General features: G+C 37.5%; 1 protein-coding gene across 1 annotated transcript; it reads left to right on the top strand.

Annotated features, from left to right (window-relative positions):
• Positions 1–41213: 41213 nt before the first annotated feature.
• On the top strand, positions 41214–44758 carry LOC149802409 (uncharacterized). The gene is made up of 4 exons (XM_089951280.1): positions 41214–41300; positions 41905–42025; positions 42716–42861; positions 43865–44758. The coding sequence occupies exons 1-4, from the start codon at positions 41264–41266 to the stop codon at positions 43930–43932; spliced, it is 372 nt and encodes a 123-aa protein (XP_089807406.1). The 5' UTR covers positions 41214–41263; the 3' UTR covers positions 43933–44758.
• The last annotated feature ends 27331 nt before the right edge of the window (positions 44759–72089 follow it).

Here is a 72089-nt window from a genome sequence, read left to right as displayed (position 1 = left end):
CTCAACATCCAGGACTAATTTTCTTGGGGAATATAAAGTACTAGAACGAAAAAAGACAATTAATTTCTGTACCCGTTCTTTCTTGATTATTTATCTAACTGAATTAGTTAAGATAAAAACGAAAAAGCTTCTACATTCATTATGTTTATAGAGTTATATTTATGCTGATAAGCTACCCATCAAACATGGGTTGGTGTTATAAATTGCAAAATAAATGCTGGAGTTGGCGATTTAATGATCCAAATTATTATGAGTTTTTCTCTAGGAAGAAATTTCAGACAATACATGGTCCATGCCAATAGTATTTTATTCTTTGCTGTCTCTGCTGGTTCCTCCGTCTCCACAACGCATATATAAATTGTACTGTAGTCTTTACAGCAATTCCTCTGTTGCAGTTTATTTCTTCACATTCATACACACACATCCAAAAATACAGCTTGCTATTATCTATGTGATGTCAAAAAAGAGTACATTTCAAGAAAAATTAATTTAGTAGATTTTTTCGATAAGTTGTAGTAGTATTAACGATTAAGAGACGGGATCTTTACTGTACGGTACTTCGTGGAGTAAATAATTGTTTTCAAATATACTACAATATATACATTGTGTCTGTTTCATAGGAAATGTGTGTACGCTAATTCAGTTTCTCCCAAACTATGAAACCAAATTTAAAATTTAGGGAAAAATGGTGCATTAGTCAGCTGAAAAAGTGATTGTTGAACAGGACTAAATGTCGGCTTCCAGCTATAGAGTGTAAGCCAGTATAATCGCTGATACTAAACATTAATTAAGAGTCCCTTCGGAATGTAACAAATACTAGATACTAGTAAAAACAATATATGATTTTTGCATGTTTGGGTGTTTTTAAAGGCACTTTTAGCATATTATTGGCTATAACATACCTGGTAAACCCGCCCATACTAGCCTCTGTATGTCCCTGGAAAATACATTTAGCCCACACTTTCCCATCTGTAAGGTGCTAAAGGTGCCGTTAAGAGCAATAATGCATGTTTAATGTCGCTATTCAGCTGTCCAACGGTTATGGAAACGATACAATAATTGTTACAGTGCATAGTCAGAAGTGAATTTTAAGCCCATCTAATCATATAAGTTCTATTCGTTTTATGTCCATTGATTTACTCTGTCTCTGCATTTCTTTTTATCCCTCTCAAGCATGATATGTACTATATTAACACCTCCTTTTGCAAATTTTCAATTGTTTTACCATGCTGAAGAAAATAAAGATTGATTCCATTTCCTGGACAAGTTCTAAAGCTTCGTCCACATGATTAAGAATATTGTAATGATATTGACACCATGAGATGAGTGTAGGGTTAAATATCGGTGATGTTATACACTCAGCTCATTAGAATAGAGGTTTTGACTTGCGTAATTATGATCAAATCTCAAGTGCACCTTTTTCCTGGACACCAGCACTACTTGAACATGAATGATTACAAGTGAATCCTTAATGTATGGTATTTATCTGTCAATTAAGATTGATTACCTATTTTGGTCCTCAAGTGCTATCCATTACGTCTTTCTGTCCTTAAGTACAAAATATTACGTCTTTCTGTCCTTAAGTACAGAAGATTACGTCTTTCTGCCCTTAAGTACAAAAAATTACGTACTTCTGTCCTTAAGTACAAAAGATTACGTACTTCGGTCCTCAAATACTATAGATTACGTAATTCGGTCCTCATACAATACATAGTATGTATCTAAGATCTCAGATTTATAGATTTTGAACTGTTGCATTACTTTGTAGCATGTCATGAATGTCATCCTATCCTTGAGATAACTACACGCATTGGAATGTTAGTATTTCTTCATTGTATTTTATCGATCAGAGTCGTTCTAATGCTCCACATTAGGCCTAAATCAAAATGGCGTGTTTTTTAATAATAAAATATAGACAATAGCAAAGTAATGAAGACTATTCACCTTAAATTTCTGACATATTATGCAGGAAACTTGAGAACAAAACAAGCCCAGGTCTTATACGGTGATGAAATGTGGGTTATTAGCGGAACCAAAGTATAGAAGATCATGAAACTTCTAATCTAACTTCAATTTAATCAAAGTTATAATACATGGAAGGTTTGTGATTTTGAGCTTGAGTTTTAGTTTTTCTTAAAACATTTGAAGCACCTATATAAGGGTGGAAAGGATTTGCGGTGCACAATGATCTTCGAGTTAAAAATGGCTTCGAAAACAATGAAGAGCGACTTATCAAGTCGATAAATAGGTATTTTCACAATACCAGCTTTAAAGGGAGATTGACAGATAACGTTTGAACAAGGAAGACAAAATAAGTCCACTTGACTCAACCCGTTCTTGAATTGTTCAAAGGCTTAGATTTTCGTTCGTGTCTGCGTCTGTGTGGGTGTATCCGTGCGGGTTATGAAGAACGTTTAGAAAACTATTGTAAAAGAACATTTTTCATTTCCAGGAAGAAAAGGATGAACACCAATATTTTCGGTGAATAAGAGGTCTCAAAAGTCTCTAGTCCTCGTAATCAATCATATCAACCAGTAATGCTAAGGAAAGTTCCAATGTTTTAGTGTAACAAGATAACTTGGCTGGATTTCGGATTTAAAACAGAACACTTTTTATGCTGATACAAATACAATGTTATTGATGAATGACTTCAATGGAAACAAAAATTATGATTAATAAGTGCTTGTATAAGATCCAAATACTGGACGAAATTAACTGTCTATACGAACCTAATAATGTAACATAAATGTGAATACACGTAAATGACCCTACACATTACAAGGACAAAGGTTAGCCCAGTGGTCTAAAGCGGTTTCCGTTATGGATCACTCCCATTTCACCTCTGTCTGCGTGGGTTCGAGTCTCGGATTCGGCTAATGTGGATATGCGAGAAAGCTTGCCAGTAGCTTCTCTTGGGTCGGTGGTTCTTTCCGGGGTTTTCCCGGGTTCTTCCTCCACAATTAATACTGGCCGCCAAGTATCTTGTGCTGAAAAATGGCGTTAAACCCTCTAACAACAACAAGGACAAATTCACAGTAATTTCACACAAAGAAAAGAAAGATGTGTTTTAATTAAATAGTAAAAATGATGTTCTTTAATTTCATATAGTAAAATGATGTATTCACTCAAATAGTGGGAAATGAGGTACATTGCTCAAATTGTAAAAGCATGAAACAATCGGACAGATATCATACAAAATGTCTTTACACTCCCGAAACACTGGGTATAACAATCCTCAAAATTAGCCCACGGCTAAAAGATTACATTTATCGAGTTACACAAAACACTCCGTCACTAGCATAATTGGTTATCAGTCACACTGGTCAATCAAACACTCTGCAGTAGAGGTAGTCACCGGCCACAATTTAATTCCGTAGTCAATCAAGCAATCAGCGCTCGCCAATCGGTCAGCAACGCCCGATCAACCACTACTCAACCAGCAACACGCTGTTCATTCAGCTATACGGATGTTATGGTCAGCTTTACAGCTGCTATGGTAAACTTCTATGGTCAGCTATACTGCTGGTACCTCATCGACTCTGATGAGCTGAAATTAGATCTAACACCGTGTACTAGGTATGACACGGGCATATACGATAACACGTGGTGACGTTATATACGGTAAGCTATACAAATTACATTATAGGCACAACATTACAAAGGAACAAACAGGTTCAGAAGCGAACATACCTGTGCCCGATAAGAATCCTATAGTACTAAAATTTGCGAATTTCCGGTCACGTGATAGCTTACTCGTTAAGGGACCTGAATTTGTTGACAAGTTGGAAATGAGTATATGTCACTGATCCTGTTTCTGAAATTGTTTCTTACCGTTTTATATGAAGTAGTGAGTAGCAGAATTATAATTATATCATTATTCTTATCTTAAACACTTTTAGTGGAGACAACCATTCAATTTGCTCAATAATGTTTGAGTGGATATAATTTATTTCAATTATTTATGGAGATTACAAAGTGCACACAGACTTTATGACTAAATAACTATTTTAGAATTACTGTGAATTCAGTTAAAGACATTTTGGATTATATCATAGCGATATATCAAGACTATGTCATCTGTAATTAAGGCCAATGGCTCATCGTTACATTCAAAACTGGAATTAATTCAGAAGACAACTGAAACTCTATACTTCTAGATTTATAATAGAATTTGTGAGACTATTTGGTATGTCATAAACAATACTGCAAGTAAGTTTAATGTTTTCATTTTGTATCCTAGGGAAACAAATTACTTGTTGAAGTTTACAAAACTTGTTGTTCACTCTGTACTGTTATTTGGTTGAAGACCATAGAGTCATAACACGTCTGTAACTACCAACAAAGGAACGTGTTACTTGTTGTGCTTCTTTATTGGATTCCGAAACTCGCGCCATTTTTCAAACAAACTCTACTAAATATATGTCTCGCGGGTCGGCTGTATTTGTAAGCTGTGCATTCAATCTGAATGGAGATTATTATAAAAAGCATGATCAGTTAACAAATAATATTTCCTTCCGTATAGTATGGAAAACTATTCCTGGCTAATATATCCTCAGCAGCAGTTCTTTTACAGCTGTGGGTTTCTTTGGTGCTTTAGATTATAGTAATTTAATGATTGTCTCATTCCGATTATTGCTAAAAACAGCATGATGCAAACGTATTACTTTATTTTTTTCTTGAGACAGTTTCGTCTGATTACAGCTATTCCGTATATCTAAAAGTTGCGTGAGTCTGATAAACATTTAGTGACTTAGCTTGTAGAAAAGCGTGTTGCAGAAATTACTAAGATCAAGATATAACAAAGAAAACTTTTGGAAATTAAACTATAATGTGGTAGTTATTCCACCAATGCCCTTAACCTCACAAAGAATAATAAATCTAACTTTAAAGAAGTAGGTCAATATGTTTAAATGCTGCCTATGAAAAGGAAAGTGAAAGTTTTATTTAAGTATTAAAACAAATATTGAACCTGAAATTGTATCCGGCTTCTATTTAGTCTATTGTCTGTTCTCCATGTCTAAACATGCAATACAACAAAAGGTATAGGTTCAAAAATAACCCGACCTAATGTGCCTGTCTGAACTGTCCCCTAGATTAATGAAAATCATTATTACCATGGAATTTCTCCAAAATAAAATGGAAAGAAGAAGATGAGCTTGGAAACTGTGGCATCATTCATTATGCTAATTTCTCATAGTACCTGGATTATGAACAGCATACCCATGTGGTTGCAAAGAATATATACATCGATACCAAATTTACAAACCCTGCACTATCTACGTATAATTTAATAACTTCACTTCACCGCTGTTCCAATTGCTCCATGACGACCGTTAGGAACACTGGCATATTTCTATATCTGGTATGATGTATGGATTTACTTTAAAATAGTGGTTACACTGGCAAATGCCAGTATAAGGTAAGTAAGTGACATTGAACAATTTGTTTATTTTCAAACTGATAAGTGTTAAGAATGCAGTGACTTCCAGGTTCCGACCTATTTGTAAGTAAGGTCTGACAATGTTTAAAATTACATGGAAGAAGCATTAACATGTATACTTTTCGGGATTTCTTGCATGTAATTTTTTGCATGTAATTTCTATAATCAATCAATCTAAAATTTAATACACAGTTTTATGATGTCGTACCCCTACACAAAAAATAAAGAACAAACAATAACGTATTTGGGGAAAGATATTCATTATACTTAAATCAAAGTAAACATGTTTTTGCTAAACGTTGCAGGTATTAGATGTTCAGTTGGTTATCCTGTATAAAATCAAACACATAGATCAAACAGGTACCTTGGTACCTGATTAAACGTACTACCAAGAGCAGCAGAGGGGGCGAATCGGACATTTTGTCCAATCGTTATTTTGCTTAATTATTACTTTCTGCAACTCAACGATCTAGTGTCGTCAGCGCCTGGTAAAAAAAAAACGACGACGTCGTTGGGGGATCGTCGCGTCGTCATTTGGTTTAATTAACACCTTCTGCGCGCCGATCCCCAGCGTCGTCAGCGTCCGGTAAGCACATCGACGACCGCGTCGATGTCATCGCCCCCTCTGCTGCTAAGTGGTTATTTACAATGAAAATTATTTACAACTAACCGAATATTTGGTCAAGTCCGATACGATATCGTGTCCGAGGATCATGTAAATTTATCGTTACGAATCCATGTGGGGTCGACTGAGCATGACTAAAAAAGTTTCGAAAAGTATTAAAGTCCATGTCACCGCCGCACCATGTCTGCCAAATATTTCGTAGCGTGTGTGTATCAACGCCGTTGAACACAGCAAGAATATTACAATTGTCTCTAATTACTTTTGGAATCTGAGTGTATCGTTGAGTGACATATATCACGTCAGTGTTTTTATGCCTGCCCCTGGAAAATATTCTAGCTGGGTTTTTTTGATTGTCTAACATAACATCATCGTACACGACTAGATTGTTAACGTCGCCATCAATATCATCAATACCCGGTGCATCATTGATATCCGTAATAAACTCAATAACATTTTTTTTAGCGATCGCTGATGCATTCTCGTTGAAATCTTTCAACACCTCGTAGCATCGTTGATCATCTACGCTAGGAGCAACCAAATACAACTTATCCCACTTCATCCATCTCATTATTAAATTGAGTAACAATTGCGTCTTGCCGGATCCAGATGGTCCGATGATAATCATCCGGATCGAGTTTGGTAACGCTGCAACATGCTTAACTGGTTCTCTTGTTTTAGTCGCCGAAAAATCAATTATATTCATATCTCTATACATAAATTATGGATCTATATTGTGTGAAGTGTAGAGTACGTACTGGCACAAATGATATGACAACCGTTACGACAAGAAATAACAGATCGGCGCTTACTGGCAAGTGTGTACAATGCGGTACAAAGAAATTTAGATTTATTTCTATTAGACCCGGAGATGTTTTAAAAAAAAGCGAGGAGGTGACATCGCAGCCAAATTGGCAAAACTCCCCGGAACACCGTGGGCAAAGTATCCAGGAGAAAAACACCTCCCAGGATATAACTACTGTGGCCCCGGAACACGATTAGATATTAGACTCGATGATCAAAATCAGCCCAAACCCGGTGAGTACCCAATAAACGCTATCGATAAGGCGTGTCATGCTCATGATGTTGCTTACAAAAGTAGCGATCTGCAACAGCGTCATATCGCGGACGTAAAATTAATTCACGCGTTAAATGCTATTCCTGATAAATCCGTCAAAGAAAAATTGGCCTCATGGTTGGTAAAATCGGCTATGAAAGGTAAATTAATGATTGGAAGCGGAGCTTCTGGTGCTGGTAATTGAAAACGCTAGCGTTTATAATAACAACATGGATTCCATCTATTATTCTCCGAGAGGATACTGGAAGGGGAAGGCCGCAATTGGTAAGCTTGCAAGCGCTGCAAAGGTAACAAAGACCACTGCGGCTAATTGGTTATCCAAACAGGCTATATGGCAAATCTATCTACCACCGCCTAAACAAATCAACTTCTCGCGCTTTGATGTCAGCGTACCTAATGAAGTTCATCAGGCTGATATACTATTTCTGCCGCATGACAACGGTTACAAATACGCGCTAACCGTAGTTGATGTTGCGAGTCGATACAAACAAGCGGAACCGTTGAAAACAAAGTCAGCAACTGAAGTAGCCGATGCGTTTGAGCGGATTTATCGAAGAGGTCCTCTGCGCTGGCCAAATCTATTACAAGTTGATCCTGGTAGTGAATTTCGCGGCGCTGTTTTATCAACGCTGAAACATCATAGCGTCGCGATACGACGAGGTCATACTGCGCTACATCGTGATCAGGCAATTGTTGAACGATTCAATCGGACTCTCGCTGAACGGTTATTTGGATATCAATACGCGAAGGAATTCATCCAAGAAAAACGATCTCGTGAATGGGTTAAAAGGTTGCCAGGTGTAATTGCAGCGTTAAATAACGAGATTACCCGAGCAATCAACATGAAGCCCAGCGACGCGATTAAATACGAGTATATACCCGGAAAATCAAAAATAAATAGCGTTTTCAAGCCGATTCTTGGCGATGTCACTGTTAGATATCTATATGAACCAGGAGAGCTTGAAGGCGGTAAAAAAAGGGCTACCGATCCTATTTGGAGTGTTACCACACATAACATATCAACGATAACACGATCAACTGGTAGACCACCGATCTATAGACTGGATTCAACTGCTCCTCAGCGCGGATTTACACGCGAGCAACTACAAGTGATACCTAACGATACTCAATTACCCCCGCGTGGTCTTAACTAGCGCCGTTGCGTCTATTACACTCAAGACAGGTCAACCTCACATTGTTTTTGACATGACCGAGACTGTTATCGATCCTATCCACGGTAAATTGGCGAGTGTCTTTATCCGAATAACGCCAACTCATTATACAATTACAACTCGCGCAGTGATTATTCTGTTGTTGTCGTAGCGAGATTATTAATTCGGCATCAATATCAAAACGCCGCTGTTTTTTTTTATCCTGTTGGCGGTAACCCGAGAGTTTTCTATCAATGACGCTTGCATCGATGGTGACTTTGTCGCCGGCTTCGTCAGTGACTCCGTCACCGGCTGCGTCAATAACAATTCTTTGAAGCTGATTTATCCTTCGTACTCTGGACACTGCAAGATAGACTAGATTCGACCATTCGATGCGATTATCAACTATCCAAACAATTGTGTCCGTGATGGTTAGTCCCTGCGAGGAATGTATTGTTGTTGCGTATCCTAGCGTCCACGGGGATTTATCAGCACGTAGCGCGTCCTCGACGACACCGATATCAACGAGCACGATATCATTCAGCACGAGAATTTGTTTTTTTGTCCCTGACGCTGTCGGGGCTGGAATTTCAACTTCAATGTTCTGCCGCCGTGTGTCCGCGGGTCTATAGCATAACGGCACTGGGCGCGTTGGAAACTTTTCCTTATGCAACGCAAACAACCTCCGCTGAAGTGTGTCTCTGACTATCTTTCTACTCGCTACAATCAAATCGTTTGGTCTCCATGTTTCCCAGAATTCATTCAGCGGCGTTTCCGGAATCACCTCGCGGATTATTTCACACTGAACTCTATCCGGCTGTAATCTGATTAGTTTTTTAACCTCGCGCAGTTGTTCATCAAGTGCTCGGTAATCAGTATCGGTTTCTTCATAATAGTCCACAAAACCCCTTAACCAATCATGTGGACCCTCGCCGACAAATGGTGGTGGTTGGCCATGGTCCCCACACATGATTACTGCTGTATTCGCGCGCAGCAACCACTCAAGAAACATTTGTAAAACGTCTAACGAAACAGTACATATCTCATCCCAGATGATAATGTCGGGAATAAATTTTTCCCCCATTCGATCAGGAGTCCACTCACCGCCGCTGTATCGAAAAAAGCTGTGATAAGTAACGGCGTCAACATTTCGTTGTTTTATCTCTCGCGCTAGTCTATGGGTCGGTGTAAGCACGATTATACTTGCCCGCGTTTGAAATAATTCAATTGCCCGAGTCGTCTTTCCTGACCCGCCACAGCCGCTTAAATAAACTGTTTTATGTCTACAAATTGGATCAGAACACGATGGTGCATTAGACCATTCTGACAATTTATCACCGCGTAGGTAATTGTTCTCAACGATGACATTTGCTGACGGGGAATAATCGCGTCGTATTTCTTCTTTAATTCTCCATGTACCCCAACTCTCGTCCGGACTAGTAAACTCGGCTACGTTTTCCTTATACGCTACGTCAATATAAAATGAATCAACGGCTACTCTAACCGCGGTATCGGGGAATCTATTTATCATCGAGAATAAATTGATAGCGGCGTAACCCAGCATAGACGCCCTCAAATGTGGATACGCGGGGCTGTCTCCATCGCTGTAGGAAACAACTGTACCCAACTTTGTTCCATTGGACAAGAAAGCTGTTTTGCAGTTCACGTATCTATTTTTCGCCACTGCGTCCTTGATTACGAAATCATATTCTGCGTCATCTATAATCAGCCGTGAGCAATATCGTTTGTAATCGCAGTTTTTTCCACCTTGTGTAAACTTACCAATTATTCTTCTACCGAGATCTTTTGCCTCGTGGTTTCGTTGGTTGAATATCCTCCTGGACCATTCGATGATATATTCCTCGTCGGCATCAATGTGTTTTCTGGATTCATCAATTATGCTATCTAGACGCTCTGGTTCTGGTAACCAGACTTCAGTCTGCGCCCGGTATGATATAATCGCGTCACTGACAATCAACGAAACTAGCATGCTACAATCAATCATATACCGTAGCAGCGCTATTGGCAACCACTTCTTTTCAGCTATGTGTCTACCGATCCAAATATAGCAACAGCGATGGAGTCCTGCCGCGAATTCAAATGATACTATGCGAGCGAATCCCGTTAAATCAAAATCAGGCAGTGGTCCATTAATAGCAACACGAGTCATTTCATGACTGGGGTGTCCAAATCGTTTGAAATACTCAGCGGCGGATCCATACCCGAGAAAACTCGCTGGATAACAGGCAACCATATCAACCGAGATCATAGCGTCGCGGTTGTATTCAGTGTTCCATAGTCCACCGTGATAGTATTCCAAACAACTGGATTGTACATCTGGTAAAAATTCCTTGCGCGTTGGTCTCCACGCATTTTTCCTTGCTGCAACATGAGCTACAACCGATGGAATCGTAAAACAATTTGTTAGCAGTTGTTCATCATGCTCTTCAAATTCCATGGCGGTTTTTTTCATCCTGTTGTGAAATGCTTCAGTACGATATAATTCGCCGTTTGGTCTTACAAACTGATCAAAGGTATCCGCATCGTTTTCAGCGCTGCGAAGTAACCACACTGATACAGGGTCGTTTTTACACAAGTAGGCAATAGCATCAAATAGTTTCCTCTCCGCGAGAAAACCGTCCTTGGAGAATTGTTCTCCCAGGAATTCTTCGGGTATATACTTTACTGTTCTATCCCGTGGAAATATTGTGATCGCGGGCGTCCATGCGTGTTCGTTATGATCAATAATTTTGATTGGGGCTCCCTTCGATTTATACTTTGATTCGTATAATACTTCACCGGTTATCGTTGTAACGGTTATTGGAAATCTCAGCGATGTTTCTAATCTCGCTATGTCGCTGATGGTCGCTCCACGCTCTTTTACGGTTAGTTCCCACTGGTTGATTTTGCTACGTCGTAAATCAGTCAATTTGTTTCCTCGACACGCATTTGTAAAATGCTCTATTACTCGTTCTGCTACACAATTTATCCCAGTTGACTGTTTCATCGGTTTCAGTTTTCCGATATCAGGTTTCTTATTTAACGGGTATATTCCATAAACAACTGCTGTTTCAGGATACGCTCGTTCATAGTATGGTCTGTCAATTCCGGTTAACAACCCCGGCTTGGAGTCGCGGCTGACAATGACTGTTTTCTTGTCGCTGAGAACCGGTTCAAATTTATCACGTATGATCCAATCGCCTGATTTCACCCGGACAATGAATTTTACTCTGAAGAAATATCTTTTACCGTCAAGTTGTGATATTATCGTTGCTGCGCGGTTGTCGTTCATGGTAGCATCAACAATGCCATCAATTCGAAATGTTGACCAACTGTGAGATGCGCCATCACGCTTGAATTCATTGATACAATCGCGTATTTTATTCAACAGGGTTTTATCGTTTATTAACGCTTTTGGTGTGTCCTTGAGGACTCTATCGAGATTGAACTTAATATTTTTCCAGGGCTTAATTACTGCTAATCTCTCAAACTCATCCATATAATTAAAACAAGTATTTAAATGAAAGAATATAGTATAATGAATCACTGCAAATGGTTGATGATTGGGTCGACAACCCCGTGCAATAAATCATGTAGAGGTGAATTCTGCGGGTATCATTTACAAAGCGTTCGTAATGGTTCTCTTGGCCCTCTCCCGTGCTTGGTTTGCCACGTCGGTGTAAGAGGAAAATCACAGTTATGTATTAATTGTGGCGGAAAGCGATACAGAGAGTTAAAGCGTTATTACGATAAACGAATAAAAAACGCCGTCATTGACCCTACCGCAGACTTCGTCATCAAAACCCCCCAAGACTACGTTGAAAGATTCATAATTAAACCAAATAATAAATTAGACAAGTAGTATTATTATACAAATGGACCAAGAATTTCAGCCGCATCCTGTGCTCGTCAGTTACGAGGCATCTCGCGACGGCATTGTTAGAAACCGCAAACTGAAGAAGCCGGTTGGTACCGTGAATAATCGGGGGTATTTGCAATTTAGTGCTGGAAAGAAGACGTATTTTGTTCACAGGGTGGTATATGAAGCGTTTAACGGATTGATCAAAGATGGCCTCGTTATTGATCACATTAATTCTAATTGTCAAGATAACAGACTGTGTAATCTGCAAGCTATCTCTCAGAGCGAAAATATTAAAAAAGGCCAAACTGGTAAGTGTTCAAATCAAGCAAGAGGTGTCAAAGCGTTTAATACATCAACGCACGAGGAAAAAACATTTCACTCCATGCATGCGGCAGGAAAATATTTCGACATTTGTAGGGCCTCAGTACGATTTGTTGCAGAACGAGTATATCAAACAGCGATCTCAAAAAGGACCGGACACAGAATTCGATTTTCATATGTAAATATCAGCGAGTGACGAAGTCACCGGCGCCTATGGCGCTGACAAGGCCACCGGCGCTGACAATAAATTGTCCGTTCCGGAAGAAAACAAAGTATGAACACCTCGGAATTGATACACGGGGTTTTCATTTTTTTTTATTTAAAAACAAGATGTTTTATAAGAATAATGAATATCGAAGACATCAATAATATATTAACTGAGATTTCAAAATTAAAAAATCAAGGAATTGAATTATCTGATGGTCTCGACAGTGAAAAAATATTATCCGATTATGAGATTATTAACGAACAGTCGAAACGGGGGCGTTTTACCCTGGCCCGCGAGTACTTTTTTATAAAACGATTACAACATACGATTAATGAAAACTTGTACCACAATGACGCAAATGCATTCATTGGACTATTTACTGCCGTTGAAATAATACGAAAAAAACTCGGACGTGTTTATGAACGACGCCGGGAGATTTCTAGTAAGATCAAAAACATTAGAAGGATTATAGACGAAAACTCCGGCGGGAAATTAGAAATTGCTTCGCAATTGCAATAATGGTAGGCGAATCACTTACTACTCGGCTAGCCAGAGAGCGGCTAGCAGCGCTTAAAAAGTTTATACCGTTACGAGACAGGGTCCGAGAACAACTTCAAACGCGGCAGCAACTACAAACCGATTTTACTGTTGGAAGCGAACAACTCTTTGCCCCGGTAACTAAAGCGACCAAAGATGTTACGGCGGCAACTGTACCCGTTCTTGGTGCGCTTGAAAAGATAGCGGCTCAGACCGAACAAACAAAAAGGTCTTTAGAAACACTTCCTGCAAAAATAGCGGCTGCTACAACACGGAGGCCACCACCACTCGCTATAACCGAACCACAAGAACCCTATGTTACAATGGCCGATGAAGAAGAACTAGGTGCTACTGCGAAAGAACCGGAAGAAGAAATACCAGAAGAGGAAATACCAGAAGAAGAAATACCGGAAGAAAAAGAGGGGAATATACCCCGTATTGTACTCAAGAAGAGCACAATAGATGAAATTAGAGGCTTCAGCAGCAGGGAAGAATTAATTAATTTTACTGCCAACAATTTTGCTAAGAGCATACGAGATAAGAAGCATATCAATAGCGGTTACGAGAAAAATATAAAGTCGTTAAAGGACTGGGCAAGAATAGTGTATTTAACGAGTAAACATAAAGATGCATTACCACATCGTGGTGATCCCGATTACGATGAATTCCACAAGGAAGTTAAGAGTATAACACCAAAAAAAGGAAAAGGATACTCTGTTGGTAAAGAATCCTACGGCGTTACCTGTCCTGGTAGTGTTCTCAGTGATATATCACGGCTAGAGGTACTAATTGGAGGAAAACGAGCCGGAAATAACTCTCCGGAAATAATCAATGAAGCCGCTGATATTTGCAAGCGGTTATTTGCAGGCGGTATTATGGACATTAATGCATATCGAACGCTCATAGACGAACTCGTGGATGATTAATTGGAAAACTGGTGTTTTTAATAAGGATGATCATACACTACAACCATGATAAACCAGTACTCGTCTACGTGGTAAACTCGCGATTGCCTGTTTACCGCGCGTACTATGGAGATGGTCTCGGTAGCACCATTGCGGGGTTATTTACAAGAATGGCTCCAAAAGTAGCGCCGTTAGCCAAACAATTAGGAATGAAGGCTATTGATGTTATTCGTGATAAGGGTATTAGTGCTATTGGAGACGTTGCCGGAAAGGCGCTTTCAGCCGCGCGGGACAAACTAATGTCGTTGGTAAAATCCAAGAGAAAAAAACAGAAACCACCGGTAATGCCATCAACGACAGTGATGCCTGCAAATGTCAGTAAAGTAATAAATAACGCCGTGGAAGAAAAACTAGAGTCGTTGGCGACGACTCTGTCGTTGGCGACGAAGCCATCAATGGCTGAGCCATCCGCCGATGCGGCAACCAACGCGCTCATGAACGCGATAGCGGGAAGTGGTTTAAATTCAAAGAATTTACGACGAAAAAATCGCAATTGAAAACATCAACATGATAAATAATAAAATGTTTGCGCGTACCGCTGATCCCGCGTTTGATATGGACGCCCCAGTGCACAGGGATGATTCTGTCCGTGACTATCAATATTATTCTTATTATGCAGCGCAACCTGACCTACGATCGCGAATTGAACTTCAAGTCCAAGATACCAGTAAATATTTTCTGCCGTGTGAAGCGTTTATCGAAATCGAGGGAGAACTCGTGACAAATGCCGCCGATAATGCACCATACGCAGATGACCATCGTGTTCGAGTTGGCTTCGTCAACAACGGTATCATGGCGTTATTTGAGAGCGCCAGATATCTTATTGACGGGCGAGAAATTGAATCAATAGAACGCGAGGTTGATGTTGCAACAACGATAATTGGGTTGGCGAGATACTCGGATGATTATACAAGATCGGCGGGTCCATCTATAATGTTCGCAAAGGACACCACTAATAACGCTGACCATCTTCAGTACATCAACGTGCTGGCGGAAAGAGATACCGCAGTTGACCCACAGGCTGAAGCAGCCAATCCAGACCGCAGAGCAAGACCAGGCGCTAATTTCAATATTATAAAAAGCACCAACAATGATTACAATCTAGGATTCGCAGCACGAGTAGGAATGTTGCAAGGACCACGCCGACAGTTTTCATGCGCGATTCCACTCCATCACATATTTGGATTCTGCAGAAATGTCAGAAAAGTTGTCTATGGGGCTAAGCATACAATCGCGCTGACGCGAAGGGGCGATGATAACAATGCAATATGGCATGCTGCTGGCGTCGCTGCCGGTAAAGTCATTTTAACTAAAATGGCATTGTGGATGCCGGTGCTGACTCCATCAGTTACCACGGAAGCACGATTGTTAGCATTTATGGAACAGGGAGGGAAATCGCTGTTGAGTTGGCTAACGGTAACAACTGATGCTAAAGAGGATAACGTCGCCGATACGTTTACATGGCACTTGGCGTCAAAACAGGGTGTTTCAGCCCCGCGTCATATATTCATAGCGCTACAGAATAGGGAACGATTGGGCAATCAAGAACGCAGCCATATGATATTTGATCGATTAGGAGTCATGGAGGTTTCGCTGAGAATAAACGGACAACAGGAACCATCCGAGGATATACAGCTTAATTACGGCGACAACCATGTCGCACGTGTGTATCATCGATTGCTGTCATATATGGGTCGTGATCAAAACGTCGACACTGGTTTGCAAATATCACAACTTGATTTTAAAAACCTGTATCCGATTTATTATTTTTCGCTGGAACATCTTGATTTAACGAGACAATCCGTCGTTGATATACACTTCAGAGCTCGTATAGCCCCGGCTGGTGTTAATTATAGAGCGGTTGCTGTCATTCTCAGCGATAAATCAATGCTGCTAGAAGGTGTTGGTGGACGAATGAGAATCGTTGATGCGCCAGTGGAAAACATGTAATTGAAAGCACAAAACGCGTTTACAATAAATGTCGTATAGTGTCGTCAGTGTAGAGTTGACTGATGGTCAAGTCAAGAAATTACGATCAAAGTCGGCTAAACAATGCGGAACCACAATAACGCTGAAGCCGTCACAGATGGCGGGTGGTAATCATAAGATATCGTTGACGGCGCGTCAAATAAAACATTTCAATGATGCGATGAGGAATAAAAAGGGTGTTCAAATAGATTTCTCGGCCGCAGCGATCAAAGACATGGAAAAGACCGGTGGGATATTTCCGTTGTTAGCCGCGATTCCGGCATTGATTGCCGCGGCCGCACCAGCAGTGGCTAAGGCGGCGGCGTTAGGAGCCGTTGGTACCGCGGCGGGGATGGCATTGAAGAAGGCAACCGGGAAAGGCTACAAAAAAAAACGACCCGTGGCCGGAAAGGGTCTAAGACTACCGGGAACCCCGTATTCATGGTACTCGGGAAAGGGTCTAAGACTACCGGGAACCGTTTATTAACGCAGGAGTCAATGACTCCTGAGTCAATGACTCCTATGTCTAATTTTGATTTAATAGACGCCGCGAACGCGCTAGCGATAAAAAACTTCAGAGGTGTTTTTATGAGGGATCAATTACCGGCGGCACCAAGGAATATTGAAACAGGCATAATTAACCTCGATGGGTCCTCCGGAGCGGGAACTCATTGGGTTGCATACGCGATTGATCCGCGTGCGATCGTCTATTTTGATTCATACGGGTTAGCCCCGCCGAAAGAGTTCATGCGGTATATCCGGGCGTGTTCAGCCCGGGCGTGTTCAGCCCGGGTTTTTTATTCCACGCTGCCAACACAGCGATTAAGCGACCCACCGATATGTGGCCGCGAGGTATTGAACGTACTTGCGGCGATTTCATCATCGCGGAAACCACCTCATGTGGTTGTAAACGAATACACTAGTGGGGTCGTAGAAGCTCAACGGATTTTAGAGAATAACATTTACAATAATAATGATTGATATCTGGGGACGACCGGTTTCGGCGCTGAAAAAGCCCACGGAAACGGCCGCAACCGATGACATAAAAAAACTAATTGAGGATGAAATCGCTGATACGTTGAACTTAACCAGTGTTGACCCGGGCGAAATAGTTGTATTTCAAGACCGCCAGGGTAAATTGAAATCCAGTAATGTGTCACTGAATGACGTTTTAATACGACAGCGTGATGCCGCCGAGGACACTATCGCGCTGTATACCAGCGACGGACGACTCAAACCGGGTGAATCCATCTTGACGATAAATGGAAAAATAAGTACACTTGGCGACAATTATATAACCATGTCGGATTCGTTAAAAAATTTGTATAATAAATTTAACATACAAGCAATTCAGTTCGAGGGGGTACAAGTATCTGTCGTCGGTATGCAACACATTGTCAATAGTTTTTTTGGAACCACGACGATAACCGAACCAAATCTTGAAACAATAAGAAATGCTATTTTGGAGTTTACGGCGATGTCGGCCAATTTATCCTCGTTACGAAAAAATGTTAACAAGATTGATAGCGCCGTTGATAAATTCTTTGGTAAAAAAAATATCAAACCGGATGAAATCACAATAACTATAAATGATATCACTGCGTATAGACAGGAAATAGAAAAAATCAAAATTATTGTTGAAGCGTTTAGACAATCACTATTGAAAACAGAGCAACTCGAAAAAATAAAAACCCCTCATGAGAACATCATCAACACAGTATACACAATTCAGCATGGATCATTCGATTGGACTCCTACACAGAATACAGTAGATATCACCGCAACTGTTAAGGGTATTTATCGATTGACATTGATTTCGGCGATGCAGTTTAGTATATCATCGTCGAGTTCATCCGGGTTTAACAATACAATATCAACAATTATAGACAAGGACGCAACTGAACGGTTTGTGATTAAGGCCGTTGATAGCAGTATATTTAGGGCAGACATTACATGGTATGTGGAATTTGTAGCGAATCTAAGTAATTAAAAACACTAGCTCTTTTAAAATAAAAATGACCACCAAGGAAATTGAATCAGAGGTATCACCGACGTCACATCAATATCGATTCGATACCGCAAAAGAATTCTCCGCGAACTTAAAAACGCTTTCCGAACAATACCGTGCAAAAATAAAAAAATACCGTCGTAAAATAACCGCCATCGACGCGGTCGTGTACTCGGTATCGGGTATAGTAGCTGGCGCCGGTGTTATTTTATCCACGGTGACCACGATAACCCCGATCGCTGTTCCAATCGCTATCTCCGCGATGACAACAGTTGCTGGAGTTGCCAACGCAATCACTAGGAAGATATCATCGTGTTTTCAGAAAAAACTCAACGAGTATACAGTAAAACATCAAATAGTATCCGACGCATACTCGAAATTATCCGGGTTGATCTCGTTATCGATTGATAATTTGTTCGTATCCGATGTTGAATTCTCCACGATGGTCCAGTTGTATAGCTCCGCGATGTCAAAAATCGAGGATTTTCAACTGGAAGCCGAAACCACCTGGTTGTTGAAATTAGACACTAAAGAAAACGAATAATAATAATGTCGCTGAACCCCGAAGGGTCTCAATTACTTCAGCGGATCGCGGAGAACACCACTCCGGTACAAACAAATATGATATCGATAACATCAACGAAACCCGAATTCAGTGTGAACTTCCCATCGCCGGTTCCAGTAAAGGAAATAGCGCTGGCAAAATTGCGAGTATATCACAGTTGGCCTAATATTCGAGCAGACGCATTTAACGGACAACAACCTAATAACTCGCTGGTTTTTGCATGGACAAATAAGCCCGATGGGACCCCAGACTGGAATGAGGTTACAATACCAACTGGGTCATACCAAATAGAACAAATCAATAAAGAATTTCAACGCAGGATAAAATCGATCACAGGAAAAGAATCAAAAATCGCTATTACGGTTCATGAACCGACGTTATCGTCAACGATTGAAATAAACACACCGGGGTATATGGTTGATATTTATAACAGTTCAATAAGAACCATATTAGGTTGGCCTGAGAATCCACCCGCGGACTTGCACACGAATGAGAAATCGTATCATGAGATTAATCCCGGGTATCGAGATAATTTGTCTATTATGAAAAACACGTCATTACCCAGCAGGTTTATATTTCAAGACATGGACACCATGCAGTGGTATTTTCAGTATGACAAAACCCCTGAATCGATCGTCGTATTAACAGTTAATTTAGATGATATCACTAATGCGTTTGCCGAGATTAATTATATTTACCATTCACAACTAGAACAGCTACGGCAAACAAAAGCACGAAAACACGTTGAGGTGTTAAATCAACTCATATCAGACATGGAATATATCAATGAACGAATCGTTAAAACAATATCCGATAACAGCGATGGTAATAAACAAAAACTCCTAACCGAGTATAATATCACAGAAGCCGATTTACCCGATTTAAAGTTTTCAGGATACAACGCACCAGAACTAAGAAAATCTCTTAATGATTTTCTCGGTCCATCAACTAATATCCTCAAACACGATAACGGAGATGGTGGTAGGCATATCGCCCCGTACAACGTAAATATCGCATCGGTGATAGCGATTAATCTAGTGTGTGATGTTATCGAAGGGAGTTACCAGGTAAATACCAAGCAATCAAATCAAGCTCAACAGGGGTATATCCTTTATTCGTTTTCACCAACAGCCCCTCCCGGATTTTTAATCGTTGAGAGTCCGATTAATCCAGTCTATATGAGATGCCATAATCGGTTTTTAACGAGAATTAATTTTAGAATTACCGATCAGTCAAATAACCTAATTGATCTACAGGAGGAGGAGTTAGTGATCACTCTGTTTGTAAGATCATTGTAAATAACTTCTTAGCAGCAGAGGGGGCGATGACATCGACGCGGTCGTCGATGTGCTTACCGGACGCTGACGACGCTGGGGATCGGCGCGCAGAAGGTGTTAATTAAACCAAATGACGACGCGACGATCCCCCAACGACGTCGTCGTTTTTTTTTTACCAGGCGCTGACGACACTAGATCGTTGAGTTGCAGAAAGTAATAATTAAGCAAAATAACGATTGGACAAAATGTCCGATTCGCCCCCTCTGCTGCTCCAAGAGAGACCCATTACAGTCCACAAATATCGTTTATATTTTGTGGAGACTCGAGTGGAATATAATACCTAAAGAACCAAATAAACATAAAGGGTTGTATTATTCAAAATATCACGTTTAAATGTCTAATTACCTAAAGAACAAAATAACATAACGGGTGGTATAATTCAAAATATCATGTTTAAATGTCTAATTACCTAAAGAACAAAATAACATAACGGGTGGTATTATTCAAAATATCATGTTTAAATGTCTAATTACTTAAAGAACCAAATAAACATAACGGGTGTTATTATTCAAAATATCATGTTTAAATGTCTAATTACCTAAAGAACCAATAAACATAACGGGTTGTATCATTCAAAATAACATGTTTAACTGTCTAATTACCTAAAGAACAAAATAACATAACGAGTGGTATTATTCAAAATATCATGTTTAAATGTCTAATTACTTAAAGAATAAAATAACATAACGGGTTGTATCACTCAAAATATCATGTTTAAGTGTCTAATTTAGTGCTTTAATGTTGCTATAAATGAAAACGAAAAAGTATCAGTCAAGCCTCGTGCATAAAGTTCGTGTGGGAACCATTATAGAAAGAATCACAGTTAAACGATTTCCAGTCGATAGGTAATATTATAGCCTAACAATAGACTAACAATAAATAGGACAACTTCGCACAAACAACAGTGAAAATTCCATTAAAATCCCTGAAGAAATAAATGAAATTACCTTTGAATTTTAAAATATGAATGGGAGGTGACATCTGTTTGATTAGATATCCAATGTCCTTGAGTTTAATCATATTATATAAAAATAATAGTTATTGAAGTTTTAACACAATTGTCAATACATTCTTAGCAATCCGGAAGCGAAAAGTTACAGCAAATTCAGTGTGACATATGTAATAATAAATACGTTTAACAGCATTGACAATTCATCGTTCAAATGTTTACATATAAGTTGAATGTCATAAACAGTTTGCATTATATATCACGGTGAATATTCAATGTCCACTTTTTAAATGTTTGTGTATATCTGTCTGTGTGTGTGTGAGTGCGTGTTTTACATAGTTAAAGGAATATAAATGCAAGTTTAGCCCCGTATAAGACACTCAGAATAGGCAAATTTGCTTGTTCTAATCAAGAAACACAAAATGTCTCTGAATTCATAAAAGTATATAAAGTTCATCATAACTATTACATTTTATGCCAATGCTATTACATTGTACGTTATTTAAGTGCATATAGAATAAAACGATCAAATAACAGTCATTAAAATATTATTACAGATCAGTGAAAACAGACTAATTACCGCCCCCAAATATAATATCAGATATTTAGAAACGTGAATATGAGTTGTCACACCGCAACTGTTCCTCGAAGAACAAAGAGAACATGAAGATTTCTAAACCTTCGATGCATCTTGTGTGAATGTTAAATCCAAGCATGGAAAACACAGGCGTTGCACATTCTTAATTGCGATTCTGACAATGTAAAATTAACGGAAAAATAAATGAGGATATAATAATGCAAATATTTGTCTAGTTTATTTTCTTCTTTAACACATATTATTGATAAGTGGGGTTCAGTTTTGACTTAAAACCTGAGAAAGATTAAGCATCGTAGTTGCTTCATCTGGATTGCAAAGCGATACAATCGAATGTCAGATCTGTTCATTGCCTCAACATTATCATGATGACACTATCTGAATATTCTGCGAGCAGATTATAACATTTTATTATATAGCTATCAGATTTTATCCTCTTTTAATCAGAACGAGATTTGTACGACCACTGCGAATGTGAAAGGAATAAGACCTAGATCTGTACAACCATTGCATAATATATAACAGTTGAGGAGTATGAGTCTTATTCCTCATTTTTATTTAGAACGTTTTAACCACTCAAACCTTGTTACCGAATGGACATGTCGAGTCTGGATAGTCTGTATAGCTCTTGCTAAACCAGTGCAACCATACCCAACAATGGAAATGTTGAATCGATATAATACCAATCCACTGCAACCTTAACAACCAATGGAAATGTTGAATCTGTACAGAAACACACCAATATAACTTTGTCTTCCAATGGAAGTGTGGAATCTGTATAGTACCAAACCAATATAACCTTTCCAACCAATATAAATGTTGACTCTATATAGTACCAAACCACTGCAACCTTGCCAACCAATGGAAATTTCAATCTGTATAGAACCACACCAATACAACCTTGCCAACCAATATAAATGTTGAATCTGTATAGTACTGTATAGCTGTTGCTAAACCAGTGCAACCATACCAAACAATGGAATGTTGAATCGGTATAATACCAATCCACTGCAACCTTACCAACCAATGGAAATGTTGAATCTGTATAGAACGACACAACTATAACCTTGCCAACCAACAGAAATGTTGGATCTGTGTAGTATTGTATAGCTATTGCTAAACCAGTGCAACCATACCAAACAATGGAAATGTTGAATCGGTATAATACCAATCCACTGCAACCTTACCAACCAATGTATATGTTGAATCTGTGTAGAATCACACCAAAATAACCTTGCCAACCAATATAAATGTTGAATCTATATAGTACCAATCCACTGCAACCTTGCCAACCAATGGAAATGTGGAATTTGTATAGTACCAAATCAATATAACCTTGCCAACCAATAGAAATGTTAAATCTGTATAGTATCAAACCACTTCAACCTTGACAGCCAATAGAAATGTGGACTCGGTATAGTACTAAACCACTGCGACCTTGCCAACCAATGGGAATGTGGAATCTGTATAGTACAAAACCAATATAACCTTGCCAATCAATAGAAATGTGGAATCTGTATAGTACGAAACCACTGCAACCTTGCGAAACCAATGGAAATGTAGAATATGTATAGTACAAAACCACTGCCATCTTGCCAATCAATGGAGATGTTTAATATGTATAGTACCGAACCACTGCAACCTTGCCAACCAATGGAAATGTGGAATCTGTATAGTACGAAACCACTGCAACCATGCCAGCCTATGGAAATGTTGAATATGTATAGTACAAAACCATTACAATCTTGCCAGTCAATGGAAATGTTCAATTTGTATAGTAACAAACCGCTGCAACCTTGCCAACCAATGGAAATGTTGAATCTGTATAGTACCAAAGCACTGTAATATTGAGCTAAATGAGAATGTTTAGTATGTGTAGTCTGTATAGTGAATGCCAAAACACTGTAAACGTGTTAAACAAATGGATATTTTGAGTCTGTATGATGCCAAATCACTTCAACCATGTTAACCGAATGGCATTTGTAGTCTTAAAGTCCCAAGGCTCTATATATTTGGAAATGCGGAGCTTTTATAGTGCTAATCCACTACAATCATGCCACCACCAAATGGCAATGTTTTAATCTGTATAGACTGTATTGTGCTAAAGCAGAGCGACCTTTCTAACCAAATGGAAATGATGAATTTGTATAGTGCCAAACCACTGTCAACATGACTCCAAATGGAAATGTCGAAACCATATAGTACCAAACCACTGTGATCCTGCCAGAAAATGAAACTGTCTAAACGGTATAATGCTAAAGCACTTAAACCTTGCCATCAAATGGAAATGTTTATATTGTATATTGCGTGCTAAGCGGGTTCGAAACCAAAAACTTGTAATAATGATACTAACAGTTGCCTCGATAGGCGTTCAGCATTAAGAATTCTAATTTTAGGACTGGTCCGCCTTGTGTCACGATAATGTGACTAGGTGGGACACCAACCGCCATATCTGCGGCATGAGGCCCCAGTGCTAGACATTACTATAAACTGCCACACTGTTGACATCGTAGCGATATGACTGAAACATTGCTATAGCTATGTTAAAAATTTAAATCACACATAAGAAACACAGACACCTTTTTCTGAGTGCCTGGAAACTGCATAAGATCTGTAAATAGGTGTTTACGATCCAACCAAAATATATTGACGCTAATGTGAACGTCTCCGAAGCAGTGTGTTTTAAATAGAGTTAATACTAAAATGCATAGATTTATTGCTCTGTCCAATTTGATCAAGGATCAAACTTTATGTCTGAAATTTTCTAACATTTTGTGTATGAATTAGGTATTAAACTCTTTAAATATTCTGCCTCTCGCCCTGAAGGTCTATAGAGATTGAATAAAATACTTCCGACTATGAAGAATATGATACGGCCATATTTATTTGATACCGGAAAAGATTGGGGCGATGGCGTTAATTTACTGATGTTTGCTGTTGGGATACTCTTTGAGGTTTAGTCCTTTTGCATTAGGTTTTGGATTTAATGTCCATTGACCATTGAAATGATTAAAAGAGAAACTTACTTCAACCGAAGATTCAGACATTAAACTTCTTGTTTGTGCCTCTAATTTTAAGTATAAGCTGGAAAAGGCTTGTGAAGTAGCAAGAATACTATTCGCTCTATTCAATCAAAAATGTAATTAAGTTCTTAAATAAATACAAACAAAAGGAGTCAACCTGGTGAAAAGGTTATGGCTCTCTTGCCCAAATCTCAAAATCTTCAGGATAAATACCAATAAATAATATGGTCCATACACAGGCAATACATGTAAGTGAGTTAAATTTTATATATGTAGGACTATGGTTTAACCAGTGTTCGGAACCTTTCACAAGAAAAGATTGAACTGAAACAGCTACTATGTGAATATGAGCACATGCTTTCAGAAGTTCATACCCCAACAAATTAAAAATACCATGATGGTAACATTTAAGTTCTACACCTGTGAAAACTGCCTTAGAGGATGAATCCGCTCAGACTGGAATAATTGGAAATGGAAATTCAATACTTTTGCAGAATTATTTATTGAACCAAGTAAAATTTTCTGAGCTCACCTTGTGTCCTTGTGCCGAAACCAGAAAATACGCACTGATAATAGGAAAGTGAATAATGTTACCAAAACAGATTTATTTCCAACACCAAGAATCTATGACTGCATTGGCAAAAATGGAAAAACAAAACATGTTAAAAGGATTTTGGCAAATTCCGTGTACGGATAGAGCAAATTAAAATTCGGCCTTTGCAACTCCGATGAACATTTCCAAAATAAAGCGATACAATTTGGTTTGAAAAGAATTCACCTTCAACATCCCAGAGCTTAATGAACATGGTAACATCTGCATTAGATGAATGCGATGCGTATATCGATGCTGATATTATATCTAAGGACGATTGTAAAGATTACATCGAAACCATTCTGGATTTCTTTGATTGCCGAGTGATACAAATTTGATTATTAATGTAAGAAAACAATTAGCTTTGTCGTGCTTGTGTTCCGTGTTTAGGATATATTGCGGAACATGGCCAAGTTAAACCTCTAAAGGTTAGTGTTACGGCTCTCTTTCCAGTACATATCAGTTAAAAGCAGTGCCTCTTAATAAAAAACAATTGTTGTGAGTTTTAGGTATGTCTGGATACTATTGTAAATATTAGTGAAATATTTCCATAATTGCCGAACCCCTGACCAATTTATTAAGTAGGAAATACAGGGAGGAGTATATGGTTTTAATATTGGTTTAGGAACCCAATTTGGGATGAACGTTAAATTCAGCCCCCTCTCCAATTGTAGTATTCAGTGATCACAATCCCCTTACTTTCAGTAACAAAAGCAAACATCAATGATTGCTGAGATGGAGATTTTGATGTTTGAGGGTTTCAACACTGAATTTAGACACATCAAGGGTACATAAAACATGATCGTAGACGCACTTTCACGTGTAAAGAAGTTAAAAATGTATATATTTTATATCTTCCTGTGCAATTGTGTTATTAGTCTCTCATATGAACGTTTTAGTAATATGCAAAAAAAGCAACGTTTACTATTGAATATTTTTTTTTTTTAAATGAGGGGAGGTGCTATGCATATCTCTATTATACCTTTTGCTATTTGGCTGTTGCAGATTGCATTGAGTCTATAAATAGGTCCTTACGATCCATACTATTAATATTTGTAATAAATCTGTTTGCGAGTTTGGAGAAAATTCCCATTGAACTGGTTGGTTATGATGGTTCTTTTCCGATGTGGGGTGTTGTGATATTTCTCACGTAGCGAGTAGGAAATAATCGCGATTTAGGGCTGTACGGGTGTTTATGTCAAGGTGTGGGTTGACTGCTAACTCATTCATATTTCTTATGTTTTTGTCTTAACACCAGTCTGCAGATGTGTTTAATGTTGGGTTTTCATATAGCGTGAGAGGAAACATTTGTTTAGAATTACAAAGTACTCACTGTATTAAACGTTTTGTCTTGGATTACTGTAACTTTATTCACAGGAGATCTTGTCAATGTCATCGTGATTCTTGAAGATTATTGGCTCATCGACACATTCAAAGACTGGGGAATTATTCAGAACACTAGATTCGTTTGAATTATTTTGGGTTTAAATCATAATAATGCAGCTTCCTCTCACATTTTCTTTTTTATTAAAAAATTAAATAGCTTCGTAACACCACCAAATGGCACGATAACTTATTTTATGCCTATAGAATCGTAACACCACCAAAAATGGCACGATTACTTATTTTATGTCTATAGATTCGTAACACCACGAAATGGCACGATTGCAGTGAGTCTGTATATTGCCAAAGCACCGCAACCGTGACAGCAAATGAATCGATAGGGTCCAGAAGCGAAATCGAGAAGTGAAAGCAGGTTCTCCGATGAGGACGAAGTTGTCACGTGTGAATGCATAATCACCTATAGGTTTGACAACGAGACCGATAATTATGACCCACACCCTTAGTTCTTTGAGTATCTGTTTCCGGCCGCCATCAAGATTTATCTGATCCACCTAGACGCAACAGATCTAGAATATAATATCGCCCATCTACTAGGGACAGCTTGCGTGAGCTTTTATTTAGCTTATGGGAAGAAGAATTTATGGAGCATGTAGATGTGCTCAACGGCGGTCAGTACGACGTCGGGCAGATTAGGAGATCTTGCACATATCTGGTCCTATACCATACATCATGTCGGGGGAGCCACAAACAATGGTCATCGATTAAGGTTGATGGGCCAGCCGAACACTTTCTCATTGCGAGCTTCGAGAGCATGACATTACCCGAGACTGCAACATTTTGTTTGTTACAAAACATTCAATCATACACATAAATTACTTTTGTGCAAACTGTTACATATATCTGGAATACAAATATGTTTGTATCATTGGTCTAAAAAGGTATAGATAAAACTAAATAATTATATTAGTTCCTTTATGTCATTTTCTGGACGATGGTATAGTTTACCAAGAAAGTCAGAGTTCATTTTATCAATGTCCGAGATAATTTTCTTTATACCCAGTAAACATTCACCCAGTCTTGACCGTGTACTATGTGGAAAGCCTTGACGAATTGTATTACCATGATTTGAAATATATCGAGTTTTCTTAATGTTTGACTCTGATATTTAACCAGACATCAAGGTCATAAAGGGTCCATGATATTCCAACTTGTGTTTGTACAAACTGACGTAGGTAAAAAGGATTATATCTTGCTTTATTTGTGCTAACACCCATAAGAGAACAAAAGTGGTTTCCACCTTAAGTGCAAACTGCTCCTTACTTTAGACAGACAGTTCATATTGCAAGACTCAGCTGGTTCAAAGCGCTTGGTTTCGTCTGATATATCATGATTATCTGTTTCTAGTCAAATTCCTTGCATATTCTTTGTCGATTCAGCTTTAAAAATAGTTTAAAGATTTTACAAACGTTGACGGTGAAGTTCCATATCGGGGGAATCTAGTACATACGTACAGTATCTTTTAGAAATATTCCTTTAGATTTTGCTGAGTTTTAGGTATAATTCGCAAAGATTCACGGTGTCAAAGGCCTTCTGAATCATCGAAACACTTCTGAACGTTGTTCTAACGTGGACAATATTGTTTCCTGTAAACTAGTTTTCATAATTCAAGCAACAGGAAAATAAATATGTAATTGTCAGACTCCCTTTTGGGTATCTCATTACCTTAAAATATGAAAAAGGTAAACCTTACTTGTAATTGGGGAGTATGCAACACTCGTCTATTGCTCGTTACAATCTTCATTTTGAACATTAACAAATTTAAGTTGTTTCATGATAAAGGTTATTTTTTGATAACTAAGTTTTGTTTTAAAGACAGGTTCATCTACGAAAACTCTCAGTTTTTTTCATTATATATATATATATATATATATATATATATATATATATATATATATATATATATAGAGAGAGAGAGAGAGAGAGAGAGAGAGAGAGAGAGAGAGAGAGAATACAATTTAGAATAATATATTACAAATAGACAAGATTTTTCATCCGGAGCACACACTAATTCACCATCATATTTTAAATCAGAAATAATATTTGCAACATTTACCCTTGTTACGTTGTCTGTTCTGCAATTTCCCAAAAAAAGCCTAAATTCTAACTCAGCTGTTTCATCTCAATATTTGAAGATATGTTCTTCATTAAGATAGTTCTCTTGTTCAGGACAATTTATTTATTCTTCTTTTGCACTTTATATTAATTGTAATATTCATGGCCATGTCCTCCCGGTTTTATATTGTCTATCCAGTATTTCCTATAGGGGTCTGTGTGGGAATTAATTTTGGAACTAAGAAATGAATTTACTATGATTTTTTTTCTTCTAATTGGGGGAGGGGCGAAGGAGGTGATTTAATTTACAATTTGCGTTTAACAATCTATTTCGAGTTGATAAGCAACTAGTTTCACATACTCGTATTAAAAAAGGATGGCGACGGAAATGGAACAAAAAATCTTGCTGCCGAAAGAGAATGGATGCTGCACAAAATATGATGATCTTAGGCAAGGTACATGTCGTGATTTATAACATATATTCACACTCATCAACCTAATTTACCATTCTTTTGCTAACAATCATAAGACAAGAATTGTTCTGCATGGCTCTAACGTATTGCACAATACTTTATTATATATGTGACTTGCTAATTGCTATCAAGTATTCGTTGTTAACAAAACCAGTAAATATTTTAAATTTGTACTACGGACAATATGAAAATGGATATTCTTTGTGTCTTCTGTTATAATTTCCCATTGATTATTATGTCACCAGAAGACGAGGGATACTCAAGGAGGGTTTCAACTCAATCAGTACATCCTGGATAAAAACTAGATTGTCACCGTAAAGTAGGTACGCATCAGCTATAAAGACCGTGACAGCTTTCACTGATTCTAATTCAGTGTAACAAATATTCTTTTACATCGCATGCCAAGTGGTTTCAATCATATTGGATATTTCACCTTTTTGGACCTTTCGAGATTAAGCAGTTTGCAGTAAAATCAATTTACTAACAACATATAATAATAATAATAATAATAATAATAAAATCAATTTACTAACAACATATAATAATAATAATAATAATAATAATAATAATAATAATTAAGAAGAAAACAAGCAAAGATAAAAGAGGGAAGTGAAGAAGAATACAAAGAAATAATAATGATCATAATAATGCATAAAAGAAGAAAGAAAAGGAGATATAGAAGAAAAGTACGAATAATAATATTAATAATAATGATAATCAGTACATCGATTAATATTCATAAACACTTTACAGCAACAGCACACACACACACACACACACACACATATATATATATATATATATATATATATATATATCCGAGTGGTCTACAGCGCTATCACTGCCATCTCACCTCTGTCTGCGTGGGTACGAGTCCAAGGCTCGGCTAACGTGGGTACGTGGGAAAGCCTGCCAGTAGTTTCTCGTGGGTCGGTGGTTCTTCCCTGGGTTTTCCAGGGTTCTTTCTCCACCAGTTATACTCGGCGCCATGTATAGCCTATCTTGTGCTGAAAAATGGCGTTAAACCCAAGAACAACAACAACAACAACAACAATATATATATATATATATATATATATATATATATATATATATATATATATATATATATATATATATATATATATATATAAGGAAACCAATTTATTTATAGCTCTTACCTATCCAATACAAATCCGAACAACTATGTGAATCCATACCCTTTTGTAAGATAAAATATTTTCAAATATAAATTAGAAGGAAACAAATTTTTACAAATTCGTTCAGTGTTTCTCCTGGACAATTTAAATAGAAAAAGAGAATAAAAGAAGATGTATATGTTTTGCAGTGCTTGAATCAAGGTAAATTTTTTTAAATGTACTGCAGTAAAATATAATTAAAACTAAAATACGTATGAATGATACTCGGGGAACCTTTTTAAAAATGATCACCATCCATCAGTTTAATAAGTTGTCTGGTACCAGCAGCATACGACATTGTTATATTAGTATTAATATATGCAAATGCAATTATTATCACTCTGACGATAGTGCCACTCTGTTAAAATTAAGTACTATTTAGTTTCTGTCAGACACTGCTTTTAGCCATATTTTCATGGTCACAAAGATATCACATTTTATTAGTTCTTACCAAAAGTGCAAGCATTTGTCAAACATAAAGGTATTTGTCTTTGAAAAATATTATGGCTGAGAGTAAATTCGATTTTTTAAATTATATTTTATGGTATTTTGGACTTCATTTGTCCTAGAAATGTAATCATGCTTAGTAAAGACATTACAATACAACAAAAACAACCACACATTAAATATCTCCCAATTCTAAGTAGTAGGAACATAATATTCTTCCTTCAAATAAATTCTATTGCATATTGCCTTTATTTCTTTAAAAATTCATTTCCTTCCAGGCATTCAAGTAAATCCAGCGTTTTGGAGAACTAATGCACTAGTCTTTAAATGATCTTTCCCTGATTAAAAGTACCACACGTGTGTCGATGGTCTAAATTCTACCCTTTAATATATAGAACTATACCTTCCTAGGAACAATTATGTAATAGCATTATGCGGCTTCCTGTCTTCTTGAGAAAGGAGATAAATCACGCATTAATCTACTATCTCTATGACAAATATATAATACATAATCGAAGCAAAAGTATGCCTTCAGCTGATTAGTTTATAAAGATTGCATACTTCCTGGTGCCAAACGGATTTTCATATCTTAATGTTTCAATCACCAAACTTTCCCAAACTAGTCACTTCCTGTTCGCAGTAAAAGTCTTCCCGAAATAAGCATACGTACTTGATAATACATGGATCAAGATATTGTTACGTCTCTATGGTCTTAAACTAAGTAACAGAAATAAGTGAACATCAACAAGATTTGAAAAATTCAACAAATAATTTATTTTCCAAGAAAAAAGTGAAAATTTTAAAAGTACTTACAATATTGTGAATTAAAACCTAATTGCCCTAGAAGGTCTATCACAAGTCTAAATTTACCAAGTTCCAGTTGAATTCCAGCTTTGAAAGTGTTAATGTTCCTGTAATCTCAAATATGCTAATGCATGAATGACATAGAGTGTGGTGAGGTACTAAATGTCTTTTGAATGAATCACAATAATATTATTCAAAATGTCCTTGACTAATTTTAAAAAGTTCCGAATTAAAGTTTGCTGACAAGCTTTTTCACATATCAACATGCCCGAGCCAAAGACTCGAACCCACGCGAACAAAGGTCAGATTCCAGAGATCGGATAAGGAGAGTGCTGTATGCTATTGCTCCAAACGGTGTCCATCATATTTACTATAATATTTATTTTGTCTCAGCTAAGAATTCTCGCTCCCGAATTTTATTGAAAGTTTATTTGAATATAACCAGTGTTATAAATACTGCTGTACCTTATAATCGAGCAGCCGCAGAGCAGAGTGTTGTGTTTATATTTGTTTTCCTTTCATGTTTCTTTATTGAGATCGTCACAAAATGTAAAAAGGTAACAAACTATTGTTAACACGACGATATTGATAGTCTATGCAATAATGAATGAGTTAGCCATACTATTTTCTTTCCCTATTGCTGAAGTGTAGTTTGCTATCAGAACATTTTCTCGTCACTGAAAAACATCCATAAAAATGCACTACCCAGTACCACAAGACATATGCCACAATATGTTTACTCCTGTGAAGATTAACAAAACACCTGCTGAATAGCTTGACAATGAAACACAATGTGCAACCAAGCTATCGTATTCACTATCCCCTCCCCCTTTCCAAGTACCTGATACTTTATGTAGAACAAAGTGGACTCAACTGGTTTGTGGGAGTTTTTTTAAATTGTTTTTCCGTTATTGACAACCACTGGCTACGACAGTTTAACTTGAAACATCAGTCTAATTATATCTTCGATTGGTTCATTGCATTCCAATGTTCCAAATCCCCTAGAACAGTTTGATAATGACAGCTATATTGTCTGAACACCAAACATTCACCTTATTTATACGCAGTGCTGGATTAAAACCTGTGGAGGCCCTTAGGCAGTCAAAATCGTGCCCTCCCCCCTCGCAAATTATCTCCTAATACGTTTTATCAATATTATTTTGATCCGTTGTCGCGGGTCACCTAAAAGGCATGGGGCCCATAGGCCGGTGCCCACTCTGCCTATTTGGTAATCCGGAACTGTTTGTAGTTGGTTTGATGCTTTCCTATGTTTCTTATCCCTGGTAAGTCCATTTTATCCAACGACCTTAAGGCACTAACGTTTCTCACCTTGTTGGTAGTTGCACCGGGTGGGGTGTAACAGATAGGCCTATACGACAATTGCGATATAGTAAATAGGCTTTGTTTAAAAACGAACTATTGACGAAATCGAATAACGGCAATCGGAGATGTCATCAGTATGAAGCTGCATGCAAAATTTCCTTGAGTTTAAATCATGATTAATAGAATTCTCGTGCTAAAACAAATTTATTTGGACCAAACTGCAGCTACAATAACTTGCCAAATAGTGGAGTAGAAACCTGAAGGTATACAAGTATAAATGTATGTAAGTCTTTCTTGAAGCGATCGGATAACTATGATATGTTATTGAGTGGAATGAAGATCGAACTGTGAAAAATCTTACTTATCCAAAGTCTCGTTAACGGACTCGCTAAGACCTAATATAACACACAAAACATGACACAGCCAGTTAAGCTCAGATAAGGACTCGTCCAAGTCAAAGTACCTGCTGAATAAATTTGATATTCCATTAGGGAACGAGAGAAATAATTAAATTCCCATAGACCGTAATGCTATTATTTGATTAAATTCATATACTTAAGCTTATGAATGATTCATCCAAAAAGAAGTTGTCTCAGCGACGAAATTGAAACGCCGCGCGCACATTATTTAAAACATTCATGCGCAGGTCTCAACTATAGAAGTCGAGCACTTGGAGTTCTACCTGTTTAGGTAAAATAGTAACTGCGGGGCAAACTGGTTTTAGGTTCAAAGCTACTAATGTGTATAACTTACCAATACGTAAGATTCGTCTGAAAAATGACGTCACTATTTTCCTCAAACCTTAACTCTCCTAATTGATGAAGTAGAATCCTTAAGATTAAATTTACCTAAGGTATCACCAGAATCAAAGACACAGTGATCCCATTCAAGAGTGCTCTCAAAACTCACTTATTTCGAGTGCAAGAACAAACTTAAAGACCTAATAATGTTTTCTACCTTATAGTCTCAGCATGTTTGTTATGTTTTCTAATTTCATGGTGTTTGTTTTTGTAATCATATCATTATATATGTTTTTTTTCTTATCTTATAGGTGCTGTCTAATGTTATAAAGCGCTTAGAGCTTCTAAAGATTATGCGCTATACAAAGTCCTCATTATTATTATTATTATTATTATTATTATTAACAAGTCTGATTACAATCTGGGTACAATTTCTAAGTGGTGTGTTTACAAATATGCCCCGATTAACGGAAAACTTTGTTTTTTTCACTGTGGTTACGTTGATTTATTTTGCTTTATGGATGGTCTTTGTTTCCGTTTTCTGTGTTCAATGCTTATCCTCGATTATGATATCTATTTTGCATCAATGTAAATTACTTTTCTAATCAATTAGTTTATGTTTTATAAACCAAAAGGGTACATTTTATGTAGATCATCAATAAATAAAAAACATAGTATTAATCTGCCGCTTCTTCGCATTCTTTGGTATGAAACGCAGAAGACTGTGTATGTGCACTTTTAAACCACAGCAACCCAGAACAAAAGGATTATTACTTGTCTATATTAAGAATAATTTAAATCTCTGCATTTAAAATTGAAACGTATTTTGTCTACTGTTGATTTTGATGTGTCTGTATTTTACAATGTTGCTTGTGGTACGTTTCTAGGGTCTTAAACTACATAGCAATAACCAGATCTCATCAACATGTTTTGCATAATTTAAAAAATTAAGTTATGTTCCTAAAATACAAAGAGAAAAAATTCAAAATAGGATACGGTATGGTGGATGAATTCTTAAAATCCTAACAGTTCTATCAATTCCAATGGTACGAAGTAATCCAAATGCGTTTAAAAGTATTCCAAAAGATGAATATATTTGTACCGATGTGCCAACAATGCAAAATAATTACTATGTTATAAATCCAAATCCAAATGTCTATAAATGAGTAAACGTTCATTATATTGAAATGCATGTAAATTTGAATGTATCGTTCATATAACGATATTAAAATGCATTTAAATTTGAATGTATCGTTCAAATAACGATATTGAAATGCATGTAAATTTGCTCAGATATATATATATATATATATATATATATATATATATATATATATATATATATATATAACTATAGTGGCGCCCATTTGACGTCCAAGATGTAACTCCGGTTCCACTAGCTTTAGTCAATGGTCAGACAAGCGCCCACGCATGGTCCGCCCCTCTCAGTCTGTTGAAGGATCCCTCGAGAGCCCTCATATTTAACACAGACCCGATGGTCGCGAAGCCTTGGTCCCTCGCATCGAGAAAACAAGTATACTCTTCCGATCCAACGTCACCAGACACAGCGTATAAGTCACACGAAACCACACAGAGTTCTGTGACTCCACATCAAACCATGTATAGGTCAGCTCTACAGCTGGAGATCTGCTCCCGTAAAGGGGTATGCTTTCTGCCAAGACTTGTTGTAATGTAATTTGGTTATAGAGAATTTGCTCTATATGTATACTAGCTGTGACAGATATGCGCAGCTAGGTACTTAGGTTTTCCGCTAAAGGCAATTCGCACGTGCAGCATGGTCTCAGTTTCGCTCAGGATTTCGAAATAACTAGAGCCGAAAAAATATACCACCGTCGGGTGACGCTGTACGCGGCAACGAATCCCGAGTACATTTTTGACAACATATACATATCGATATAACTCATACACAATTCCGCGACAGTGTAGTTGGTCCTGTTAAAATATTCATGAGCCCTGACAAATCCATTTTAAAATTCATTGATATGCAGTCACAGATGACCGTTTCCTCGCACGTCTGTCTTATGTTCAGACATTATTGTTGCTACACTCCAGATGAGATTTAAACAAATCTGCGGAGAAGTAAAAGAAGCATGGAGGTGGCATTTGCATTTTCAACACAACCTATCCTTTCTTTCTAGTTTTACTTTGTTTTAAAGAGCAACATCCAACCATTTTATTCCAAGGAATACCCTTTTTGCCACAATCGTCTGTTAATTATATTATTTTGTATTGTTTCTTTTTTTTCTCTCAATTTTTTATCTGATGAATAATTGTATTTTGCACTTGACCTTGTCCTAAACCGAATTCATTTATTTGTAAACAACATAATACATAGCTAATATTTTTCTATGATTGTTGATTAAGTTTTCATGTCATTATTAATATAAACATGTTTATCTAAATCTAAGTCTAAGTCATTAATATTCCCCACTGGAACTACCTAATGTTCCTGATATTTCCATGTTCGTTATTACAATTCTTGTAATACACCTTATCTTGTTGACAAAATAGAATGTTCTTGAAATGATTCTTTGACAGCCATCCTGGTTCTACGTTTGTGTCTTTTTTCCTACATAACATTGATTACTTGAATAAATATTTTAGAATTATAATGAATTCAGATTAGAACATTGTTTGATTATATTATTGTGTTACATCAAAACACTCTTCTACATTACCACAGTCCAGGCTAATGGCACAATACCAGGTTCGATACTTCAAGCACATCAACACATTAAATACTGGAATTTATTTGGAATACAACTTGATCTCAGTTGAATTTTATACATTTGCACTTGTGATAAAACTTTTGATAACTATTTGGGAGATAATTTACATTTATTTACAATACTGTAAGGTATTTTTAAAATTTTCACTATTCTATGTGAATAAATTACTTGTTGCATTTACAAAACTTGATGGTTTCCATTCTCTTCTGTTACTTTGTTTAAGACCATTTAGTCGTTACAGATCGTACTAATCTACTTTATAGAGAGCATAGTGACAGGTGATAAGGTCCAGATATATATATATATATATATATATATATATATATATATATATATATATATACATATATATATATATATATATATATATATATATATATATATATATATATATATATATATATATATATATATATATATATATATATGTATGTATGTATCAGTCAACAACAGTTTGGTGTTAATAAAAATAGGCTCATGACATAATCTCTATAACGGAGATTTGTATCTAAAGCTTCCTTGTAATCACATGCATGCCTCCAATCCTTAATGGCCTACATGCCAGTTTAGGATACACTTAAAAGCTACCTACCAATCTAAACCACTTGTTGCTGAATGGAGACCACCCCATTAAGCATATGCTTATCAATATTAATTTCACTGAAATGTTTATACATGTGTGGAACAATAAATACAGCTGGCTAATTGGTGACCTCAGGTGAAAAATAAACTTAAACACACATTTAAAAAAGAGCTTAAAAGCCATCGTTGTATTCTTTAAGGACGTACACTAGTACGACTTGTTTGATTAAGGTACAGAGGTCTTCTAAAACCCTTTGAACATCAAGGTTAAGTAACGATCGGGGTGTTCCAAATCAGCAGCATGGTCAGGTTCTAACCGGATACCAACAGAGGGAAAAGTCCTTAAAGGCCATGGCTGGTGAAGGGTAAAGATAACCGGCGCAAAGTGCAGACATCTTGTCCACTTATTACCTTATTCAATTTGCTCTAATCCTGCATATGAGGACAGATGATATCTATACCCTACATTTGTTTTAGGGGCAAATCTTCTTGACGATTGTGCCTTTATGACCTAGATAAATCCGGCATTCGGAAGCGAGGCAGCATTCAATTGTCTGGCCTTTACCAGCATGCCTTTTAAGGCATTTCGCGAACAGACCTCGATACAATATTAAAATATTTGGCAGCTGAATTTATCGATTGAAATATTATATATATATAATATTTCAATTTAAATGTTTGTCTTGATTATAATATGAACGAATTTGAGAGATTATCCAAGATCAAGCCTTCTAAAGATAAATTTAGTTTTGATAGCATATCCCTTGACTTACCAATAAAAACTCTGGTTGATCAGAAGAATAAAAGTTTGATTACTAAAATTCATGACGCCAAGAAGGAATTTCGGAAAAATGGCGCATCTCACGTATGGTCAACATTTAAAATAACCGATGGTGTCTATGCTACGATGAATGACAAACGAGCGGCAACTATCATTAATTATCTCGACAATCGAAAATATCTTTTTAAAGTAACATTTGTTGTACTAGCAGAAACAGATAATTGGATTATCCGTGACAAATATGATCCCGTCCTTCATAACAAAACAATTGCGATACTGAGTAAAAATTCCAAGCCAGGAATGTTGACTGGTATTGACAAACCGTATTATGAAAGAGCGTATCCTGTAACCGCGGTTATTTATGGAATTTATACGATAAATGAAAAACCAAGTGTTGATAATCTGAAACCGATGACTTGTTCAAGACTGACTTGTGTAGCCGAACGAGTAACAGAACATTTTACCGTTTCGACTCTTGGAAACGGTCTAACGGATAAAAGAGGTAAAATAATAAACGAGTTGGGAGAAATAGTAAAAGACACCGGGGCGTCTATCAAAGATGTCGCTGAGCTAGGAAAAAAACTAAAATTCACAATAAAAGTAAAAACGATTACCGGAGAGATTTTGTATGAATCAAAGTATTAATCAAAGGGAGTTTCGATTGAAATTATTGATCATAATGCGCATGCGTGGACTAATGCAGTAATAATATTTCCACGAAATCGAACTGTTAAATTTTATCAAGGAGATATTTTTGATTTTATTAACGAAATAAGTAAAAACGATCCTGTATCAATATGGTTATTTCAGAGTTCTGAAAATGACCATGAATTGATTAGATTAGATGGAAGTATTTGTATCGAAGAAAAAGGAAATTTGATCAATTTGTACGACCTAATGGCGTTATTTATCGAACAGATTTTCTTCACACAAAAATAAAAAATCTTGCACGGCGATATACTGATGATACTGACGAGTTCGTGAGTAATTGTGTTACTGTTTCGTCAGTTGCGGCTCATTTTGCTAGAGAGAAAAATTCGTGGAAACTAACTCGGTTTGATTTTATTAATGATATAATATCGAGTTGTGTCCAATACAGACAGGGTGGATTGTGAAATAATAAGTACAATCACAGAGATGTTATTTCGGTTGATATGGTCGCGTGTTTTCCGGGACGTTTTCTTGGTATGGGATAATGTTCTGTATATTTTAAAAGATTTGGTCATCGGACACAAGAAATGCCCAGAGTATCGATAAATGGACCGTTACCGGATTTTGACTTTAATAAATTGATTCCATTATTTAATAATTGATTAATTAATTACCATCCCCTAATGCTAGTTTACCTTTCATCACGGATCTTACCAACCAGTTTTATTTTTTATGGAATTTAACGAATGAATCAACTTCACATCTGCCATATGTCTATCTTGTAGTGTTTTGCTTTTATATGCTACATCATGAACGTGACATGCTTTATCAATATCGTTTATAGGATATTCAACAGGTTTTGGTTGTTCTTGGTTATCAAGTCGGGTACCAGGACCACAATAATTATATCCTGGAAGATGTTTTTCTCCAGGGTATTTAGCCCAAGGAGTTCCTTGAAATTTTGATATTAACGCAGCAATATCACCACTGACTTTACGTTGAATTCTGGGTAAAAACGAAAACAAAATTTCTGTTACATATTGCACATCTTCCACCATATTCTATTCTTTTATTTTTTGTTGTAACAGTGGATAAATCAGTGGTTGGAGTTTTAGTTCTACAACGTAAACAATATAGATTCATGTACATTTATAATATGGATATAACTGATTTCTCAGCGACACGAAAGCAAGAGCCAGTAAAACAAATTTCAGCATTACCGAATTCTGTTAGAATGATTATAATAGGTCCATCTGGAAGTGGAAAGACACAATTACTGCTTAATCTTATAATGAGATGGTTAAAGTGGGACAAGTTGTATTTAGTTGCACCATCAGTTGATGATCAGAGATGCGATGATGTACTTAAAGATTTTAATGAAAATGCAAAATTGTTAAATGAAGATGGCGACGACATTATTAATTTTAAAACTGATATTGATGAAGCGCCGTCCGTAGATGAATTAGATGGATTTATTAATAATCTCGTAGTATACGAGTAGTATACGATGATGTCATACTGGATAAACAACCAAATCCAGCTAGAATATTTTCCAGGGGCAGGCATAAAACTACGGAAATAATTTATGTCACTCAACAATATACCCAAATACCTAGAGTGATCAGAGATAACTGTAATATTTTAGTTGTATTGAACGGAGTTGATACACATACTCTGAGAAATATTTATCAAACTTGGTGCAGCGGAGATATGGATATAACTAAATTTAATTTTTTTTCTTTCAAAAGAACAAACTACCCACATAGATTTATAACAATAAATTTCACGATCCCAGAACAAGATATCGTGCGGGTCTTGATGAAATATTTGGTTAAAATTATAGTAGCAGAGGAGGCGCGACCTCAAATAAATGTCCCGACGGGTAAACAAAAAATATTAAAGTTTGAGAAAAATAAAGTGACTTGATTAGAGAAAACATGGGATAATTTCTCTAATTGGTCCGGATTTTTTTAATTTTTCGTAGGAAGCCTTAGTTTTCAAAAATGGACCTTCCAGCAAATGGTCTGTTCGCCTCCTCTGCTGCTGTTTGTATGTTCACCATGAATATATTCGCACTTGTAATAAATATCGATGTAGTAGTTGAATGGTGCCACGACTCACTGCTATTTATTTATAGGTAAAGCTAACATCTCATATGCTATGTATGTACAGGTAATTCTAATATACCATGAGCTATTTATGTACAGTTAATACTAAAATACCATGTGCTATTTGTGTACAGGTAATACTAATATACCTTGTGATATATATGTACATGTAATCCTAATAAACCATGTTCTATTTATGTACATGTAATACTAATATACCTTCTGATATTATGTACAGGTAATACTAAACATCATGTATGTATGTATGCATGCATGCATGCATGTCTGTTTGTTTGTCTGTCTGTATGTATGCATGCATGTATGTATGTATGTATGTATGTATGTGGACATTATTTTTCTACAAAGCATTTCAGGAAAAGAGAAGTATGATATGATCATGACATCAATAAAAACCTAAATACATGCGAATTAGAAATTAGTTCGAACAATAGCGTAGAGCCTATACTCGAATACGAAACGAACACCTTTTTTAATACAAAATATTTGTACCTTTATCTTTACCTCTGTAATACAACTAAAGCTTTTCGTAAACGTATTTGAACGACATGTGATCGGTTTTATCTTTATAAAAATGTATAGCCTATCATCTAGGGGCAAATACATAACCAAATATGGAACGCTGACTCCTCTTTTCTTGGAAAAATGGCTCATAGTATTCCGAGTGCCAATATAAAAAGACTCAACTTGATGAGCAGCGTTTTAAAGGATTACAACGCACAACGGCAAAGATGAAACTGACACGTATTGCAATGGTTTTGGTTTTGGGTAAGATTTTGTTGTACATTTCACAAGATCATATGCTGTTAGATATTGACTACTAAACGTTTTTGTCCAACACCAAGGATATAGGAAATATTTCTCTCTTTCTCTCGTTTGATATAAATTTAGCCCACTTATTTTTTTTCTTCAATTTGTCTACTATTTGGTCACCACTCAATGGATAATATTCGGAGACAAATATTTTAATGAACAATTTCTAAGGATGCGTTTTAAACTAACTAGTTGTATATCAGATGATCTGTTTCAATCGAGCTAATTATACTAATATTTTGATGAAGATTTCTTTTATTTTAGTGAAATTTTGGCCACTTGCGAAGGATGTAGAGAAAAACGGACCCGAAAAGTTCCTTTAAACGTAGATTATTTAAGGATTTATAGGTTTTAGAATATAAATATGATTTCAAATAATAATAATAATAATAATAATAATAATGATAATAATAATAATAATATCATGTTAAATATTTGGATATTCTTGTTTATTATGATTAACAATTCAAAAATGAAAGAAATTTGTGCCTAAAATGTACTTAATGAACATAACTTTATTAAACCTTTAACAAAATTCAGTAATATTTTTTCCTCACAGCTGTTTTGGCAGCAGATTATTCCCATGCCTGCGATACGCAGAAATTGAGCCAGTGTTTGCAGAAGTATCTTGATTTATTCACCTCAGCTGCACCTGAAAATTATGTTCAGTTAGCTTGCAGGTATCGAATTTTGTGTTCTTTCAAATTAAATCTTGTTTGAAACGAGTGTAAGAGAAAGGTCATTGATTAATAATTCCTGCACCATATTCAAGCTGTAATTTTGTTTTGAAAAGAGGCAATTATGCCCATTTAAAATTCACAGAAGAAACGCTGGATAAAATTTAAGCCCACTACATAGCCGTGTTAAGTTATTGTAAACATAGATCAACCTGGAATTTTTCAGAATAATTAGATCGTCTAGCAATCTGTGTAATACATCCGATTTTATTTGATATCGATGATAATCTCTTCCCTATTTCACATCGTTTTAAAGTCCACATATTAGTTCATCTTTATCACAATAGTGCTATTTGTATGACCTCACTTCGTGCCACTTTTACCAATTTGTAGATGACCAGACACATTTTCAGACCATTCCGGGCAATTTTGATCTACTTTTATACACATTATTAATCTTGTAGGACTTGGACGTTTTGGTCAAAATCTTGTCAGTAAAATGATCAAAAACCGATTTGACATAAACCAATGAATGTTGATGACGAAAAGTTAAATACATGTTTCTGTTTTTTGTTTTCTTTTAAACAAAAGAAAGCAATGCAATATGGACTAAAACGTCGAATAAATGGATTTGTAACCAACCAGAATGTATCTTATTTGCAGCCGGTTTGTAATTCTCTTTCTCACTTATAGATCTGACGCCATAGGTTACTTCAGATGTGTTTTGGAAGAGGGAGAAGCCTGTGGCACTATCAGCCAATATTTAGCATCCTTAAAGTATTCATCTATGACTGGACTCGAAAAATACTGTGCTAGTAACGGCTATCCTATTTCGAAAAGTAAGTAATTAATATTTTACAAAGTGATATTTTACAAAGTTCGTAATATTTTATTGCGAAAGATAATTCAGTTTAGTGGTTAGGGGTGGGTGGGCTAAGAAATGTAGCTTTTCTGGTAACATGACACTCGAAAGTCCTGCTTTCCTTGTTTATTATTGATATTGATTTGCTGTGAATCTATTGATTTTTATGTTTATTTGACAAGAAAGGCATAAACAGAACCCTTAAAACGTATCTTATCTTGCACCGAAGTTAAGCAAACATATCTTTAAACTTGTCTCTCATTTATTCACAAACTTTATCTTTATTTTTATATTTTCTGAAAGTTTTAGGATACATTAAATAACCATAAACTGAGTATTAATATTAAATAAAAAATTAAAATCTCTGGTAATTGGTATGCATTTGTCATAACGGGTATTTTAACTTGTTGAAGGAGGTTACGACATTGGTCTGATATTTCCCCTGATATATATATATATATATATATATATATATATATATATATATATATATATATATATAGTCTCATTCAATTAAATATGTTTTAAAACTACTTTAACAATTGACTTCTACAGACATTTTCAGAGAAAGTCTAAAACTATCCTTTTCTCATTTCCAGAAAATTACAATTATTTGAGATAACACAACGATACATGATCGTCAGTGTCCTAAATACAAAAATGCAGTTGTTCTACTGATTTGTATCCTACTGGTCTACAACTCTATTATTGTTTTCGAAGCAGGCATCCATATTCTACTCTTGTCTTTATAATGTTGAAATTTGTTTAATGTAGCAATTGTACTCAACCTTATCAAGCAAGCAAGCTATACCGTTCGTAGCAGCTGCTTAACGTTCTGATGTTTTGCACAATTAAACCAAAGAAAATAAATTCTAATGCTTATTATTAGATCATTTGAGAAAAACAAATATTTAAAACCACGCGTTTGCAGACGTACAAACCAATTCAAGTACATGCGCTTCTCAATCTTCATATTTCAGATGCAGCTGAGCAAACATTGCCGACAGTAGTGATCATCGTGGGGCTTTTGACGGCCCTACTTGTCTGAACATTTCCATTTTGAGATGGGCGAATACGTCAAAGAAATTATACATACAGCCTTTAATAATGTTGATCTTTTATGTAGACTTACTAGAGCTTTATGACATACAGACAAACAGACAAATGTAAAACACTCACACGCACGCACACATACATATTTCATACGCAACTCATGTCTATCTACTTTGCCTTATATGGACTCTTGACATATGTAACTAGTCGAAACAGTCCTTGCGTGTTGGCATCAGTGTTTTTGATAGAATTGAATACCTAACAGGTTACATCAAGAGCTCTCTCATGGGTCAATTGATTTCTCTTGCTAAAGGCTGTAACTCTTTCAAACGATTGAGGGTACAAGTTTACAATACTGGATCGGCTGCTAGCTAGATATACCAAGCTTTGATGTGGGACAATGTATATCAACGACCTTTGGCTAACGACGATTGCCCACAGGTTGACAACGGTATTAAAACTCATGGATTTAAAAAACCCAGAGAAGTCATGTCAAAGAGGATAGGAGACGTAGGCTGGTTCACTAAATGCAAATATACAAACTATTCAAATAGTAATAAGGATGCACTTCGACTGTACTTAGTTCAACATGTCATTTTACTGTATTACACTGAAGATTTATTATACGTATAGAAAATGGCAACAGTGAATTCCTGATTTTTGTATCAACTAATTACAATATGATTCCCCAATATGACAAAATATTGTTGTCACCTCGCACACAAACATGTTTGTCAATTTCAGTATGAATCAGAATTCAAAGTTTTATATTTATATTTTGTTGATATTACCCCAAAAATGACAATAAAAACGTAACTGCATTTTTGCCTGTGTTTATTACTTAGTGAATGCCAAATATAACAATATTCGGATCATATCCCCTCCAATGTGATCTGATATGCATCATTTGAGATGTGAAGCTACAAAGATATAAACTACCTGTAGCATTATATCACATAATTTGCCTGTCATATGTGCTAACTTATTTTTGTACTCAAATAAATCTGTGATTTTGGAATTAAAAAATGCGATTTTTCTGAGTCTTTATTTAAGACTAATTGAATTTGTATTTCTGAGTACTGAAATCGGCGATAGGTAGTGTGGCCCTGAATTCCAGAATATCCGTGGACATTATTAGATACATGAAAGATGGAACAATAGTTCTCAATCCACAATTTTCACAGACAGACTAAATCAGTTTAGGCCCATGTTTCCGGTAGGGTAGTATAACCCATCTTAACTTAAAATTCACCAGTGCTGTAGTTTAGCGTATAATTACAAATACTCATTTTAAATAGTTTTCGGGTATATATTTCACTTCTACAGCTCTTTCAAGTTACATTAGAAATGTAAAAATGTGGTAAATGTGTGCTTTTTGTTTTGGATCGTGTCACGACTCTAGGTCTTAAAATATATAACAACAAAGAAAGTGAAACCAACAATATAAGTACAATCAACAACAAGTTTATGTCCCTAAAATGCAAAGTGAAAGTTCAAGAGATATTTGCAATATTGATATTAAATTCCCCCAAAAGTTCCAATGTTCTATACCAGGTCCAAAAAATATAGAATGTTCCGAACGAACTCCAGTAATAACGGTCTTGAATGTTTTGATAGAACACAATGAATTACATCCGATTTCGACAACACATCTAATCTCTGATAACAATGGGATCCCCACAGACTGGTCTAAAAGACGAACTAGTTATCTGAGTAGCATAAAGGTAGGGCATTCGCCTTTGTTATGCCTCTTTGTACCCTGCCACCCAACTTAGCCTCTCCCCCCATGACATAGTTAGCCCATATGTGACAGTTGCGTATTTATCAATTTTAATTTTGCACACACGTGATTCAGCCGTAGGGAGGTAGAGTCTCGGCCGGATGTCAGTGTCCCCAAAAGGTTTCCAAAAATAGCCAACCTAGCCTTTCATACTACTTCTGGATACGGTACCGATCGATACTGCCCAGTCAACTCACAATGACAGTTGCTGTTTCGATCAATACCCAGTTCTCTGCGTGAAGGCCATTTTTTGTTCGATTTTTGTGTTGCTAAATACATGCTGCTTTTTATTTGTGCTCGTAACTGCATGGTTGTTTTACATTTCTGCCAGCACATTCTAAAATTCGACAGCACTGATTATTTTACCTTCGATTGCCACCGGGTCGAATGTAATGATACTCTTGAGACTCGTCTGTGCAGGTGCTAACAATTCGGAATAGTTACGTGCTCGTAAAAGCAGTCACATCGAAATTAATTAGTTAGCACCATCAGAAACAAAGGTTATAATAAAATGACTCCAACAATAATATCGATTTGTACAACTACGATGGTTGTTGTGGCCATGACTCCAGTTACACCAAGACAATCAGTTGTTGCTGCAACAAGACACAAATAGCGTCTACGATAAAACACGCACTTTTGTATTTTATGAACATTGCTGTTCGCTTGGTAATTTCAGCTCGTATCTGTTGTTCCGCTTCGATTATTGTTTCACGTCGGTGGGACTGAGGGTAGATCATAGTTTTTCTATTATTAATTTTAATTGTATGACAGATAGACCTTCTCTGTCTCATCATCAGGAGGAATACGCACATGCACTTTTGCATAAAGTTGCCACGTGTAGGTGCGATGGTTCCAAGTTAGCCTCGGGTTGGTTGTGATATACCAAGGTGATTCCAAATGGCAATTTCTACTTGACTCTTTACAAAATTATATGACATACGAGGGTTTGGCAAAACCATTTTGACATAGATATTCCTTGACAAGTGGAGCAAAGTTGTTGTCGATGTTAAGATCCGCTGCTAGCTGCTCCAACACCCCGTCGGTAAATTCCACAATCACATCAGCGATGTTAGATTGCATTTCTTATATAATAATGACAAAACTATAATCTTAAACACAAACGCCAAATAGGGTTATGTACCCGTCATTATAAATGGTGACTCCTTCGAACTGAATTCGTCTCCGGTCGTTAATGATGCTGAAATTGTAACGGTGTTAAAGTTTAAAACAGTACTTTCCGGACTTATATTCATCATCATCATCATCATCATCATCATCATCATCATCATCATCATCAGTCCCGTAGTCTGGTAGGCTGTTGGAGCACCGCGAAAGACCGATCAACCAGTTTCCTCCATTCCTCTCGATTTTCCGTCTTTTACACTGAGTCGCTCATTGTCAAGCCTGTCCACTCTCGAATGTTATCTTCCCACCTCTCTCTCTGCCTGCATCTCTTTCTTCGTCCTTGTACACTGCCTTGTAGGAGTATCTTGGCAAGTCCTAATGATCGTGAGACATGACTATACCACTGCAGTTTACGTTTTTTCACTGTGATGAGAAGGTTTTCGTGAAGCACAATGGTTTGTCTGGTCCTTTGCCGTATGTATTCATTGGTGACGCGGTCTTTGTATGTGATGCCAACGATCTTTCGGAAACATTTCATCTCTGTTGATTTATATTTATATGGCACATAATTAAAACCAAGATGTCTCTTATCATTTATCTAAATTGCATTTGACCTCAAATGCCGTTACTTTTGTTTATGTTTCTGACTTGTGTATCTTTAAAATGTATTAGCCGAAAAACAAATCAGCTTTGTGCTAAAATGTTATCTTCAACTGATTTTCTTCTTCTTTAACTAATATTCCTGTAATTCCATTCCAAAACGTTACTGCACTTGGTGGTGCGGTCACTTTAGCGAACTGCTGATCCACGTATTGTTTCATCCCACCATTCCCTCAGTCAACATAGTGTTTGATAAACGCAACCGACTCACCACTGTCTCTGATTCTTTACTGCAAAGTCTCCTTTCAACTTAACAATAATATCTTGAATATCAACGTTATACATTTTGAGTTTCCCAGTTTGATCTGCGAAAATCACAAGCTCACCTGAATCGTTACATAGAAAAATTAAACTAATAGATGCTAAGGTCAAGGCTATTTATGGATTCCATGTTTCTGTTAGTAAAAAGCAACTGATGCGATGATGGGTATGGATGGACACTATGGACATTTTTAGATTATTATTGATTGAAGTAGACATATTTATTTGGATCTGGGTCTAGGTTGTTGGAATTCCCCAATAAATATGGCTGTACTACCTGACATATGCCACATTTGATTTTATAATTTTATAAACAGCCCTTCTAATTATAACTGTGATTTTATCTTGTAAACATCTGGAACCTTGCAGATTGAACGTTTCTTTCAGGCAACAGTAAATCGTTTGGGCAGAACATTTTTATTCAAATTATTTATTCACTGGAAATACAAACTGCTCTTCAAACATAACATTCTTTGAAATATAGACTTGGATTCATAATGAAATTTCAAATAAGGATATATTCTAGTATTGTATTATTGTGATTCAACTAAAGACTGTAGGTTCATCACCACTACAAGGGCCGCCACAGGAACATCAACACTTACAGCGTTAGATTATTTAATTAGGGTTTCCACTAAAGTTTATTCAGAACTTTAATAATTAGGACTTGTGTCTGACATTACTGAATTATTTGGGATTTAATTCGCAATACATTAAGTTTCTTTTAATTACAAATAATAATACAATTCAAATAGACCGCAATGTTATTATTAGGCCAAATTCCTGTACCTCTGTGATAAGATAGTAAAATGATCTTTGTATCATATGAATAGTCTATCCAATAAGGATTATTTTAAGCGACGAAAATGATATAACGCCTGTAGATGCCAACTATGAAAATCCAGTCATGTGATATCTCTTGGTTTACATCAAGTATTACCTGCATGGCGAGCGTGTTAAAGTAAAATGTAGTTTAGCTTGTAGCCAACTGCTGAGTAGAATTTACCCATGCACATATTTCTTAGAAAAATGACGTTATGTTTTCCAGGCTTCAACAATGAATAACGTAGAATGATGCAGATTAAACTCACCTTAAGTATCACCAATATCAATATGCATACCAAATTTGATTAAAATCTGATAAAGATGTATATGGGTTTTGTCGGAACAAAATGCCCCACAATCCCCCCAAATAATTTATCTCAAAATGGATAGATTTGTTGCTTTGCCCTTTAGTTGACTTTTGTTTCTGCTTATTGTTTTGCAAGCGAACTTTCGATATTGAAATCTATTGTCGATCAAAGTAAAATCTCTATTCAAATCAGTTGCTATAAGAATTGATGTTTAAGCCCAGTTAATATTTTGAAAAAAACTACTGCGGCTTTATTCCGTTCTTTGATATGAAACCAAGAGGTTGCCCTGGTGCAAGTTTAAATTATAGGTACATAATGGTGAATGTTTATAACTGAAAAAATAATTAGCGAACTTATTTTTGTTTATATTGGGTTTAGGTTAATTGAAATTCGTATAAATAGCGGCTTGGTAAACACTTATTAATTACTCTTTTAAGGTTAGTCTTTGGAATCATTACAATTATGTTCAAACATAATTAGTGTGTAATTATTTTTTATTTAAACTAATCACTAGAATTACAAAGTGCTCATTGACTTTTTGGACTCAAACAATACTCTTGCATTTGTAAAACTCATAAAAATTCATTCTGGATCTTGTCATTATGGTACATTCAAGGCTATTGGAATTCTATCTATCTGGACATTCTATTCTGTTGATTTATGATTGGGCATTTACGATTAATTGGGATTCAATTCACGATACTGTGTTTCTTAACTTTTCACTTTGTAACTTAGGGAAGTAAATTATTTATTGATTTACTAAACTTGTTGGTTTCGCTTTTTTCTGCTGCATAGCTTATAAACTGGAATCATAATAGATGGTACTAATAAAGTTTTATTTTCTATAAAGTTAAAAACAAACCGATCAGTTCTAGGTTAGCAATTCAGTTACAACAGAACTTACAAGGTTAATATTAATCAGTTAGGCGACTCATGCATCCGATCATCAATACAAAATGAACATTTAGCTACATATAAAGAATTGAGCCTCAACATACAAAATTCATTTTTGTTTGTTAAGAATGCATACCGATATTTTTAAAACGTTATTTGCCACTTCAGCCTCCGATCTGCTTAAGAATTGGCCATTTGATTTTCGGGGTGTGGGTTTGGTGTCACCTGAATTATTTTTCAAAACATCTGCCCCTCAAATACCTTTCAAAATATCATTTTTGATATATAGAAAATTAGCTTGTATCCATTATAATAGTTTAAAAGTAAAAACGTGACATGGAGGTAAAAGAAGACAAATAAACCAAGATTGCAAGAAACTCCATCACCCCAAAGTAAAGCATAACTTCAGAAATTTCAGCAACCGGGACTCAATGATGAATTCGGTTAGGAAGTTGGATGCTTTGCTCAGCTAGCCGTTTACAGAGCCTTGGCTGAGTACTGGCGGGGAGCATAGTTCCTCGCTAACGTAGTACATCCCGACAGTACTCAGCCAAGGCTCCTCTCAAGGCTTGGGAATCAAAGGATCCAGCTTATAAGCCGAATTCATCATTGAATCCAGGTTGCGTGCCACAACCAAGAGTAGCCCCTGATGCGTCGGTGTCCTCTGACTTTCAAGCTATTCGACCTGCCCTACGAGTTATACAGCTTAACATCGAAGGTTTAATAGAAGCCAAAAGAACCTTCATCATCACTCTAGGTCACCGTCATAATGGTGACATAATTTGCATGCAGGAGACTCACGTAGCAGACCAGATTGCGGGACGATACGTCATTGGAGGCTTTGCTTTCATCTCATCAACTCCAGATTCCAAAAAACACCGGCCATGGAACGTACGCACGCTGTGACATTGCTGACGCCTCTACAGATTCTGAACAATGACCCCTTTTGACCCACGAATCCAAGCAACTTTGGGAACTTTCATTCTGCAAGATCGCAAAAGGACTATTCACCGGACCTATGTTGGGACAGCTGCATTGGTAACCATCCATAGCCATTTAGCAAAACAGGTCTTCCCACACAGTTTGCACAGACCAGTACTTATCCATATTGGACTTCAACTGCCGACTATACACAGCTCTCCATAGCGTCGTTGTAACTTCCACAAAACAGACTGGACGAAGTAGAGTCACATATTGGGGCTTAGCATAGTCGCCATCTCGCAGCATCCCAATCAAGGAAGCTTAGCACCGCTTCCAAAGAGCCACATTCAAGGTAACCACTCAGTCCTAGCTCTGACTACGTTTGTTGAAAACGGTTTTCACATAAACCGTAAAACTGGAATTGATTTCCTTGATGGAACAGCGGCATATGATACTGTGTGGCATGATGGGCTGTTGTTGAAAATGTCTAGAGTATTGCCGCACTGGATAGTTGAGACTATCAAACTGTTGCTTCGCGACAGGCACTTCAGAGTGCAGATCCGAAAGAGCTGCAGCTCGTGGAGATGTCACACTAATGGAATCCCACAGGGGTTCAATATTTGTATCAATGACTTGCCTGAAACACAGTCGGGCAAGTTCATGTATGCAGACGACATTGCTCTAGGGACCCAATGTTGTTCATTTACTACCCTTGAGAAGGTTTTGAAGAAGGACCTGGAGAAAATGATGGACTTCTTCAAGAACTGGCGCCTAAAGCCAAACATAGAAAACAGTATCCAGCATCTACCACTGTCACAATGCAAATGTAAACAGTGAGCTTTGCATCCTCCTCAGTGGGCAGCAAACAAAACACGAACCTCCATCAGCATATCTTGGTGTGACTCTGAACAGATTACTGACATTCTACATCCACCTGAAAAAACTGCAGCACAATTGAGCACTCGAAAGAGCATACTCCGCAAACTGGCTGACTAAACCTGGGGCTCTAGTCCTCTGACACTCAAGACATCATCACTGACCCTCTGTTTTTTGACAGCCGAGTGTTGGGCTCCTCTGTGGGCGTGATCACGATACCAGACTAGTTGACGTCCTGCTCAACACAACAATGCGCACAATCTCCGGAACACTACGTTCTACTCCTCTATCATGGCTGCCTGAAGTCAGCAACATTCCTCCTCCACATCTCCGTCGCCAGGACGTAACCACAAAACAAATGGCTAAGGTTTATGTCAGTGAGAAACTTTCACTGTACATGAACATTACGTCACATCCAGCAGTCCGTATGGTTTCGAGACATCCAATCTGGTAAGAACCGTTGTCAGAGGATGTTACAGCTATTTCGGCCTGGCTTCAACCTTCCACGACATCTGTGGACGACGCTGAACCGTTTATAGATAGGACAGGGTCGTTGTTTAGTCAACATTGTCCGATGGAGCAATGTCACTGATCACTGACTCTTCCTATAGCTGTGGTTGTCAACAGACCATGTAAAAGAATGTGAGCAACCGTCCACTGAAAAAGTTCCCAGGTGGACTGCAGGCTCTGCACCTTGCTGAAGATGACGATGTTAGATGGCTGAGCATTCACATCGCACGATAAATAAATAATAGCATCAGAAATTTATTTTACATTTCAATTTGGATAAACATGTATATGTGGCCCTTTAACCTTTTAAGATATTGAAATGATCGTGTTGAAGAATTTGATGGGATATGAGTTCATGTCATTTGTTTCCATCTTGGAAAGTCTGGTCACATGATTTCTAATTAGGCGACTGTAAAAGGTCCTGAGCTTGTTGACAAGTTCTGGAAGTCAACATTAGATCTTTATTCTGGTTCTAAAATTATGTCTTACCGTTTTATACAAGGAAGTGACAAACATGATTAATTCATTAGTTATTCCTATCTTAAACATCTGTAGAGATAACAGTCCTTCATTTTGTTCAACTATTATTTGAGAGGATATGTTTATTTCAATCATTCATTGGAATTACAAAGTGATCATATACTTTACGACTAAAAAAATGTTTTGGAATTTCTGTGAATTCTTTTAAAGACTTTTCTCGGATTATGAGTGATACTGCAGGACTATTAGAATATTGGAAGATTGGTGCAACCATTGCATAATGTGTAAGAAATCAGATCTAGATTGGTGCAACCGTTGCATAATGTGTAAGGAATCAGATCTAGATTGGTTGTTGTTGTTGTTGTTGTAGGGTTTAAAGCCATTTTTCAGCACACGCTAGGCTATTCATGCCGGCCAGTATTAATGGTGGAGGAAGAACCCGGGAAAACCCCGGAAAGAACCACCGACCCTCGAGAAGCTACTGGCAAGCTTTCTCACATACCCACATTGGCCCATTAGTACAACCATTGCATAATGTGTAAGGAATCAGACCTAGATTGTTACAACCATTGCATAATGTGTAAGGAATCAGATCTAGATTGGTACAACCACTATATAATGTATAAGGAATCAGATCTAGATTGGTACAACCAATGCAGAATGTATAAGGAATCAGATCTAGATTGGTACAACCATTGCACAATGTGTAAGAAATCAGATCTAGATTGGTACAACCATTGCATTATGTGTAAGGAATCAGACCTAGATTTTTACAATCATTGCATAATGTGTAAGGAATCAGATCTAGACTGGTACAACCATTGCATAATGTGTAAGGAATCAGATCTAGATTGGTACATCCATTGTATAATGTGTAAGGAATCAGATCTAGATCCGTACGACCACTGCGACTGTGTAACAGTTGAGGAGTTCGAATCACATTCCTCTTTTTTTAATTTAGAAAGTTTTAAACCACTCTAACCTTGCCACTAATCGTAATGTTTAGTCTGTATAGTACCAATCCACTCTCAACACAAATGGAAATGTTGAAACATTAAAGTAACAAAGCAGCTGTGACCTTTCCAGCAAATGTAAATGTCGCATCTGTATAGGACTAAAGCACTTAAACATTGCCATCACATTATCATAATGACACTGTCTGAATATTTTGCAACCAAATTATAACAACGAAAAATAACCAATTAGCTAGATATCATATTTTGTCCTGTTATTTGTCCTGGTTTCTAAAGGAATACAACCTAGATCGGTACAAACATTGCATAATGTGTAGAAGTTGAGGAATATGAATCATATTCCTCATTTTTATTTAGAACGTTTTTAACCACTCAAACCTTGTTACCGAATGGAAATGTCGACTCTTGTTAAATCATCTCAACCTTACCAACCAATGAAAATGTTGAATATGTATAGTACTAAACCACTGTAACCTTGCCAACCAATTGAAATGTTGAATTTGTATAATGCCAAACCATTGTAACCTTGCCAACCAATTGAAATGTTGAATTTGTATAGCACCAAACCACTGCAGCTTTGCCAACAATATGAAATATTGATCCTGTATAGTACCGAACCACTGCAACCTTGGGAACCAATGGAAACGTTGAATATGTATAGTACCAAACCACTGCAACCTTGCCAGCCAATGAAAATGTTGTATCTATATAGTACCAAACCACATCAACCTTGCCTACCAATAGAAATGTTGAACCTGTATAATATCAAACCACTGCAAACTTGTCAACCAATGGAAATGTTGAATATGTATAGTACCAAACCACTGTAACCTTGCCAACCAATGAAACTGTTGAACCGGTATAGCACAAACCACTGCAAACTTGCCAGCCAATGGAAATTTTGAATCTTTATAGTAACAAACCACTGCAACCTTTTCAACCAATTGCATTGTTGAATCTATATAGTATCAAACTACTGCAACTTTAAGCTAAATGGAAGTATTTATTATGTATAGTCTGTATTGTACTTGCCAAAACACTGTAAACTTGTTAAACAGATGGAAATTTGGAGTTCGCAAGGTACTAAATCAATGAAACCGTGCTGAGTGACAATCGCAGCCAATAAAGTGTTAAAGAACTATACATTTGAATCAAATGGATATGTTGAGCCTTTGTATTGTTAAACCACCGTAACCTTGCCACCAATTATAAATGTTGAGTCTTTATAGTGCCAAACCACTACAATCTTGCGACCAAATGGCAATATTTAAGCTGTATAAGCTATATAAAAGAGACCTTTCTAACCAAATGGAAATGTTGAGTTTATATAGTGCCAAACCACTGTCAACAGGCCTCCAAATGGAAATGTTGAAAACATATAGTACCAAACGAACGTAAATTCGCCAGGAAATGAAAATGTCTAAACTGTATAATGCTAAAGCACTTAACCATTGCTACTGTAACCTTGCCACGAAATGGAATTGTTTAGGTTGTACATTGCGTGCTAAACCATAGTGCCGTTCCGCTATAAATTTGCCACCAAATGAAATTGTTTAGGTTGTACATTGCGTGCTAAACCATAGTGCCATTCCGCTATAACCTTGCCAACAAATGAAAATATTGAGTTTGTTGTTATGTATGTTACATTTTCCGAGTGCGTGTACACTGCATAGGATCTATTAATATGTATTAATATCCATAATATTAATCCTTATATTAATTCTGTTACGAATTTCGAGAAAATGATGCGTTAGTCGAGTTAATACATTTGTTCCTAAATCGGTTTGTAAGGAAATTCTTAGTCTAGCACATGCAAATCCATTAGAAGTAAATACGACTGGTCACATGAACTTAAATAATTTGTATCGGCTTCAAATTAAAAGTGGTACTTCTGATTTGTATCACTCTTGCTAAATGGTAGGAAACCCAAATCAGGAGATAGATAAGGCTCATGTACAACCTATTCCTGCATTTGACGAACCATTTAGCAGAATAATGGTCGACTGTGTCAGCCCTTTTACTAAGACTGTTTGCTTTGGTATACTCTTTGAGGTTTGTTCCTTTTGCATTAGGTTTTGGATTTACTGTCCTTGGACCATTGAAGTTAGTAAAAAAGAATCTTATTTCAACCGGAGATTCAGAGATTAATCTTCTTGATTTGTGTCTCTGCTTTAATGTACAAGCTAGATGAGGCTTGTGAGTGAAGTAGGAAGAATACTATTCGCTCTATTCAATCAAAAATGTAATTAAGTTCTTAAATAAATACAAACAAAAGGAGTCAACCTGGTGAAAAGGTTATGGCTCTCTTGTCCAAATCTCGAAATCTTCAGGATAAATACTAATAAATAATATGGTCCATACACAGGCAATACATGTAAGTGAGTTAAATTTTATATATGAAAACTTTGGTTTAACCAGTGTTCGGAACCTTTGACAAGAACAGATTGAATTGAAATATGTGAATATGAGCTCATGCGTTCAGATGTTCAACAATTCAAAACTACTCTGATATTCAAAACGTAGGTTCTACACCTGTGATAACAGCAACCTTAGAGGATGAATCCTCTCAGACTGAATGTTTGGAAAAGGAAATTCAATCCTTTTACATAATTATTTTATTGAACCAAACAAACTTTTTCTGAGCTCACCTTGTGTCCTTGTGCCGAAACCAGATAATGCATAATGATAATAGAAAAGTGAATAATGTCATCAAAACAGATTTATTTCCAACACCAAGAATATATGACTGCAATGGCAAAAACAGAAAAACAAAATATGTTGAAAGGATTTGGCAAATTCCATGTACGGATAGAGTAAAATAAAAATTCGGCCTTTGCAACTCCGATGAACTTTTCCAATATAAAGCGGTACCATCTGGATATCAAAGAATTCACATTCAACATCCCTGAGTTTAATGAACATGGTAACATCTCCAGTTGATGAATGTGATGGGTATATCGATGTTGATATTATATCTAAGGACGACTGTAAGGACGGTTGTAAAGATTACATCAAATCCATTCGGAATTTATTTGATTAACTGAGTGATGAGAATTTGATTATTAATGTAGGTACAAATTAGTTTTGTCGTGCTTGTGTTACGTCTTTAGGATATATTGCAGAACATGGCCAAGCTAAACCTCTGAAAGTTCGTGCTAAGGCTCTCTTTGAATTCCAGTACATATCAATGAAAAGCAGTGCCTGTTAATAAAAAAAACCATTGTTGTGAGTTTTGGTTATGTCTGGGCACTATCGTAAATATTATTGAAATATTTCCATAATTGTTAAACCCTGGAGCCTTGTCTTTGACCTATAATAGTGTAACGATGCCTCCTCAAATATATTGGATGCCCTTGTTGCCATTATCATAAAATGATCGATTTTAGATAACACCTTGGTCTTTTTACCGTTAAATTGGTCGCTAATGCAAAAATCTTAATAATAAAGGTATCCGGCTAGTAAAACTTTATAAAACGACAAAATGTAGTCTTTGGCTCGAGTGTTGTGCTGGAAACATGGTTTGTAACTGCGGGATCTTATTTTAATACAGCGTGGGCAGGCTTTTGTTTTGCCTTCAAGAGATTATTTATTACAGTGTGAACCCCAGTCTGTGGAATGAAAAATATATCGTAAACTCTACTACCGTGCGCCGATACTGATGTCGTAAACATTTAAGCGGGAGTGTATGTGAGGGTGAGATGTTCTCCGATCCAGACTAAACACGATGACAACGCAAGTTAAAGATGTTTAATAAAATGTGTGTCTCATTACACGCATAGAAACCAAGTTTCGTTATGTAGCAGAAGAACTTGATACAACGTTAACAACCTTGCACAAATATTAACAAGGTAGGTACTATATCTAAGATTACGGGAGTGTTCGATGACACAGCTCGTATCTTGATGAAAGTGGACGATCTTGACTATGATGATGACCTAACACCTAGGATTACTCAAGTAAAAGACGATAATAACCGCATAAGAGCTAAACTCTGGCTTGAGCGTTAAGGGGTTGCCCTATCGCGTTAACGACTAAACTCTGACTTGAGGGTGAGGATTTATTCCTATCGCATAAGAACTAAACTCTGGCGTGAGCGTGAGGGGTTTCACTATCACGTAAGGACTAATGTCTTGCTTGAACGTGACGGGGTTGCCCTATCATCTAAGGATGCTGCTGTAGAAAGTGGCCTTAATGTTACTCATAGCATGATGACTGAGGCATTAGGCAGTTTCATTGAAAAGATTTGTCTGTAGTGGACTTGCCTGTTTCACTAACGCCTTGCTGTCATACGGCCAGTTGATATGTCATAACCATGGATTGTACGTTTATTCATAAAATCTAAAACTAATCAATGTTTGTTTGCGATATTATCGACATCTCAAAGATCTTCTTCACACGCATTATATAACTGATAGCAATAGGTGAATGATATGTAAAACGGTAAACTGGCAATTTATTTGCCAAAACAGTGATGCTTGAAATTTGTTTTTCTTTTATTACAGGCTAGATTGCTTTTTCCATCGCTTCAATTATTATAGAGGTGAGGTATGACCCATGTTTTATGTTTTCTCCGACTTAATACTAGTTTTGATATAGGGGTTTTTGGGTGTCTTTGAGGTGATATTTTTATTGCAAAGCATGGAGGGTATAACCTCTGTTTTTATTCATTGTTTCTATGTTTTCACGTTAATGATGACTTTATGATGGTCTGAGACCTTGTTTAAAATTAGTTGATGGTAGGATCATTATCACTTGTGACTATGCTCTCTATAAAGTAGATTAGTACGATCTGTAACGACTAAATGTCTTAAACAAAGTAACAGAACAGAGTGAAAACCATCAAGTATCAGGTACATTAGGTATCTCCAGTGGGGAATATCAATGGCCTAGACTTAGATAAACATGTTTATATTAAAATAATAATAATCCGATTACTTAATCCATAATCATAGGAAAATATTAGCTACGTATTCTTTTGTTTACAAAATAAATGAATTAGGTTTTGGACAAGGTCATGTCCAAAATACAATTATTCCTAAAATAAAATCACAGAGAGAAAAATAAGAAACAATACAAAATAGTATAATTGACAGACGATTGTGGCAAAAAGGGTTTTCCTTGGAATAAAATGGTAGGATGTTGCTCTTTAAAACAAACTAACTTGGAAGAAAGGATTGGTTGTGTTGAAAATGCATATGCCACCTCTATGCTTCTTTTACCTCCCTGCAGAGTTGTTTAAATCTCATCTGGAGTGTAGCAACAATACTGTCTGAACATAGGGCAGACGTGCGGGGAAACTAACTGTGCATATCAATCTATTTTAAAATGGATTTGTCAGTGATCATGAAGATTTCAATACGACCAACCACACAGAGATAGATTAGGATACGGGACTGGATTTCTTGATATACATATTTTATTATCAAGTGTTTTGTATGTAATTTATTTTCATAATAGTAACTGTTGTAAGGGTAATTAACTAAGCGACATTTTTAATGTTAATATTCTATGTTGGTATTCTAATCTTCAAAGATGAGTCATTACAATGTGTACGATGTTCAATCATACGTTTCAGGATTAGGTCGTCTTGACAAGTACAGGTAAAAAAAAAAACCACTTGATCCGACAAGGACGGGGCATTATTGGAAATGAAGTCTTGGGTTTCCTAAAACGCCCAAGATGACAGAGTTTATTATCAATTAGAATAAACTATGTGACCCTTGTTGACTGTAATGAGTGTTTAGAAATACTGTGTGATTTATTTAAAAGTATTGCACCCCATTCTAGTATTGCGTGCTAATGTTCTATATAAATGGATATTACGCAGAATTATTCATTCTTAATGATATTACTGGTATTGTAAATTATTTAAGCTGTACGGGATGTTATCGCCGGGGACGGATGTGGGAGATAAGCACCCACTTCCCTTGTAAATCCCTCAATAGCTGGCGTCTGATAGAGCCTCTGATAAACAAAACCAGATCTAGGCCTTCACGAGTAGCTTGACTAAGCCCGGCGGAAACTGTTTAATCTGATTGAAGAAGAAATGACAGCCAGGGGTTGCTTCCGACGGTGGGAGAGACCAACAGGTCTCACTGAACAGCTACCGCCTGCCAGAAGCTGTGCAGCCCTCAGCCAATAAGGTGCCGTCCCGCCACAGTTCACCTGCCTTGCTTAGGGCTTAAGGCACGCGAGTACCTAACATGCGGACTACAACTACTGCACCAAGAAATAACAAAAACAACCAACAAGGAAACCTCCAATCCTCAAACTATGTACGTGGAATGTCCGGACCATGCTTACTGGTATATCAGATGACCTCCAGGCAATTGGCGATGAATCGAAAAACTTCAGTCATAAACGACTAACTTGCAAGACTCCAGGTCGACGTCGCGTCACTACATGAGACACAGCTACCAGATTACGGATCCCTCAGAGAATGGAACTGCACTTTCTTCTGGCAGGGAAAGAGCGCCGACGAAGCCAGATAGTTTGGTTTTGGATTCGTTGTCAGGAACTCTCTGCTTGGGATAATAGGACCCTGCCAAAAATGAAACGGAAGACTGTTATCCCTCAGTCTCCACACCACAACCTGACCCGTCAAACTTATCAGCGTTGTCGCTCCCATACTAAGCGCCACAGCAGATACCAAGGTTGAGTTCTACTGCGAGTTAGACTCTCTAATCGACCAAATTCCCAAGCAAGAGAACTTGATATTACTGAGCAACTTGAACGCTAAGGTGGGTGCCGACCATCAAGCAGCTCTAATCCACACTAGACACAGTCTTTAAGTTCAGCAAGGGATCCATTGCCACATCAGACGCTGAACAACTTTCAAATGGGACATCTCCCATAGGCGCAATTCCATCGTCTCTCGAGACTAATGGACGCCAACCTCTAAGTTATTTGAGGCAATTGATTCATTTATTTAATGCAATCATTCATTGTAAATGGAGTGCCGTAACATTCATTAAAAGACTATTTGGATATATAGTAGCTCTTCGAAATCGTTGTACAATAATTCACGTATAATCATTTATAAACATTGTATTATAACTTAATAATTATTTTGCATTGTTGGTACATCTGTACAAATACGGTCATCATTCGGAATACCTTTGAACGTATTCGGATTACTTCGTACTGTTGTAATTGTTAGACGTTTTAGGATTTTAGGAATTCATTCACCATACCGTAACCTAATTTGCATTCTTTCTCTGTGTATGTTAGGAACATAACTTAATTTTTTAAATTATACAAAACATGTTGATCAAATCTGGGTCTTCCTACGTAGTTTAAGACCCTAGAAGCGTACCATAAGCAACTTTAAAAAAAAGAAAAGACAAATCAAAATCAACAGCAGACAAAAATACGTTTCAATTTTAAATGCAGATATTTAAATTATTCTTAATATAGACAAGTAATGATCCTTTTGTTCTGGGTTGCTGTGGTTTAAAAGTGCACATACACATTCTTCTGCGTTTCATACCAAAGAACGCGACAAACCGGCAGATTAATACTAATTTTTTTGATTGATGATCTACATAAAATAAAACCCTTTGGTTTAAAAAAAATTATCTACTTTTGATTAGAAAAGTAATTTTACATTCATGCAAAAAAAAATTCATTATCGAGGATAAGCATTGAACACAGAAAACGGAAACAAAAGACTATCAATAATCAACGTAACCACAGTGAAGAAAGGACATTTTCCAGTAATTGAGGCATATTTGTCAAACACACCACTTAGAAATTGTAATCAGATTTCAACCAGACTTGGTATGCATCTTGATTCTGGTGATACATTAGGAGAATTTAATCTTAAGAATTCTGCTTCATCAGTTAGGAGAGTTAAGGTTTGGGGAAAATACCGAAGTCATTTTTCAGACGAATCTTGCGTATTGGTAAGTTGTACGCATTAGTAGATTTGAACGTAAAACCCGGTCCCCCCGCAGTTACTCTTTTATGTAAACAGGTAGAACTCCCGGTGCTCGATTTCTGTAGTTGACACTTTCGCGGGAATGTTTTAAATAATTTGCGCGAGGCTTTTCAATTTCGTCGCTTAGACAACTTCTTTGTGGATGAATCATGCATAAGATTTAAGTGTGATTTGCCGATCAAACTGCACAAGTATATGAATTTAACCAAATAATAGCATTACGGTCTATGGGAATTTAATTATTTATCTCGTTCTCTAATGGAATATCAAACATTTATAGCAGGTACTTTGATTTGGACGAGTCCTTATCTGAGCTTGACTGGCTGTGTCATGTTTTGTGTTACATCATGTCTTAGCGAGTCCGTTAACGAGACTTTGGATAAGTAAGATTTTTCACAGTTCGATCTGAATTCCACGCAATAACATATCGTAGTTATCCTATTGTTTCAAGTAAGACGTATATACATCGCTGTACTTGTTAACCGTCAGGTTTATACCCCACTGCTTAGCCTGTTATTGCAGCTACAGTTTGGTCCAAATAAATTTGTTTCAGCACGTGATTTCAATTTATCATGTTTTTATCTCAAGACAATTTTGCATGCCGGTATTTGACTTCGTCCATAGGTCGTTTTTGTAACAAAGCCGATTTACTATATCGCAATCGTCGTATATGCCTATCTCTAACTCCCCTACCCAGTGCAACATTGGATAAAATGGACTTATTTGGGTTAACAAACATAGAAAAGCATGAAAACATCTACAAACAGTGCCGGATTACCAGATAGGCAGAGTAGGTACTGGTCTATGAACCCCACGCTTTTTTGGGGCTCCCACGACAACGGATCAAAATAATATTGATACAAATATTAGGAGATAATTTGCGTTGGGTGGGTGGGTGGGGGAAGATTTCGAGTGCCTAAGGGCCTCCACAGGTTTTAATCCGGCAAGCAGCAGAGGGGGCGAATCGGACATTTTGTCCAATCGTTATTTTGCTTAATTATTACTTTCTGCACTCAACGATCTAGTGTCGTCAGCGCCTGGTAAAAAAAAAACGACGAAGTCGTTGGGGGATCGTCCAATCGTCATTTGGTTTAATTAACACCTTCTGCGCGCTGATCCCCAGCGTCGTCAGCGTCCGGTAAGCACGTCGACGACCGCGTCGATGTCATCGCCCCCCTCTGCTGCTAAGTGGTTATTTACAATGAAAGTCTTTATGATCTTACAAACAGAGTGATCACTAACTCCTCCTCTTGCAGATCAATTAGGTTATTTGACTGATCGGTAATTTTAAAATTAATTCTCGTTAAAAACCGATCATGGCATCGCATATAGACCGGATTAATCGGACTCTCAACGATTAAAAATCCCGGAGGGGCTGTTGGTGAAAACGAATAAAGGATATATCCCTGTTGAGCCTGATTTGATTGCTTGGTATCTACCTGGTAACTTCCTTCGATAGCATCACACACTAGATTAATCGCTATCACCGATGCAATATTTACGTTGTATGGAGCAATATGCCTACCACCATCTCCGTTATCGTGTCTGAGGATAGTTGATGGGGGGGTGTCCGCGGGTGGATTCTCAGGCCATCCTAGTATGGTTCTTATTGAACTGTTATAAATATCAACCATATACCCCGGTGTGCTTATTTCAATCGTCGACGATAACGTCGGTTCATGAACCGTAATAGCGATTTTTGATTCCTTTCCTGTGATCGATTTTATCCTGCGTTGAAATTCTTTATTGATTTGCTCTATTTGGTATGACCCAGTTGGTATTGTAACCTCCTCCCAGTCTGGGGTCCCATCGGGTTTATTTGTCCGTGCAAAAACCAGCGAGTTATTAGGTTGTTGTCCGTTAAATGCGTCCGCTCGGATATTAGGCCAACTGTGATATACTCGCAATTTTGCCAGTGCTATTTCCTTTACTGGAACCGGTGATGGAAAGTTTACACTGAATTCGGGTTTCGTTGATGTTATCGATATCATATTTGTTTGTACCGGAGTGGTGTTCTCCGCGATCCGCTGAAGTAATTGAGACCCTTCGGGGTTCAGCGACATTATTATTATTCGTTGTTTTTAGTGTCTAATTTTAACAACCAGGTGGTTTCGGCTTCCAGTTGAAAATCCTCGATTTTTGACATCGCGGAGCTATACAACTGGACCATCGTGGAGAATTCAACATCGGATACGAACAAATTATCAATCGATAACGAGATCAACCCGGATAATTTCGAGTATGCGTCGGATACTATTTGATGTTTTACTGTATACTCGTTGAGTTTTTTCTGAAAACACGATGATATCTTCCTAGTGATTGCGTTGGCAACTTCAGCAACTGTTGTCATTGCGGAGACAGCGATTGGAACAGCGATCGGGGTTATCGTGGTCACCGTGGATAAAATAACACCGGCGCCAGCTACTATACCCGACACCGAGTACACGACCGCGTCGATGGCGGTTATTTTACGACGGTATTTTTTTATTTTTACACGGTATTGTTCGGAAAGCGTTTTCAAGTTCGCGGAAAATTCTTTTGCGGTATCGAATCGATATTGATGTGACGTCGGTGATACCTCTGATTCAACTTCCTTGGTGGTCATTTTTATTTTAAAAGAGCTAGTGTTTTTAATTACTTAGATTCGCTGCAAATTCCACATACCATGTAATGTTTGCCCGGGCTAGATTTCTATCAACGGCATAAATTGTAAACTGTTCAGTTGCGTTCCTGTCTATAATTGTTGATATTGTATTGTTAAACCCGGATGAACTCGACGATAATATATTAAACTGCATCATTGAAACCAGTGTCAATCGATAAATACCCTTAACAGTTGCGGTAATATTTACTGTATTCTGTGTAGGAGTCCAATCGAATGATCCATGCCGAATTGTGTATACTGTGTTGATGATGTTCTCATGAGGGATTTTTATTTTTTCGAATTGCTCTGCTACTCTCGGTAGTCCGTCTTTAATCGCTTCAACATCAGTTTTAATCGTTCCTATTTCCTGTATATGCGTGTCCACATCTTTTTTGTTCGCTGCAACCCTAGTAATGAGTGTATTTATTTCCTGTATATGCGTGTCTATACTTTTTTTGTTCGCTATAACATTAATTTTGAGTACTTCTATTTCCCCTTCATGCACGTCTATACTTTTTTTGCTCGCTATAGCATTAGTGTTAATTGTTTCTATTCTCTGTCTATGCGCGTCTACATTATTTATGATCGTTACAACATTAGTTTTGATTGTTTCTATTTCCCGTGTATTCTCGGTCATACTTTTTTTGTTCGCCGCAACATCAAGTTTGATTGTTTCTATTTCATATGTATGCACGTCTATACCTTTTTTGTTCGCTGCAACATCAGTTTTGATTAATCCTATTCCCCGCCAATACGCGTCTACATTTTTTTTGTTCGCTTCGACATCAGTTTTGATTGTTCCTATTTCCTGTGTATGCGCGTCCACACCCTTTTTGTTCGCTTCAATATCAGTTTTGATTGTTCCTATTTCCTGTGTATGCGTGTCCATATTATTTATGATCGTTGTAACATCAGTTTTGATTGTTTCTATTTTCCGTCCATGCGAGTCTACATTATTTATGATCGTTGCAACATTAGCGCCGATTATTTCTATTTCCCGTTCATGCGCGTCTACACTCCTTTTGTTTGTTGCAACATCAGTTTTGATTGTTTTTATTTCCTGTCCATACGCAGTGATATCATTTATAGTTATTGTAATCTCATCCGGCTTGGTATTTTTTTTACCAAAGAATTTATCAAAGTTGTCATCGATCCTGTTAACATTTTTTCGCAACGGGGGTAAATTGGCCGACATCTCCATAAGATCCGAAATAGCATTTTTTATTTTTACAAGATTTGGTTCGTCTGCCGTCGGGGGTCCCCGAAAAAATCTTTCGACAATGTCTCGCATTTCGCCGATGTGCGTTATTATCGACCTGAACTGTTCTCCCTGCAAGTTAAATTCACCACGTAAACCCTTTAACGAATCCGACATGGTTACATAATTGTTGCCAAGTGTACTTATTTTTCCATTTATCGTCAAGATGGATTCACCCGGTTTGAGTCGTCCGTCGCTGGTATACAGCGCGATAGTGTCCTCGGCGGCATCACGCTGTCGTATTAAAACGTCATTCAGTGACACATTACCGGATTTCAATTTACCCTGGCGGTCTTGAAATACAACTATTTCGCCCGGGTCAACACTTGTTAGATTCAACATATCAGCGATTTCATCCTCAATTAGTTTTTTTATGTCGGCGGCGGTCGTTTCCGTGGATTCTTTCAGCGCCGAAACCGGTCGCCCCCAGATATCAATCATTATTATTGTAAATGTTATTCTCTAAAATCCGTTGAGCTTATACGACCCCACTAGTGTATTCGTTTACAACCACATGAGGTGGTTTCCGCGATGATGAAATCGCCGCAAGTACGTTCAATACCTCGCGGCCACATATCGGTGGGTCACTTAATCGCTGTGTTGGCAGCGTGGAATAAAAAACCCGGGCTGAACACGCCCGGGCTGAACACGCCCGGGCTGAACACGCCCGGATATACCGCATGAACTCTTTCGGCGGGGCTAACCCGTATGAATCAAAATAGACGATCGCACGCGGATCAATCGCGTACGCAACCCAATGAGTTCCCGCTCCGGAGGACCCATCGAGGTTAATTATACCGGTTTCAATATTCCTTGGTGCCGCCGGTAATTGATCCCTCATAAAAACACCTCTGAAGTTTTTTATCGCTAACGCGTTTGCGGCGTCTATTAAATCAAAATTAGACATTGGAGTCATTGACTCAGGAGTCATTGACTCAGGAGTCATTGACTCCCGAGTCAATAAACGGTTCCCGGTAGTCTTAGACCCTTTCCCGAGTACCATGAATACGGGGTTCCCGGTAGTCTTAGACCCTTTCCGGCCACGGGTCGTTTTTTTTTGTAGCCTTTCCCGGTTGCCTTCTTTAATGCCATTCCCGCCGCGGTACCAACGGCTCCTAACGCCGCCGCCTTAGCCACTGCTGGGGCCGCCGCGGCAATCAATGCCGGAATCGCAGCTAACAGCGGAAATATCCCACCGGTCTTTTCCATGTTTTTAATTGCTGCGGCTGAAAAATCTATTTGAACACCTTTTTTATTCTTAATCGCGTCATTGAAATGTTTTATTTGACGCGCCGTCAACGATATCTTATGATTACCACCCGCCATCTGCGACGGCTTCAGCGTTATTGTGGTCCCGCATTGTTTAGCCGACTTTGATCGTAATTTCTTGACTTGACCATCAGTCAACTCTACACTGACGACACTATACGACATTTTATTGTAAACGCGTTTATGCTTTCAATTACATGTTTTCCACTGGCGCATCAACGATTCTCATTCGTCCACCAACGCCTTCCAACAGCATTGATTTATCGCTGAGAATGACAGCAACCGCTCTATAATTAACACCAGCCGGGGCTATACGAGCTCGGAAGTGTATATCAACGACGGATTGTCTCGTTAAATCAAGATGTTCCAGCGAAAAATAATAAATCGGATACAGTTTTTTAAAATCAAGTTGTGATATTTGCAAACCGGTGTCGACGTTTTGATCACGACCCATATATGACAGCAATCGATGATACACACGTGCGACATGGTTGTCGCCGTAATTAAGCTGTATATCCTCGGATGGTTCCTGTTGTCCGTTTATTCTCAGCGAAACCTCCATGACTCCTAATCGATCAAATATCATATGGCTGCGTTCTTGATTACCCAATCGTTCCCTATTCTGTAGCGCTATGAATATATGACGCGGGGCTGAAACACCCTGTTTTGATGCTAGGTGCCATGTAAACGTATCGGCGACGTTATCCTCTTTAGCATCAGTTGTTACCGCTAGCCAACTCAACAGCGATTTCCCTCCCTGTTCCATAAATGCTAACAATCGTGCTTCCGTGGTAACTGATGGAGTCAGCACCGGCATCCACAATGCCATTTTAGTTAAAATGACTTTACCGGCAGCGACGCCAGCAGCATGCCATATTGCATTGTTATCATCGCCCCTTCGCGTCAGCGCGATTGTATGCTTAGCCCCATAGACAACTTTTCTAACATTTCTGCAGAATCCAAATATGTGATGGAGTGGAATCGCGCATGAAAACTTTCGGCGTGGTCCTTGCAACATTCCTATTCGTGTTGCAAACCCTAGATTAAAATTATCGTTAGTACTTTTTATGATATTGAACTCAGCACCCGGTCTTGTTCTGCGGTCTGGGTTGGCTGCTTCAGCCTGATCAATTGCGGTATCTTTTTCCACCAGCAAGTTAACGTACTGAAGATGATCAGCGTTATCGGTGGAGTCCTTTGCGAACATTATAGATGGGCCCGCCGATCTTGTATAATCATCCGAGTATCTCGCCAACCCAATTATCGTCGTTGCAACATCAACCTCGCGTTCTATTGATTCAATTTCTCGCCCGTCAATAAGATATCTGGCGCTCTCAAATAACGCCATGATACCATTGTTGACGAAGCCAACTCGAACACGATGGTCATCTGCGTATGGTGCATTATCGGCGGCATTTGTCACGAGTTCTCCCTCGATTTCGATAAACGCTTCACACGGCAGAAAGTATTTACTGGTATCTTGGACTTGAAGTTCAATTCGCGATCGTAGGTCAGGTTGCGCTGCATAATAAGAATAAAATTGATAATCGCGGACAGAATCATCCCTGCGCACTGGGGCGTCCATATCAAACGCGGGATCAGCGGTACGCGCAAACATTCTATTATTTATCATGTTGATGTTTTCAATTGCGATTTTTTCGTCGTAAATTCTTTGAATTTAAACCACTCCCCGCTATCGCGTTCATGAGCGCGTTGGTTGCCGCATCGGCGGATGGCGAAGTCGCCAACGACGGAGTCGTCGCCAACGACTGAGTCGCCGCCAACGACTCTAGTTTTTCTTCCACGGCGTTATTTATTACTTTACTGACATTTGCAGGCATCACTGTCGTTGATGGCATTACCGGTGGTTTCTGTTTTTTTCTCCTGGATTTCACCAACGACATTAGTTTGTCTCGCGCGGCTGAAAGCGCCTTTCCGGCAACATCTCCAATAGCACTAATTCCCTTATCACGAATAACATCAATAGCCTTCATTCCTAATTGTTTGGCTAACGGCGCTACTTTTGGAGCCATTCTTGTAAATAACCCCGCAATGGTGCTACCGAGACCGTCTCCATAGTACGCGTGGTAAACAGGCAATCGCGAGTTTACCACGTAGACGAGTACTGGTTTATCATGGTTGTAGTGTATGATCATCCTTATTAAAAACACCAGTTTTCCAATTAATCATCCACAAGTTCGTCTATGAGCGTTCGATATGCATTAATGTCCATAATACCGCCTGTAAATAACCGCTTGCAAATATCAGCGGCCTCATTGATTATTTCCGTAGAGTTATTTCCGGCTCGTTTTCCTCCAATTAGTACCTCTAGCCGTGATATATCACTGAGAACACTACCAGGACAGGTAACGCCGTAGGATTCTTTACCAACAGAGTATCCTTTTCCTTTTTTTGGTGTTATACTCTTAACTTCCTTGTGGAATGCGTCGTAATCGGATTTACTACGATGTGGTAATGCATCTTTATGTTTACTTGCTAAATACACTATTCTTGCCCAGTCCTTTAACGACTTTATATTTTTCTCGTAACCGCTATTGATATGCTTCTTATCTCGTATGCTCTTAGCAAAATTGTTGGCAGCAAAATTAATTAATTCTTCCCTGTTGCTGAAGCCTCTAATTTGATCTATTGTGCTCTTCTTGAGTACAATACGGGGTATATTCCCTTCTTTTTCTTCCGGTATTTCTTCTTCTGGTGTTTCTTCGGGTATTTCTTCTTCTGGTTCTTTCGCAGTAGCACCTAGTTCTTCTTCGTCGGCCATTGTAACATAAGGTTCTTGTGGTTCGGTTATAGCGAGTGGTGGTGGCCTCCGTGTTGTAGCAGCCGCTATTTTTGCAGGGAGTGTTTCTAAAGACCTTTTTGTTTGTTCGGTCTGAGTTGCTATCTTTTCAAGCGCACCAAGAACGGGTACAGTTACCGCCGTAACATCCTTAGTCGCTTTAGTTACCGGGGCAAATAACTGTTCACTTCCAACAGCAAAATCAGTTTGCATTTGTTGTCGCGTTTGAAGTTTCTCTCTCACTCTGTCTCGTAACGGTATAAACTTTCTAAGCGCTGCTAGTCGCTCTCTGGCTAGCCGAGTAGTAAGTGATTCACCTACCATTATTGTAAATTGATCCGCAATTTTCTAATTTTCCGCCGAGTGTACCATCGGGGGTTCCACGGAGTTTTCGTCTATAATCCTTCTAATGTTTTTGATCTTACTAGAAATCTCCCGGCGTCGTTCATAAACACGTCCGAGTTTTTTTCGTATTATTTCAACGGCAGTAAATAGTCCAATGAATGCATTTGCGTCATTGTGGTACAAGTTTTCATTGATCGTATGTTGTAATCGTTTTATAAAAAAGTACTCGCGGGCCAGGGTAAAACGCCCCCGTTTCGACTGTTCGTTAATAATCTCATAATCGGATAATATTTTTTCACTGTCGAGACCATCAGATAATTCAATTCCTTGATTTTTTAATTTTGAAATCTCGGCTATTATATTATTGATGTCTTCGATATTCATTATTCTTATAGAACATCTTGTTTTTAAATAAAAAAAATGAAACCCCGTGTATCAATCCCGAGGTGTTCAACAATACTGAATACTTTGTTTTCTTCCGGAATGGACAATTTATTGTCATGGCGACTTCGTCAGCGCCATAGGCGCCGGTGACTTCGTATCTATATATGAAAATCGAATTCTATGCCCGGTCTTTTTTGAGATTGCTGTTTGATATACTCGTTCTGCTACTTTTCGTATTGAGGCGATACAAATGTCAAAGTATCTACTGGCTTCATTCATCGACTGAAATATTTTTTCCTCGTGAGTTGTTGTATCAAATGACTTTACGGGTTTTGCTTTCTTTGGGTATTTACCGGTTTGGCCTTTTTTGGTATTTTGACTCTGCGAGACAGCTTGCAAGTTTATAAGAGAATTATCAGTCTTATTATTATTAATATGATCAATCACAAGTCCATTTTCGATTAATCCGTTGAATACCTCAAATACCGCCCTATGAACATGGTACTTCTTCTTTCCGGCACCAAACATCAGATACCCCTGATTACTTACGGTACCAACCGGCTTCTTCAGTTTGCGGTTTCTAACAATGCCGTCGCGAGATGCCTCGTAATTGACGAGCAAGGGGTGAGGTCTGAACTCTTGGTCCATTTATATAATAATACTACTTGTCTAATTTATTATTTGGTTTAATTATGAATCTTTCAACGTAGTCTTGGGGGGTTTTGATGACGAAGTCAGCGGTGGGGTCAATGACGGCGTTTTTTATTCGTTTGTCATAATAGCGTTTTAGTTCCCTGTATCGCTTTCCGCCACAATTGATACACAACTGCGATTTTCCTCTTACACCGACGTGGCAAACCAAGCACGGGAGGGGGCCAAGAGAACCATTACGAACGCTTTGTAAATGGTACCCGCAGAATTCACCTCTACATGATTTATTGCACGGGGTTGTCGACCCAATCATCAACCATTTGCAGTGATTCATTATACTATATTCTTTCATTTAAATACTTGTTTTAATTATATGGATGAGTTCGAGAGATTGGCAGCAATTAAGCCCTGGAAAAATATTAAGTTCAATCTCGATAGAGTCCTCAAGGACACACCAAAAGCGTTAATAAACGATAAAACCCTGTTGAGTAAAATACGCGATTGTATCAATGAATTCAAACGTGATGGTGCATCTCATAGTTGGTCAACATTTCGAATTGATGGTGTTGTTGATGCTACCATGAACGACAACCGCGCAGCAATGATAATATCACAACTTGACGGTAAAAGATATTTCTTCAGAGTAAAATTCATTGTCCGGGTGGAATCAGGCGATTGGATCATACGTGATAAATTTGAACCAGTTCTCAGCGACAAGAAAACAGTCATTGTCAGCCGCGACTCCAAGCCGGGGTTGTTAACCGGAATTGACAGACCATACTATGAACGAGCGTATCCTGAAACAGCAGTTGTTTATGGAATATACCCGTTAAATAAGAAACCTGATATCGGAAAACTGAAACCGATGAAACAGTCAACGGGGATAAATTGTGTAGCAGAACGAATAATAGAGCATTTTACAAATGCATGTCGAGGAAACAAATTGACTGATTTACGACGTAGCAAAATCAACCAGTGGGAACTAACCGTAAAAGAGCGTGGAGCAACCATCAGCGACATAGCGAGATTAGAAACATCGCTGAGATTTCCAATAACCGTTACAACGATAACCGGTGAAGTATTATACGAATCGAAGTATAAATCGAAGGGAGCCCCAATCAAAATTATTGATCATAACGAACACGCATGGACGCCCGCGATCACAATATTTCCACGGGATAGAACAGTAAAGTATATCCCCGAAGAATTCCTGGGAGAACAATTCTCCAGGGATGGTTTTCTCGC

This window comes from Sinohyriopsis cumingii, chromosome 3 (assembly GCF_028554795.1).
Source record: "Sinohyriopsis cumingii isolate HCF-2022 chromosome 3, ASM2855479v2, whole genome shotgun sequence".
Classification (NCBI taxonomy): domain Eukaryota; kingdom Metazoa; phylum Mollusca; class Bivalvia; order Unionida; family Unionidae; genus Sinohyriopsis; species Sinohyriopsis cumingii.
This window is presented reverse-complemented; position numbering and strand designations above follow the sequence as displayed.

Bases quoted from the DNA above. Each gene is read 5' to 3' on its own strand.
- LOC149802409 (XM_089951280.1), top strand. From the start codon at position 41,264: ATGAAACTGACACGTATTGCAATGGTTTTGGTTTTGG. The intron at 42,026-42,715 runs GTATCGAATTTT...TCTCACTTATAG, and splicing joins TATGTTCAGTTAGCTTGCAG to ATCTGACGCCATAGGTTACT. The intron at 42,862-43,864 runs GTAAGTAATTAA...TTCATATTTCAG, and splicing joins CGGCTATCCTATTTCGAAAA to ATGCAGCTGAGCAAACATTG.